Below are 72,089 nucleotides of genomic sequence, written 5' to 3' on the forward strand. Positions count from 1 at the left end.
GGAAACACAAAAAACCACGAATAGCCAGAACCACTCTGAAGAACAGGCACTTAACAGGGGGAATCACAGTACCGGATCTATGGACATACTATAGGGCAGTGGTCATCAAAACAGCCTGGTACTGGCACAAAGATAGAGAGGAAGATCAGTGGAGCAGAATAGAAACAACAGATGGAAACCCACACAGATACAGTCAATTAATCTTTGACAAAAAGACAGACAACAACCCAAGCAAATGGAAAGGTCTGTTCAATAAATGCTGTTGGGACAACTGGTTGATAGCCTGTAGAAACAAAAAGATAGACCCACATCTCTCACCATACACTAAGATCAAATCCAAATGGATAAAAGACCTAAACCTACATCCAGAAACCTTCAAACTTTTGGAAGAAAATGTTGGAAACACACTGCAACACTTAGGGGTAGGCCCTCACTTCCTAAAAAAGACTCCAAAAGCAGTAGAAATTGAGACCAAAATAAACAAATGGGACCTCATCAAACTAAGAAGCTTCTGTACAGCTAGAGAAACAATCAACAAAGTAAAAAAACAACCTACAGAATGGGAGAAGATCTTTGCACACTACATAGGAGATAGAGGGCTGATCTCCAGAATATACAAAGAGCTGCAGAGAAACCAAAACAACAGAACAAACAAACTGCTCAAGAAATGGGCACTGGAAATGGGCAGACATTTCACAAAAGAACAAACCCAAATGGCAAACAAGCATATGAAAAAATGCTCAAGTTCCTTGGCAATAAGGGAAATCCAAATGAAGACAACAATGAGGTACCACCTAACTCCAGTAAGGATGGCACACATACATAATACCACCAACACTCGTTGGCGAGGATGTGGGGAAAAGGGAACCCTTCTTCACTGCTGGTGGGACTGCAGACTTGTACAGCCTCTATGGGAATCAGTTTGGCGAATACTCAAACAACTGAAAATCAGCATACCATATGATCCAGCAATAGCACTCCTAGGAATATATCCAAAAGATCTCCTACACAAGAAACCAACATGCACGCCTATGTTCATAGCAGCACAATCTACGATCGCAAAAACCTGGAAGCAGCCAAAATGCCCATCAATAGAAGACTGGATAAGAAAGCTATGGTTCATCTACTCCATGGAATACTACTCAGCTATTAAAAAAAACGAAATGCAGTTCTTTGTGGACAAATGGGCCCGACTGGAATCCATCATGCTAAGAGAAATGAACCAATCCCAAAAGGTTAAATACCACATGTTTGCCTTAATCTGAGATGAAAAGATGACAACTTGAAAGACAGTACCTGCATATTGTAATATTAGTGCAATCTCTAACAACCTGTATCCAATGCAATAAGATAATGCGATATAATCTATAAACCAACAATTAATGTCAGAATATTTAAGATCTACATCAAAAAACTGTAAAACCTACTATACCCGCAATACGCTATGTTAACCGGTAATGGGGAGGGAGTGCAGGGAAATCTTTCAAGACCATAAAAAGAGTGAGAAAAAAAAAAGTACAATATAGCTTATCAAGGTCAAATCTGGTAATTCATAGACAACAGACTCAAAGCGGCACTAAACAACAATAAAACTACTATACCAATGCATGAGGGGGGAATCGGGTGCGATCCTGACAACCTCTTAACAGGAGGTCATGTGCGTGCAGCAGGGGGGCACTCCAGAGTGGAGCAGGGGGTAAGGAGGAAGCTTGGATCCCAACCATGAAGACTCCCAGATCTTCAACACAAACTACTAATACGAGCAGCAAGGACTATACCCCAACTGCCAAGGAGGCCACAGGGAATTGGATGCCCTCGGAGGAAGAGTACTCTGAGGTCACCCACCCCCAACCGGAGCTTCCACAGGGGATGGAAGAAGTCCAAACACTACCGCGCAGAAACCAACGTCATCGGAAAGACAACCAGAAGCCCTGAGCGGTCAGCAGACACAGAAGAACAATTAATGTCCTTCGGGACCAGGGAGGAGAGCTGTCTCTGGTCCGAGCCTGGCTCCACCTCTGGACCCCCGCCCTCCCTCGCAGTGACCATCGGGATCGCTTCGAAAACCCCTCACAGCAAACAAACAATCATACAAACTAAAAAACAAAACAAAACAAAACAAAAAAAAACCCCTAAAATAAATAGACAAACAACAGAAAGTAGAGCTTGAAATCTGACAGGAAAGAGCTGGCATGGATTGGCTCATGCCTTGCTGGGTGGGACACAAAGATTAGTCACTCCTCACCATGGTGTTGAGGATTTTCCTGCACCCCCCCCCAAAAAAAAGAATGTTCTGCACATTAAATGTCGACAAATATCTTGTTAGAGTTACAAGCCAGTCTAGATTATCCCAAAATCTGCCAAGATCAACAAAATTATACTTCAACACAACAAATGGCTAAATACTAAAATGAAATAGACATGAGACAGCTGAATGGTACCCTATAGCCTTTTCAAGGTATATAGCAGCCGGTCCGGTCCTGTATATAAACTAAAATTGAGATGTCAATGAGCTAATCATAGGTTGTGGTTAGGACTTGTTTTTTGTTATTTTGTTCTTTTTTTTTTTTTTAACATACTGGTTACTCAAAACTATGTCAATTCCATAATATTGCAAATTGCTGTTGATGTTATATTGGGACTCTTAATTGACTGTGATGATATTCTACCAGCTCTGACTTCGGACCAGAAATGGTCTCCCCAAGAAACTGTTCAACCCATCTGGACAATAAGTAGCTGGACTCTATGCTTAATATATGTTTGCAAAGAAAGAATCTTGATTGAATTTGAACTGTAATGCTGCATCAAGGTGGAGGAATCCACCAGGGGGGAGGGAAGGGGAGGGGGATTCCCAAAGCCTATGAAACTGTCACATAATGCTAAATATTAATTAAAAAAAAAAACATAGTGGTGTTGCCATTCCCCTAGAATGAGTTCCCACAAGTCATGGTGCCAACAAATTAACTTAGAAATGTTTATTTTGTCAATACAAATAGTAGTGTTTTAGAATTCTTTTACTTAAAAATATTAAAGAAATAATTCTGCATAAACTTCTCCAGTCCCACTATTCACACCCCACAATGATGCTTTTCCAAGTTCCTCAAGTGGGATGCCACGAGTCCATGTACCACAGAACAATCTCTAGTCACATGCTTAGTATATCAAATGTAAGAGGGAAAACGGGTGAGGAGTGGGAACAGACAAAAGGGTAAAATTAAAGATCAAAAATTTAGGAAATTAAAAGCAACATGTTCATTTGTGTGTTGTATAGGGTACTACATGGTCTATGTTAACCAATGTTCAAATGCCAGCTTCTAGGCACCCAAATCTTAAAACAAAACAAAAAAAAATCCACAAAACAATTTCCAGATTGTGGCATAAAAATTAAGTATATTTCAAATAGAGTTCTACAGAACAGTTTGTTAGGGGTGTGAGCGAGATCACATCAGACATGTCTGGGTTTTATTAAGCAGTCTTTATTAACCAAGCTTGGTGATAACAGAGCATACTAAAATAGCAGATCACAAGTCCAATCAAAGCAATATACAGGGACCATGCTAACAGAGCATACTAAAATAACAGATCACAGGCCCAATCAAAGCAGTACATAGGGACCATGCTCAGGGGATTACCTGTCCTGGGTCAGCTGAGTTGAGGTGCCAGAGTAACGGAAGCACCTGGCCAGAAAGGGAGTGAACCCCTGCTTCACCGGCCTTTTAAAGAAGCTTGTGAGGGGCGTGGTTATATAACCAAGCAATACTGACCCCTCTCAGTTGATACATGAGTCACAGGCGCGCAGGAGCGAATACCTACGTGTGGTGGGTTAAGGAGCTAACTGGCACTCATTGGGATGGAACAGAAACTGGGCTTGTAGCAGAAAAGACTAATCGGACTCATCTGTGTCCAACCCCTGGCCGAATTAGGACATAGGGACAGAGTACACAAGGAGAGGTGAAGGAGCAATCACTGGCTCACTCCAGCACAGTTTGATGTGGCCTACGTAGCAGACGTAGCAGCCAGAAACTGCATCCCACCTTGGATATTGAAGAAACAACCATTATTAAAGTTCACTTATTTTCAGTAATGTAACAAAAAGCGTACCATTTGCCTTTTCAAAACAATAAAGACATAATAACCAAAGATCACTGAAGTGAATCTCTAACTGGATAAATGCAACACTGCAGATGAAAGTATAGTTTAGGAAAAACCTCAACACTTCACGTCTGGTCCACAGGAGCTGATTTGGGGAGGAAGAGTCAGGCATGGCTCCTAAGAGCATGGTAACCCGGTCCTCACAGACTTGCTCATCCTCTGCAACTCAAACTCAGCAAACAGGAAACGAAATCCTACAGAGGTGCCGAACTAACTCCTCCTTGTCTTCTCTGCCTGTCTTGGAATCTGCAGTAAGGCTCCTGGCTAGAAAAGAGATTCCCAAATTCCCACAGCAGAAGCTGATTCCACTCCTTTTCAGAGGCCTAGGGGGCCTGAACTTGAATGAGCCTTCCCTGGCACAGCAGCATCATTTGAAAGCACAGGTACAGTGGGCAAGAAAAACACTTTGGACCGTGATCAAGTCACTCAACCTTGTTGACCATTATCACCACCCTGACCTTCCTCCACAACAAGGAGTAAAAGAATCTAATTCCCTTACCTTAAGAATTAGGGACATGTTGGGCCCGGCAGCGTAGCCTAGTGGCTGAGGTCCTTGCCTTGAAAGCCCCGAGATCCCATATGGGCGCCGGTTCTGGTCCCGGCAGCTCCACTTCCCATCCAGCTCCCTGCTTGTGGCCAAATAAATCTTTAAAAAAAAAAGATTTATTTATTTTATTACAAAGCCAGATATACAGAGAGGAGGAGAGACAGAGAGGAAGATCTTCCGTCCGATAATTCACTCCCCAAGTGAGCCGAAACGGGCTCGTACGCGCCGATCCGATGCCAGGTACCTGGATCCTCTTCCAGGTCTCCCAAGCGGGTGCAGGGTCCCAATGCATTGGGCCGTCCTCAACTGCTTTCCCAGGCCACAAGCAGGGAGCTGGATGGGAAGTGGAGCTGCCTGGATTAGAACCGGCGCCCATATGGGATCCCAGGGCTTTCAAGGTGAGGACTTTAGCCACTAGGCCACGCTGCCGGGCCCAAAATAAATAAATCTTAAAAAAAAAAAAAGAATTAGGGACATGTGTGTGTAAAATGTTTACAATCACAATAAACTTTGAAAAGCCCAATTCTCTGCTATCATCCCAATTCTGAAACCTGCCACCCTCTGTTTTTATACAAGAAATTCAATGGTGTGTTTTTTCATTTCATTATTGAATAACACTTCCTAAATTATGATAAACACATAGATACATAGATAAAATTTTAAAACTGGGGCTCCTTTTCTCGTCCCGAGGGAAGAATTCAGGGTGGGAGTGGTCAGTACAGACACTATCCTGAGTGGAAAAGCTGCACCTCAACCTTCCACCGAAGCCTGGCCTTGGGGAGAGAGGCCAGTGCATCCACCAGCTCATGCTGCATAAAAACATCACCCTATACCCCACCAATACATACCAGCATTAGGAGAGGAAGGAAGGAAGGAAGGAAGGAAGGAAGGAAGGAAGGAAGGAAGGAAAGAAGGAAGGAAGGAAGGAAGGAAGGAAGGAAGGAAGGAAGGAAGGAAGGAAGTTAGATCACCAGCTCCGAGGACAGAAGTGGAGCAGGCATTGCAGGACAGGCAAGGCACCTCTGCCCACTATGCCCAGAGACCACACTGAGTGCCAAGCCTCAGCCTTCCCTCTCATCCCTGCACCAAGGACTCCAGCCCTCCCAGACAACAACACACAAAGGGCCAAGACACTGCCTGCCCTTGTGGCCCTCACACCAAGGGCGAAGCCACCCTGTGCTTCCCCATCCCAAACAGAGGATCAAGCTGCTGCCTGCCCTCCAGGAACCCGTGCCTAGGGCCAAGCCAACTCATGCCTTTCATGAACCACGTCAATGACCAAGCTGCCACCAGCCCTCCCAGACAAAACACAAAGGGCCAAGACATGGCCTGCCCTCCAGGCACACTCACCAAATACCAAGTCACCACCTGCCTCCTGGACACTGCACCTAGGGACAAGCCACCACCTGCCCTCCTAGACCCCATGCAGATGGCCAAGCTGCAACCTCGCTTCCTGGAACCTTCACTGAGTGTTAAGCCACGGCCTGCACTAGTAAACCCCACATAAAGGCAAGTGGCCACATCCCCTCCTGAACCCATTCTGATGGCCAAGCTACCCTTGCCCTCAGGGACCTCAAGAAGATGGTCAAGCCACCAGCTGCCCTTAATGACCCCAAAGGAGGCCCAAGGCAAGGCCTGAGCTCACAGACACTGCCAATGACCAAGACACCACCTGTTCTCAAGGAACCCGCCAATGACCAAGCCATTGGGTGCCTTCCTGGACCCAACATAGTGGGCCAAGCTGAGGCCAGCCCTCCTAAACCACGCACCAAAAGCAAGCCGCCACTTCCCCACCCGGACCCCATGCTAATGGCTAAGCCCCTGCCTACTCTTCTGCCTCATGCTGAGGACTAAGCCGCCACCTAGCCTCCAGGAACCCACACTCAGGGCTAAGCTGTGGCCTACCCTCCTAAACCCCACGGGAGTGCAAGTAGCCACCTCTGCTCCTGCACCCCTGCTGGCCAAGCCGCCGCCTCCCCAGCTGGACCCAACACCCAAGGACAAGCCACTGCCTGCACTCCCAGACACACACTAGGGCCAAGCTGCTGCCTCCCCTTCCCGCACCCCTGTAACTTGGGGGGGTCTTACCTTGTAGATGTCCTTTTGGGTCTGTGGACTCCTCCCAGAGAGGCTCAAAGGCCAGGCACTCTCAAGGGTGGCAAAAATTCCACCTCGTGTACCACTGGCCCCACATCCACCATGGTGGCCACCACGAGGCCCTCCCCAGGCGGGGTGCAGGTAGACAGCAGGTGGGACAAGGGCTAGCTGGAGTCCACGAGCCCTGTTACATCCACTCACGGGGCCCACAGAGCATCTTCAAGCAGCAGAACCGTTCCACTCGGAAGAGTCCAGGGACTCGTCCTCTTCCTTGGCTTCTTCTTTGCTGTCTGAGGCTGCGTGGCTGCAGCTCCTCACAGGAAATTACTGTGCAGCGAATCCCTCCGCGTCAGCACCACGCAGGATTCCTCCGCCATCAGGGACCCTTTTCTTTCTCCTCCCCAACCCTACGGTGCCTGGCTGTGCTTCCTCTGCTCGTTCGGGGAAGTTGTGTGTGGCTGGACCGGGGCTGGGGCTCCTTGCTGCGCTGGGCCCTGTGAGGGCAGAGATGCATGTGCTTCTCCAGCACGGAGGACTGTGGGTGGCCCCAGGGAGCAGAGCGTTGTGCTTCCGGAGAGGGCTCCCCCTCACCGCCACCAGCACCACCTCCCCTGGGTGTCTTGATGGACATCCGAGCTGCTCCACCTATTGTTAAGAAAAAAAAACAGATTTATTTATTTTTATTGCAAATGCAGATTGGAATACAGGATGGGGGAGATAGAAGTTTCTATTCACTTGTTCACTCCCCAGATGGCCAAAATGAACCTCTTGGTTCCCCTAGCGAGTGCAGCTCCCTGCCTGTGGCCTGGGAAAGCAGTTGAGGATGGCCCAAAGCCACCAGAGTAGGAGACCTGAAAGAATCTCCTGGCTCCTGGCTTTGCATTGGCTCAGTTCCTTCTATTGCAATCACTTGAGCAGTAAATCAGCAGACAGAAGATCTCCTTTCTGCCCTTCCTCCTCTCTGTATGCCGGAGTCCAGCTCCAGCTGAGTCCGGAACTCGGGAAGGGTGCGTGGATGAGGCGTGAAGAGAGAAAGAAGGAGACGGACCACCAGATTCCTTGATCGTAGTGGACAAAGCGAGAAAGCTGTCCGCTTTATTTATACAGAAGCAGTACAAAGTTTTTTCTTAGGGGCATATTAACATAGCTTCAGGGGGGCACAATTTACAACTTCCTGAGAAATGATTGAGGAAGGATTCCACATTCCTTGCTTATCTTGGCTTGCCAGTCTTCATCTGCTCTCCTCAGGTCTGGGCTATAACCTAGGCGCCATCTGTGTCAACCAGACCCCTATCTTGTATGAGATAAAAGGTCTGGGGCCTTGGTCTATGGGGATCGGGGTTATTGACATTAGTTGGCCATAGGTCTGTAAGCTTACAGTTTGTTAACCAAACAAGTAAAGCAAGGGTAAAAACGGGGGAAAGAATTGCAGTTAGCAATGGGCTAAATTACTCTATTTAAGTTTCAACTCTACAATGGGTGAGTGAGTGTTTCCAAAGACAATTCTACAAATTGTTTCAGTATTAGACAAGGCGTTATCCATTCCAACGTTGCAACCAAGAGTTTCTCAGTAGACAACATATCTTATGCAGTAATACACTCCTACTACAATTCTTATTCTACAACTTATCTATCACTAAATGGGAGAAATACATCAAGAGAGAAAAAACATGACGATCTAAGACAAAAAGTTATAAACATTACATTCCTCCACAACTGCAGGCTCTACAACTTCATAAGTGATCAAACAATAATCAAAAATATCTCTTTATGATGTTAGTGAAATCACCCTGTATTTCCTCTAGCTAAAAATTTATGAAAACAACTAAAACAGCTACATTTTCTATATTCTAAAGAATTGCAAGGACAGGCTAACCTTTAAGACCACAGTAACTATATTTTTTGCCTTAGCAGGATAGCCTTTAGGGTCACAGTAACTATATTCTTTGTTATAGCAGAATGACCTTTAGGGTCACAGTAACAGGATAACTTTTAGGGTTCCTCTTATCAAGCCATTCCCCAGAAAGCATGATAAATATCTGGGCCAGATTTTATGGCAATGGGTAAACAGCACAGACTTAATTATACTCCTGTGTGTAGTTAAAGGCCCACTCACCAGGACATCCTCAGTAACATTAACTCTTAAGCTCATGTTGGTTGTAAAAGCCATCTCACAGGGGCAGACAATGCCTCAATAGATTACATAGTGGGGTGGTTGAGCGCCCATGCGAAGGGGGGTGAAAACTGCGTCAAGGTGGTCAGAGATGAATCCACTTAGCCCTGCTAAGCAGCTGGTAGCTCCCCGGGCCCTGCCAGTCAGGGAGCTGTTCTCTTCACACCTTCGCGTTATACACACCTACTGCATGGCCTCCATCATCTGTACATCTGACTTTCCGATAAAACTCAATAAAACCTTTTTAAAATAAAAAAAAAACAGATGCACCATCTTTTAATCTCTTACAGATCTCCAACTAATGTGAAGGTATCTCCCATGGTGTTAGCTTGAATCATAGAAACCATACATCATATTTTAAAATGTGTGGACATTCCTCTTAACATAGCCTTTTTAATGCCATTGTTCGCTGCTGGCAACAATGAAATATATAATGAAATATATATATATTTCATTAATATGTCATAATATTCACACTTATGAATATAATACATTCATAAATATATAATGAAACAGATTTTGATTGCCCTCATGTTGCTAATAATGCTACATTTTGTACTACAGTATAGACTCCTGGTTATTACCCCAGTTAGCAGAAATCTCTTAAAGCACTATCTCTATAATTGGATGTGTTTTGCCCCAAGCTGTAACTATCCAGCCTAGAGGAAAGTTCTCTCCTTGTATGTTACACAGTTATCAGATAACTGCTGTAGATCTGCATCCAGTGACTTCTTTCACTAAGATCTTTTGTTTGTCCCTGTGGACCTGTGACCCTGACCTCATGAACAGGCTGAGATTTCCTTCACTGAAGCTATTCAAGAGATGCTCTAGATTCTCAGTGAGGTCCCCCTGTACATCCATGGGAGTTTGCATGAATTATTTGCCTTCTAGGCACCAAAAATCATCCATACTTAGCATAATTTTAGGAAATCTCCTAATGTTAGGTTTCTTCTTAAATTTCTAAACTAAATGCAAAATTTTAGGCTAATTTAATTGCAATGATATACCAGACTTGGTGATAGTAATAACAAAACCAATCTCCTAGACCACCAATTAGCTCTCACCTTTTCCCCATACAATTTTTTCTTTTCAAATGCAAGTTTAGCAATGAAGTTATTGCATTCCTCCCCCGCCCACCTGAATATGACTGTACTTAGTGACAAGCCACTCACAGGAAGCCAGAAACCTGCTTTTTAAGCTAAAAAAAATTAAAGCCTCAGATTTAAATAGTTCATACTGACTTGGTCCCCCTACTGAAAGTGAACCCAGGGCTGGGTGGTGAAAAGCACTGACTCCTGCTGAAAACACCGTTCCTCAGAAGCACTGTAAGATGGCATCATGAGTGCACTCTGCAATAGGTCAGTGGAACTAGACAAAAACAGCCCATGTAGAACTCCTTATGGGGCAGGGCTGGAGTCTGCACCAAGAGCAGCGTCCCAAATCCTAACTCAGGGTGCCACACGGGCAGTAGGTTGCTGAGTCTGAGTGCAGGCTTTTCTGATCTCCATAAAAAGGGAGCCATAGGATCCCTGCAGTGGGGATTCTAGCAGCCTGCAAACAACAGCACGTGGTGGCAGGCCTTGGTTGTTGCCTGTTTTAGAATCCATTGCAGGGGCTCCAGAGCTGCCTGCTCCCAGCCTGGCACTGCACTGGTGGCACACCACACTTCTGGGAATATCCTGCTTTGGGACCCTGGAGTGAAGCATCTGATCTGCCAGCACAGTCTACAGAAGTGGCCTGCCTTAGGATCCATGCATGGGGTCCCAGGCTGGCTTCCACCCTGCCTGGGAGTAGCCTGCCCTAGAGGCCATGCATGTGCTGGTGTGGAACCCCAGGGCAGCCTATGCCAACCCAGCAGCAGGAGCAGCTCGTCTTAGGGACCATATGTAGGGGCCTAGCCTCCATGTTCACAGCCCTGCCTGCCCACTGTCTACTCTCCGAAGTGGCCGGCACAAGGGCTCAAGTGTGGACCCCAGGCCTGCTTGCCACCGGTACTGCCTGCCCTCAGTCTAATCACAAGAGCTGCCAGCCTTAGGGTCGGTGTGTGGAACAACAGGCTGGCCTGTCCTCAGGTTACAAACAAGAGTTTGGGCTGGCCCCTGTGTGGGGACAAATCCAGCAGGACCCAGCCCTGCTTGCAACAGTGTGGAATAGGGATTTTAGGGCCTTCGTGTGGGCTCTCTAATCACACATCCACCAGGCCCAGCCTAGGGAACGGGTCTACCTTGGGGCCCATGAATGGGGTAAGGGTTAGACCTGGGGAGTAGTCAAATTTGGGGCACGTTGGTGAGTGCTGTAAGATCAGCTGTGGGAACTGCAGCCCAGACATGGGGTTCCTAGAAGTTCCTCCAGTTTGTCCAGCATGGAAATGCCCACCTTAGTGAGCCTGTGTGGGTACAAAGGAGGGCCTGCCCCAGTACAACTCTGAGTCTGAACCCCTTCGCATTGCCCCTAGCACTTCTTCCCTTGGACCCGAACTATGGATGATCACTTTTAGGGCTCCTGTGTGGATGCCCAGTCAGGCCAGTCCCATCTGGATTATTGGAGTGTAGGGCCCTTTCTTGGTGTCCCTAGCAATGCCTCCACTTGGCCCAGACTAGGGAGTTGTTCAGCTTAGGGCCCCTCCTAGGAAGCAGAGGAAAGCCCACCATCAACCAAGCCCTGAGAGTTCAGGCCCTAACATAAGGCCCCTATAGCAATGCCTTCCCTCGGCTCGTCCTGGAGAGAGTTCCACCTTTTTGGATGCCCAGGCAGGACTGTCCCATGCTGACCAAGGAAGTAAAGATCCCTCTTTTGGTGTCACTGCAAATTGCTCCCCCAGCACAAGCCTGGGTGAGGCCCACTTAGGGATGTGGTGTGGGGGTTCAAGCAGACCAGCTAGAATCAGCTAGGGCCAGCAGGACAGCTACAGGAGTTTGGAGTCCATTTTTGAGTTCCTGGCAAATCCTCCCCTCAGCAAGATCTGCGGAAATGCTCCTTTAGGGATGCTTTGTGGGTACCCAGGTAGGTCTGTGCCTTACACAGCCAGGGGAGCTTGGTGCCCTATTTGGAACCCCAAGCAATCCTGCTCTTGGGCTGGCCTGAAGAGAGGCTCTTTTACACCACATTTTTGGAGTGCCCAGGCAGACCTGTCCCAGGCTGGTCAAGGGAGTTTGGGGCCTACTTGCAGAGCCTCCTAGCAGTTCCTCACCTCAGCCATGCCAAGTAATCCCAGCTTAAGGCTCATTTGGGGTGCCTAGGCAGAGCTACCCCTAGTACAGCCAGGAGAGTTTGGGGCATATTTACAGGGCTCTTAGCAATATCTGCCCTTGGCAAGGCCTGGGGTAAGACCCATTTTAAGGCCCCTTTTGGGGTGCAGAGACAGCCCTGCCCCTAGAACAGCTGGGAGAGTCTGCAGTCCTTTTGTAATACATCTAGAAATTCCTCCCCTCAACCTGTCCTAGGGTGAGGCATATTTAGGGCCCCTAGGTGTACAAGTGAGCCTGCCCCTAGCAGAGTAAGGACAGTTTGGGTTTCTCTTTTGGGGCTCCTAGCAATTCCTCCCATCTGGCCTGGGGTGAGTACCTGTGGGTCCCAATTTGGGTGCCCAGGCAGGCCTGCCCCAGCCTGGCCATGAGCATTTGAGGACCTCTATTTTTGCCCCCAGCTATTCCTCCGCTCAGACTGGCCTGCTATGGAGCCCACATAGTGTCTTTTCTGGTGGTGCCCAGATATGCCAATCCCATGCTGGCCAACGGATTCTGGGACCCTCTTGCAGATACTCCTAGCAATTCCTCCTGTTGACCTGGCCTGGTGTGAGGCCTGTCTAGGGCTCTCTGGGTACTGAAGCAGGCCTATTGCTAGCAGAGGGGTAGTTTCTGGCCCTTTTTTGAATTTGCTAATTCCTCTACTTGGCCATGCCTGCGGAAACACATCTTTAGGCCAATTTGGGGGTACCATGGCAGACTTGCCTCTACCCAGCTGGAGGAGTTTGGGGCCCTTTTTGGGGCCCATACTAACTGCTCCTCTTGGCACAGCCTGATATGAGGTCTGCATAGGGTCCTGTGTGGGTGCTAAAACAGGCCTTCCCCTAGGACAGCTGAGGGAGTTCAGGGCCTTCATTTATGGTCCCTAGCAAGGGCTCTCCTTGGCAGAGCCTAGGGAGAGGCACCTTTAGGGCCTCTTGGGGTGTCCAAGCAGGTCTGCACTAGCCTGACCATGGGAGTTTGGGGCCCTATTTGGGGCCCCTAGCAATTTCTCTGGCTTGGGGTAGATATATCTAGAAGCTCGTTGAGGGTTCAGTACATGCCTCTTTGAAAAAAAAAAAGATTTAATTATTTTTATTGGATAGTCAGATATACAGAGAGGAGAAGATACAGAGAGGAAGATCTCCTATCCAATGATTCATTCCCCAAGTGGCCAAAATGGCCAGAGCTGAGCAGATCCAAAGCCAGGAGCCAGGAGCTTCTTTCTGGGTCTCCCACATGGGTGCAAGATCCCAAGGTTCTGGGCCATCCTCGACTGCTTTCCCAGGCCACAAACGGAGCTAGATGGGAAGTGGGGCTGCCGGGACATGAACAAGCACCCCTAGGAATCCTGGCATGTGCAAGGCAAGGACTTTAGCCATTAGACTACTGTGCCAGACCCACCTCTGGCTTTATTAAACCCTTTAATGTTGACTCGACGTGTTTCCTTCCTCACTGTGTATGTACTTTACTCTTTCATTCTCCCTTTTGCAGAACAAATGTATTTCAGCATGTCCTTACATCAGGAGGAATGCAATTGAACACCTTCCTTATATGTAAAAAATCACAAATTCTGTGGTTTTGGCAGTGCTCCATGGGCATGGATCCTATCTGCATGTTTTTGAGGATTCCTTCCCTATGTCTTCTACATGAGCCCACATGAAACCTTCTGAAACTTGTTGCCGGCACAATAGCACTCATACTGTTCACATAACTGCCTGCCTTGCTATCAGTTTTCAGTACTAACTTTGTATTCTTTAGCCTGGCACACGGATACAAGCACAGAATACCTGTCCTCCCACCACCCAGGTGAATTCTGTGTCCTCAGTGACACTTGTATCTTCCAGAATCTTCCAGAATCTTCCATGTCTTTCTCACTTTGGTGATTTTCACCCGATGTCTCAACATTTCGTTTTTGTATTTGTGTGAACTTTGCTGATCCACGTACGGTGTTTCATACAGATGTTGCTAAAGGAAAGATTACTAGGACTGCTTGGCCTAGCAACCACACCAAGTTGCAGGAGGCCTGTAAACACTGTCCTCAGCCTGCAGTTCTGCCTCATTATGTACTGTGCTAACTCTTTTCCTCACTGAGTCATGCTGCAGCTGTGAGTTTCCACATGTCTTTTCCATGTGGGAGAAGCACCGTTGAACACACTATTTGTCTGGAACAACTACTTGATAATCCCTTTCTTTGTTTCTATCCATTGGTATGATGTTGTTCTTTTCTTCCTGAGAATATCCACCCAATGGTTCACATGTTCATGTGCAACCAAGTCACTTCTGGCTCATCTTCTGATGTAAACCACTGTAATGCATTTTGGACACTCACATGGAGTTCCAGGCTCTGGCCCACCTGACCTAGTCCTAGCTATTGCACTGTGAGGGAGTAAACCAGCAGCTGGCTGAGCTCTCTTTTTTACTGCCTCTATCTTTATTTACCTCCTTTTCAGTCTCTTTTCCAAGTCATTGTAAGTTAATAAATAAACATGCATTCTGTCCTCTGTAACCCTAGTGGTATATCACCTGTTAGGACCTTATTTTGTGACTGGTGTCATTGTAGTACTGGACTCACCTGTCCATATTATTTTCATCATGGAGACTCGATTCATTTGGACGCTGCCAGCAACGGCATCTAGTACATGGCAGACTCAGGATACAAGGGCCAAGTTGCTAGGTCTGGGCAAGTCACCTGTTAAAAAAATGCATTTTAAAAGGAGTAAGGGGCCCAGTGTGGCAGCCTTATGGCTAAAGTCTTCGCCATTGCACACGCTGGGATCCCATATGGACACCAGTTCATGTCCTGGCAACCCCACTTCCCACTGAGCTCACTGCTTGTGGCCTGGGAAGCAGTCCAGGACGACTCTGCACCCACATCAGAGACCTTGAAGAGGCTCCAGCTCCTGGCTTTGGATCGGCGCAGCCCCAGCCATTGTAGCTGCTTGGGGAGTGAATCTAAGGACAGAAGATCTTCCTCTCTGTCCCTCCTCTCTGTATATCCGAATTTATAATGAATAAATAAATAAATAAATATTTTTTAAAAGGAAGAAGTCAATAGCTACTCCCACTTTGTTGAAAGCATAGAATCATTATTCTTTTTCTTACTCCATTACAGAGAGTACTCCATATATTTCATACATGAGCAATGATTCAGATTAATGTAGTTAATGTAGTAATACAGAATAATCTTGTTCCTACTTTTCTCTAGAAGGACATTGTGACCCTCGAAGATCAGCAAGCACAGGACTACAATTGATAGGATAATACTGGTATGAGAACTACTAGATGGATACTTTTTATATAACTGATTGGACATCATTTGTTTGAGAACAACTGAGTGGATGGCATGTGAATGAGAACACTTGATGGGGTAAACAAAACAAAAGAGTTCCGAACAAGGGTATAGAGACAATTGATGGGTTCCACAGATAAGCTCAATACCTCTCCCCCTTATCCTATGTGACCCTCTGTCTATAAAGTCTGATGCCCCTAACAAATGGTGACTATTGAGCATCAGTCAGAGTCCATGTGTGTTATGAAGGCTCTGTGCATCAAGTCCATCATTGCGGGACAGTGACTCTTTCCCTAATCTAAATAACATGATGATGTCACACATTAGTGAGTCATTTTTAAAATTCTTCTTTGGGATAAAGCACAAGTTAAAATTCCACATCTTAAGTCATTTTGAGGATGGTTGAATGGTCAAATATACTCTTAATGTATGCAGTCTCCAGAACTTCTCACTAAGTATTAGCCTATTTTTCATTCCCCCTTCCTTGTAAGATCCTGGCAATCAGCATTTTGTTTCCTGTTTCTGTCACACTGAACCCTACAATGTCTTAATAGAGTTTATTTGAAAAAGAGCAAACTAGGTCTTGTACAGAAGTGTGAACAGTCCTGGTTTTTGTAAGCAACAGACCTTGACTCAAAAGCCTGCATTCTTCCCCACCATATAATTTACAAGTATCTTAAGTATCTTATTTGCCTGTATTGAAGGCAGAACAGGGGGAGGGGGAGTGGAGAGAGAGAGAGAAAATGAAAGAGAGAGGAAAAGTAGCAGAATGAATGAATCTCACTCACTGCTTATCCAAATAGCATAGAAGCAGAAGTTGGGCCACAATTAGGCCAGCAACTCAACACAGCTCTCTGATGATGGCAGGGACACAAATCCTTGAGCCATCATCTACTGCTTCCAAGAATGCCCATCAGCAGACACTGGCATGGGGAGCAAAGCCAGGGAAAGCTCCCAGAAAAGCTGCTAAGGAAACAGGCACCCAAGTGTGTCTGTCTTGCAGTGAAAAATGTCATCTCATCCCCCTGGAAACTGCACTGATTCATTCAAATCACATGTGTCTCAGGATATGTTTACACTGGAACAGAAAGCACTAAACAAGTTCGACAAGCTAGCTGTGTGCATATTTCTGCAATTTCTTTCCTTCTCAGTACTTACTACTCCATGGCCTAGAAAGTTCTTACTTCTTTTTTTGTCTGAGTAGCTATGAAACGTTTAGATAAGCTCACACACCACCTTTCAAAAACCATTCTCTACTCTCAAACTCCAAGCCATTTTTCATGTTGTGCCATTTGAACTCCGCAGTCAATATTCAGGATTCTGTTTCTTACCCTGCCCCATCCAAACACTAACTCACCTCCCCAAGCTTATCTGGATGCATCTAAAGTCAAGATCCCTGTTGCCATCTGGTAGACCCAGGAGCAGTGGACGTATCTCACCTGGAGAAATGTTTGCCTGTAAGAGGTGGTAGGAGGGAGTCAGAATCTTTTCCTTGAATTAAAGCAGATGCATACAATCAAAGCCCTTTTTTGCTTCAAGTACAATGTGTCCCATTTCACCGATGTGAAAGTATCACCATTTGCCAACCTAGGCAACTTCATAATTTTATAGTTCATTTGTTTATTTATATTATGGCAAAATGCATATGTTTTAATAAGAATATAATTCAGAAGGATTATCTTATTTCTTTCAGTGTGAGTCTTATAGACTGTCTTACCTCTTGCTTTCTCTGATAAAGACAGAAGATAGGCCCACCTCACAGAATAGATACGAGAACCTAATGGAGGTTTGCCTTTGCCCCATTCTTGAAGACAGAAAGTCCTTGGCATGTATCTAGATAAAGAAAAGGGACACAGGAAGTGTTTCAGTGGAACATGTATAGTATTTTGATGGTAGAGACCTTGAGTTTTCAAGGTTAGGTCCACACCATTTCTCCAGCAGAGCAGATGTACAGGCTCCCAGCTTCTGGTGCTTCCTTACAGGGCTCTCAGTTCCAACATGAGTGGCAGGAACAACCTTAGGCTTGGGAATTGGTAGGAACATCACGTTTGGTAGCACAACTACAGATAACCAAAACCTAATAAAGAGTTTTGAGGTAGCACCTTATGATGGCAGCATTGGTTTTCTATCTTTTGGGCCACTAACATTCCTATTTCCTGGGAATTCTCTAAATTGATGGATCATGGGATAATGATAGTCACTACTCATAAGTTTTAGACAGTTCCAGAATGGACATTACCAGACCAAAGATCCAACAGATGTACACTGGCTCTATGTCTACAGGAATGATTATGGGATCAATGTGTTTACATCACCTGGTGATAAAGCATCCAAAATTAAGGACCTCAATAGCAATCAAGCACTACACATTACAAAGTATGATGCTCCTGCCAAAAGGCAACAAACACCGAACTGTAGTTGTCTGGTGAGCTTGGATGAGTTTCTCAAGTTTTCGAGTATCTGTTCATCAAATCCTATTCCATTGTACAAACCTGAATGATTTTTTAAATGACCATGATTGCAAGTGTGGAGGGGGTTGATTCAGAGACTCAACCTCTGAATTCAGGAGAACAGAATCTCCACTGTAACACCAGCACTGGCTGATGAGTGGAGCACCAGAGGGATGTTGAGGTCTGAGTGGAACACTAGGAAGGGGTGGGTCGGGCTCAAGTAGATGACCAGGAATGTAATGCTGTCAAGAAGGAGCAGGAGCATTAAGCTTGCACAGAACAGAAGAAAAGTGAGGTCGACAGCTAGAGTTGGTAATGAGGGAAGGCTGTTTTGCAAGAAAAGCTAGGAGGGGCTCTTGGTATGCATGGCTACAAGGAAAGCGAAGTGGGAGTGGAGCGTTAGGAGGAGGGTGGGGCTTATGTGCGGGAGGAGGAGAAGGAGGGGGTTCGTGTTTGGGACTAGGAGGGGGGTGAGACTGGTGTTTATGACAAGGAGGAGGAGGAGGTTTTTCTTCATGAACGAGAGATGGGAAAGGTTTGTGCTTAAGATGTGAAAGTGGATGTAGACTGAGTGAGGAACTATTTTGGTGAGGCTTGTGGGAGTGAACAGGTGAGTGAGGCTGGAATGGAAGAGCAACTGCCAGGTCAGGCTGGGTTGGAGAGGCAGGTAGAGATTGAGCTAATGGAGGAGCAGGACGAGGGAAAGACTTAAATACAGGACCAGAAGGAGTCTCAGGGTGGGGTGGAAGACCAGGAAAGTGGGACTGCAGTAGGCTACTAGAAGGATGGGGGGGTCACAGCTGTAGGATTAGCAGTCTGTGGTGGGTGTGCAGTGACAGAAGGAAAATAACATTGGTGGGGCTGGGTTGGAGGGCCACGAGGAGGGTGAGGTCGGGGCAGAGCAGCAGGATGATAAGGCTCAGATATGGCAACAGGACGGCCACTTGGAGTAGAGGTTCAGAGGTCAGGCTGGAGTTTAGGATTAGGAGAGTAAGGCTGGCATGAAGTTCTAGAGTAGGGGAGAAGGTGGCATTGAAAATATAGGGCTTAGCTGACATTTTCAGCTGAATATTCTGGCTGTCCAATGTTGTGACTGGCATGTGCCTGGGCCTACTGCTGCTTTTATACCCTATGTCAACCTATGACAATGTTCATTATGACATGGACACACACACCCCTCTGGGCAGTGAGTAGGCCACACCCACCAGGGCAATGGTTCTGTGGCATAGGTTTAAGGTTAATCATGGGAGATAGGACATAGCATGTATAGGTCTGTAATAATAGTCCTTGTTCTTGGGGGTGAAATGCAGTTATGCCTATCTACTGATAGGCAGAGTGGGCAAAGGTCACGGATAGCACTGGAAGGTTGGAACCTAAGACAGTTCTGGTATATTGGAAAATGGGGAAGAAATCAATCCCCTTGTTTACTGTATTGATTTTTCAAAGCCCCTTCACATCACATATCTGCACAAACACAATGTAATCAGAGATGTTATGTCCATTTCATTAGTGTGGAGAGTGAGAGGGAATTCTCCTGGGCAGGCTGTTGAGGACAAGCAATGGGATAATTGGGGCCAGAAAAGGGGAGGTGGGGCATATAGACTGTTGCCAAAAACATGATCGTTACAGTAGTGCCAAATCAGAAGAATGAAAACAACGTTAAGGGGTAGAAGATGAGGACAGCAGCCTCTACCTCACACTTCCCTCCTATTCAGTGGGGGCTGGCTGGGTGTTCTAAGCACAAAAGTGGGCCCAAGATGATGGCTCAGTAGCTAAATCCTCACTTTACAAGCACCAGGATCCCATATGGGTGCTGGTTTATGCCCCAGCTGGTCCACTTCCTTTCAATCTCCCCACTGTGGCATGAAAAATCATGACAGAATTGCCAAATCCTTTGCATTCTGCACTAAAGTGTGAGACCTGGAAGAAGCTCATGACTCCTGACTTCAGAATGGCTAAGCTCTGACTGTTGCAGCCATTTGGGGAGCTGGCTGAGAAGCAGGGGCCTCTGGTTATGAGCCAGTGCCCATATGGGATCCCAAAACATGCAAGGCAAGGGCTTTAACCATTAGGCTACCACAAGCAGACCCAGCAACATGCTTCTAAGACTTGGATACAGTTTCTTGAATACATTTGATGTCTTAACTTCACCATTAGTAGTATCAGGATGTTTTTGCACAGCTAGTATCTACAAAATGTTATTTGACTGGGATCTGAAACAGGTGAAGTAATTTTGTTAGAAACTTCAGAAAGGCGAGGATTCCACGGGTCCTCTATCTGGACTAGGCCAAAAGAAAAAAAGAAATGCCAAGATTAGAAAATTCTCATGCCTCCAAGAGATTCTAAACAAATCACATCTATTTACTCCTTAATTACCTTAATTAAAATCAATATTAAAAAGTCTACTGAAATACCTAGTGCATTTTATTCAACTGCACTGATATTGTTTCCAGTTTTCCTAAAGTTTCAACTTCTCTTTCTAATGGCTGGCAATTGCCAATGGGCTGCTGAGCTATTATCACTGTGGTTGGGTGCAGTTGGCTAATGGCACCCCAAGGCATACTGGGTTTCTCTCATGGCTAACCGCAACTATCTGCTTCCGTACCTAATTGTCCTAAGATGCAAATTGATTGATTTGTAATCCACACTGAGTTGGTTGGAAATCCCTAGCTGCTGCGTGGTAAAGGGAGCTTACAAACCCCTGACTTTGTCCATGCAGGTGGTGGTTCCTGGAGTACAGCCGGAGGTGCTGTCACCATCTTGATAAATAAGGACTCCTCCTAACATCCTGCACTTGTCTACCATGCCATCGCTCTCACTCTTCGCAGCATTACTCCAAATCAGATTCACAAACAAATTACACTGCATCACTAATAAGATTTTTAAAACAATGTGCTGGGCCCAGTGTGGTGGCCTAGCGGCTGAAGTCCTCGCCTTGAACATGCCAGAATTCCATATGGGCACAGGTTCTAATCCCGGCAGCCCCCATTCCCATCCAGCTCCCTGCTTATGGCCTGGGAAGGCAGTCAAGGATGGCCCAAGACCTTGGGACCCTGTACCCACGTGGGAGACCTGGAAGAACACCCGGGCTACTGGCTTCAGATTGGCACAGCACCAGCCACTGCAGTTATTTGGGGAGTGAATCATCCGACGGAAGATCTCTGTCTCTCATCCTCTCTGTATATCTGTCTTTCCAATAAAAACAAATAAAGCTTTAAAAAAATTGTGCCTATTTTATTGGGATTGTCCATGAAAACACACATTATGAAAAAAAAACATTATGTAGGAGATAACTATATTCCTGGCCCATTCTGCAACATGAACTCTCACTGCCATGAACACTTGTGCAATAAAGACACAGAGACAATCACTGACCCTTCCTCACAAAGTGGCTTCCTGAATGAAACAATGCTAATTGTCTCAATACATGTAGCTATTTTTGCTCCAGGAATGAAGGGAAGTGATGCTATCTTAACCCCAACTGCGAAGTTTCCACAAAGTGGAGCAGAGCAATTCTGGAAATTTTCTTCTCCCGCTGGACTTGCTTTTTCAACTGTCACTGCCAGTTGAAAAGGATAAGGAAGTGAATTTGAATACAGTTCAGATTTACAAAGCACAGACAGGCAATTAATATGAAGCAACAATTTCATACAATTTATGGCATAAAATAAGACTCAAATTTCTAAACCAAGCAGGACATAGTAGAGAACAGAAGGCAGACATTAAGAGGAAAAAAGAAAAAGCCCAACAGAATGAAAAGCAGCCATTGAAGCAAAAAATTCAACAAACAGAATTGAGTTCAAGATATCACTTTCTAATATTTGAATGAAAAAGCAGATGATAGGAATAAACAGATCTCAGAGTTCAGAATTCTGACAGTATATGCAATTTAAGGACAACAAGAGGATGCAAATGAGGAAGCTATTGAAGGATAGCTGAAAGGGGGCGGGGCAAGTTTGACATAGTAGCTTAATCTCTACCAGAGAAGCAAAGGTCAAATTCTGGAATAGCTGGCTTGAGTCCTGGATGCTTAATACCCACCTTCCTCCAAAGGCATGTATTGGAAGGCAGCAAACAATGGCTCAAGCGCCAGGATCCACACCACCTGTGTGAGAGAGACAGATGGAGGTCCAATCTCTTGACTTGGACCAGGCCCCACACTGTATTACAGCAGATATTTGAGAATTAGAACCAATGGATGAGAGATCTGTGTTTGTACACCTATCGCTCCATAGCTATATTTCAAATAAAACAGAAACAATTACTATAAGAAAGAGCAGAAAAGGAGGGAGCTGAAAGGGTAAGAAGGATATATGCAACAAAATTTAAACATTCAATACATGTCTACGAAGAGTCCCAGAAGGAGAAACTGCAGAAATAAGAAGAAGAAGTACAAAAAGAGATAATGAATGGGTTTTTCTTCAAATCACCAATCCTAGAATATAGAGTGCACAGCAGAGAACCTAAGAAATTAACATCTGGACAAAACTGAATGAAATTGCCTCAGGTGCGAGTTGGCACCACACTCCCGGGTTCGCTTCCTGAAAACTCACTGCAATCATTTACATAATTATTAATAGTGTGTCTCCTGATAATGTACTCTATATTCCAATTTTAAAATAATTTTTACTCTGGAGTACCCCCCCTGCTCCACGCACATGACCTCCTGTTAAGAAGCTCTCAGGATCGCTCCCAATTCCCCCCCTCATGCTTTAGTATAGTAGCTTTACTATTTTCTAGTGCCAATTTGAGTCTGTTGTCTATGAATTACCCGATTGGATCTTGCTAAGCTATATTGTACTTTTTCCTCACTCTTTTTATGGTTATGGAAGATTTCCCTGCATTCCCTCCCCATTACTGAGTAAAATAATAATAATAATAATAATATTTAAACCTAGTTATACCAACAGCCAATTTTGAAACATCAACTAGCCACTAAAAATGAGGAAGGATCATTCTGACAATTATCTGCATCTACATACGAGTGTAAGGTAGGAATGTCTCCGACAAGTGAGGGTAGAAAATGGCTGAGAAATAACAGAGCAAAGGACATGTGAGAACACAATGAGGGACTTCTCACAGTGGGAGGTTACGGAAGACCACAAGAAAGAATAATCTTTTGATAAAGGATGACTTTCAGATAATAACAATTAGCAAGACTGAAGGCACTCATTTTTAATACCCTTGAGCTTCTTGGTATTGACATACAGTGAACACACACAAGCTGCATTTGACAGTCTTAGGAAAGGTAGAATCTATAAAGCCAACAGGATCCAAGGAAAGCTGCCACCTACTTGTTTGCCTCAGATTCTGAAAGGGTAAACAGCCGCGGTTCCTTCTGTGGGTCAAAGTCCATTGAATTTTTAATGATGTCCAAAGCCTGCATATTCCATCGGGGGTCCAGAGGAACCACAAACTCATCTAGTTTCAAAAAAAAAAAAAAAAAGAACAAGAGAATTTTGGAGCTTAAAACTTGTTCCCTGCTAAGTTTCAGCTCAATGCCTTCATCATTTCATGCTGGCTCAGGGATGGACAGGGAAATGCTATGGGTTTCATCCTAGGATATGAGAAATGCAGGAAGGCACATCTTTCAGTTTCCTTTCCAAATGCAAAATAGCTCCAATCAATGAATTCATTTCTTCACAACCTCAAAACACTTCTGAAAAGAACTCCTGGGTACAATTACTAAACCCACCACCATTGGCCATGAAAACATTTACATGGCAAAATGAATAACACCTCAGTGTTCACTTTCAATAATAAATGCAACTCAGGGGCCAGCAACATGGCCTCTGGATGCAGGTTTGTGTCTTAGCTGCTCCACTTCCAATCCCGCTCTCTATGGATGGCCTGGGAGAGAAGCAGGGGATGGCTCAAGTCCTTGAGTCCTGTACTCCCATGGGGGTACGAAGGGAAGTTTCAGGCTTCTAATCAGCTCAGCTCTGGCCATTGCAGGTAGTTAGGGAGTGAACCAATGGATGGAGGACCTCTGTCTCTGTTTTCTCTCTGTAATTCTGCCTTTCAAATGAAAATAAACACAAATCTACTAAAAAAAGTTCAAATGTGTTTCTCTTAAAGACAACATCTCTATAACCACTGTGACAGCATCAGCTGTTAAGGCTGCTGTCTCGTGTTCCTTTGGCTCATGCTGGACATGTCCTCTGTAAGGTACACAAGAACCCTGGGAGCATCTAGATGAAGGTGGTTGAGCAGAAGGGTTCTGTAGAGCATCCAAGTTTCAAAGCATCCACCATACTGTAGCCTACCAAGGAAGGACTGTGAAGAGAAACGTATTTTTAAGCAAAGAATACATATTCTTTTTGTATTTTGGGTTTTTTTTCCTTTTTTTGTTTTTTAAAGAACACATATTCTAAAGCTCAATTAACAGACAGCGCTATCTAACTGAAAAAGAAAATGCAGTTAGACTTCATGTCTTCCCAAAGAGGACATGCAGCATGTGCCACTGAGTCTATCCTTCTCCTTGTAAAGCCAGGATTGAGTTCTGCAATAGCCCAACTGTCATAGTAGTCTACTCTATTGCTGGGTTTCTTCCCATTCACTTCACTACCTTTAGTATCGTTGGTACCTTTAGAGTACAAACAGCAATTAATTTAGAATAATGCATGTATTTTTCCAACAGAAATACTTGTTATCTGCACATTCTGAATAACATCAAAAGAAAATGGAGGGATGAAGAGGTGACAAAAATCTTTGTGAAATGCTCCATTACCCTCATTATTGCTTATTATTGCTTCATTAAATAACTTTGGCTCTCTTTATTAAGAAAAGAAACTTTTGCTTGCCTAGACAATCTATTTTTTCATTTTTTAGAACTGCTTCATTGCGTCCAGTGCTGTGGCCTAGTAGGTAAAGCCACTGCCTGATACATCAGCATCCCAGATGGGTTCAAGTCCCAGCTGCTCTAGTTCCAATTCAGCTCCCTGCTAATAGCCATGGCAAGCACCAAAAGATGGCCAAAATGTCCGGATCCCATGTCACCCAAGTAAGAGACCCAGATGAAGCTCCTGGCTGCAGGCCAGCCCAGTATTAGCCATTGTGACCATTAGGGAAGTGAATCATCAGATAGAATACATCTCTTTCTCTCTCTTCTGTGTAACTTACCCTTCAGGAAGTCAAATTTAAAACTCTACCTGTTGGAGCACGTAGACAGGAGGAGGCTTTTATCCCAACCATGAAGACTCCCAGATCCTCACCAAGGACTATCAGTATGAGCACCGAGGAAACATCCCTACTGCCAAGGAGACCACGGGGCAATGGAGTGCCTTTGGAGGCAGAGAACTCTGAGGTCATCCACCCCCATTTGGATCTACCACATGGGATGGAAGAAGCCCAAATCCTGCCTTGCAGGATCCAAGGTCATTGGAACGACAACCAGGATCCCTGAGCGGTCCGCAGAAACAGAAGAACAGTAAACTTCCTTCAGGACTAGGGAGAGGAGCTTTCTCTGGTCCTTGTCTGCTTCCAATTTTGGGTCCCCACCCCCTCTCGTAATAACCATCAGGAGCGCTCCAGAAACCCCTCAAAACAAACAAACAAAACTAGAATAGATAGAGAACAACAAGGAAAACTTAGAAACAGACAGGAAACGGTCAGCGGGGATGCACTTATAACTCACTGGGTGGGACACAAAGATTAGTTACTCCTCACTGGGGTATGGAAGATTTCTCTGCACACCCCTCCTAAACATGCTCACCTAAACTGTTGACATATATCCTGTTAGAATTATAGAGTTAGACCACCTGAAAAACAGCCAGGTTCAGCGAAATCATGCTTCAATGCTATAAACTGCTAAATACTAAAATTAAATTAGGCACGAGACAGCTGAATAGCAATCTAAGCCATTTTAAGGTGTATAGAACACGGTTGAATGTAAACCAAAATTGAAATGTCTATGAAGAAGTCACAGGTTGTGGTTGAGAACCTGCATTTTCCTATTAACATATTGGTTAATTAATACCATGTCAATTAATGCCACAATGTTGTAAATGGTTGGAAATATTATGTTGGGGCTTTTAATTGATTGGGATGATACTCTGCCGGCTCTACCTTCAGACCAGAGATGGTCTCACCAAGAAACCGTTGAATTTACCAGAACAATAAGATGCTGGACTTTATGCTTGGTAAATACCTCCAATGAAAGAATGTCAACTGAATTTGAACTATGGAAATGCAACAGGGTGGAGCTCCATGGGGGGAGGGTCTTGGGAGGGGCGGGGGGAATCCCAGTGCATAAAAAATGTATCACATAATGCAATGTAATTAATTTTAAAAAATGAAATGCAATAAAAATATGTTAAAAAAAAACTCTACCTGTTAATAGTGGAAGCAACATCAGAGCAGTAAGAACTCAATTCCCCTAGTTTTCAAATACAAGTATAAATTATGAACTGAAACACTGCTAACTTTATCTGTGGCAGAGTTGGGACGAGAGATCCTAACTCCTGGGTTCTTTACACTACATTGTACTCCTTAGCCTCTTTCACAAACTACAAGCTAATGAACAATTTCAAATAAAGAAAATTAATTTGCATCTGGGATATTCTCAAACTTGTAAGAAGTATTTTTATGGTCAGAACTCTGATGTTATTTCCCCATAAAATCAATGGACAAGTTTCCAAAACACTGATGAGACCCAGAAATCAAAATCAAGTGCCTACCTGTTAGATCTGGCTGTAATATTCTGAAGATACTGCTGATCCCAGATGAGAGAGAATTGGAGTAAAAATTTCTCAGACATGTGGCACTGGTTTCCAGATGAATCTGCACTGCTTCTATGGAGGATGGAGCAATAAACATTTGACTTTAGCAGCTGCATGAAATTGAACTTACAGCAAGGATGAAGTTGTTCTACAGCTGTACTATCCAAATAGCCTTGACTCACATGTGAGAACTTTGAAAAGTGGCTGATGTGACAAAAGGAGTCAATCATATAGCTTAATATAAATAAACACACATTTATTCATGCTAATAGCTCTCAGTAGATAGTGGCTATACCCAGCCACTAATTTATTCATTACAAATACATATTTATATTATATTCAAAACAATGCAAATAAAACTATTTAACCAGGATGGGAACACGCGATGTGGGAAGCCAGCATTCCACATCACAGAACCTCTCAGTTTTCCTGCTAACACAGACCCCAGGAACTAGGCGTGGTAGCTCAAGCAGGCAGGTTCCCCTACTCGTGGAAGACTTGGACTGAATTCATGGCTCTTAGCTCTGACACCCCAGCCCTTCTATTTGTAAAGTAAACCAACAGATGAGGGTGTGCTCTCTATCCTGCTCTAAAGTAAATGTATCAACAAGTATACAAATTTTATATCATAGACACACCTTCACTGATTTATATGAACGTTCCCACAGATTAGAAAAGCTAGTTAATGCAGGACACAGCATTGTGACATGCAGGTTAAGCCACTGCCTACAATGCCAGCACCCCAAAAGGGTGACTGTTCGTGTTCTGGATGTTCTACTTCCAAACAACAATCCGCTTTTGGTCTAGAAATTATCAGAAGATATCGCTGGTGCTTATATGCCACAAGTCACCTGTTTGGCACACTAGGACGAAGCTCTGGGTTCCTGGCTTCAGCCTGGCCAAGGGCTGGCCATTTCATTTCAAACACCTATGGGGTAAACCAACAATGGAAGCGTTGTGTATGTGTGTGTTTATGGTGTCTCCCTCATGCTATAACTCTGATTAAATAAATAAATATATTAAAAGAAAAAAGACAACGTGAACTCAACTACTTTTTTACTCAACAAAGTATTCTGACAAAGTATTTCAACCTGGGCCCTGCATGGTGGCCTAGCAGCTAAAGTCCTTGCCATGAATGTGCCGGGAACCCATACGGGTGCTGGTTCTAATCCCAGTAGCCCCGCTTCCCATTCAGCTCCCTGCTTGTGGCCTGGTGAAGCAGTTGAAAACAGCCCAAAGCCTTGGGACCCTGCACCCGTGTGTGAAACCTGGAGGAAGTTCCTTGCTCCTGGCTTTGGACAGGTGCAGCGCCAGCCATTGTGGCCACCTGGGGAGCGAATTATAGGACACAAGATTTTCCTCTCTGTTTCCTCCTTCTCTCCATATATCTGACTTTGCAATAAAAATAAATACATCTTACGGGAAAAAAAGGAAGGATTCCATCCCTTTATTTTTTTATTTTTATTGGAAGTCAGATATATAGAGAGAGGAGGAGAGACGGAGAAATATCTTCCATCCGATCATTCACTCCCCAAGTAACCACAACAGCTGGTGCTGAGCCAATCTAAAGTGGGAGCTCTTCTGGGTCTCCCATGTGGGTGCAGGGTCCCAAGACCTTGGGCCGTCCTCAACTGCTTTCCCAGGCCACAAGCAGGGAGCTGGATGGGAAGTGGAGCTGCCAGGATTCGAACCAGCGCCCATATGGGATCCCGGTGCATTCAAAGCAAGGACTTCAGCTGCTAGGCCATGGCGCCGGGCCACATCCCTTTCCTTTAAAAGCCAGACAATATTACTATTGCCTTCTCCTACTCTCAGAATGAAAAAAGTGCAAAGAAAATAAAGAAAATAAGTGTGATTACTTGGAGCAGTGGTATCCAGATTAGAATATGTGAACACACATCACGTACAACATATTCTCCAAGCAGAATAGTTATGCAAAAAATGTGAATAAAAATCAATATAATGTAACAGAATTGCGTATACGTTCCTTACAGATTTTAGTGATGAGAATTTGAAATACCTTAGTATTACATGGGAACAGAAGTTGCTATTACGATATACATAAGAACAGCCTTTACCCTTAAATTTTTTGTGTCTTTCTCCTTATTTTTTAAGTATCTAAAGAATACTACTAGGTCACAGATCTCTGCAAAGAATTCCCTCAGTAGCCATTATAACAGTGGAAACACGAAATAAAATGGTGCTGAAGCATTTACAGACTAAGTGTATATAAATTCCCTCATTACTGGAATTAAGCTTCCTTACTCACAAAGCCCCTGTGCTACGTTCTTAGCTAAGGGAGCTCTCCAAGACAGGCTACATCAGTTCCCAAGGTGCTGCAGTCAGCTGCCTCCTCCTTCCTGCTTCCCAGCAGCATCAGCCCTGTCCATCAGTCTGTAATCCTACTTCCCCAGGGCTATGTATTGGATGTACTGCTATTTGAGAATGTTAAAAATCTCACTTTCAAAGTTCTCAAATCGGGGCCAGTTCTAATTCATAATTCTAATTTGCAGGAGGCAGAAAAGGAGTAGCGTATTCTGCAAACACTAGTCTCATGTATCCAATGCCTATTCACACCACTATCTATCCATATCTATCCACCTGACAACTTACATGCCTGTCTACTACTGAACACTTACTTCTTGCTGACACTCCCCATGCCAGCCCTGCTTCCTCTGCCAGTCTACCTTTCTCAGTAACTGGTCCCACTTCTCATGCAATGATTCAACCACAGGACCATCAAGCTGTCCTGTCTATTTCACCACAAGTCTACACTGTCATTATCTCTTTCATGGTCCACAGGAAACAACTCCTGGCTACTCTACAGCACCAAACCAAGGAGAAATTTCACTGCTCTTGTTTCCTATTGCATCCTCATAGCCTAACAGTGTCTGGCAAATACTACAGTCTCAGTATATACCTGTTACCTGAGTTAATGAGGCAAACAACGCACGGCTCCACAGATGAGTAATAGGTACACAGAGGTACTACTACATGTCCATTGTCAGGTACTTTGGCAGAAACACAAAAGTTACGAATACCTGAAATTGGGATGTGATGTTATCATGGGAATAGATCCATCTACTATTCCTCTCTCACTAACAGTGAGGACACCTCCAGGCTCAAGCAACGCATTCAAATGATCCAGCACTGATGGGCTGCACAGACAGAATTCAAAAGATGAACACGCTGGCACATCGCTTTGATACTACAGTCTCTCACACAGGCACCCACATACTTTTTTTTTTTAAAGATTTTATTCATTTGTATTGGAAAGCTGGATATACAGAGAGGAGGAGAGACAGAGAGGAAGATCTTCCGTCTGATGATTCACTCCCCAAGTGAGCCGCAACGGCTGGTGCTGTGCCGATCCAAAGCCGGGAACCAGTAACCTCTTCCGGGACTCCCACTTGGGTGCAGGGTGCCAAGGCTTTGGACTGACCTCGACTGCTTTCCCAGGCCACAAGCAGGGAGCTGGATGGGAAGCGGAGCTGCCGGGATTAGAACTGGTGCCCATATGGGATCCCGGTGCCTTCAAGGCGAGGACTTTAGCCACTAGGCCACGCTGCCGGGCCCCACCCACCTACTTCTGACCCTCTTCTTTCTCTCAATAAGGACCATTTGCCCCATTAAGAATTGTGATCTCTTGCAAGAGATGTCCACACTAGTCTCCTCACTCCTCAAAGCACACTGCCAACCTAATGCATTTCACATTGTAAGTACAGGAAATATTTGCTGATATAAGTGAAACAAAGCCAAATGATAGGAAATTCACTCAGTTACAGTCCTTTCCTTCCTCAATCCTCGCCCCCAACTTCTAATGTTATTAAGTCTTTTACAAAGTAGCTAGAGTGTCCGGCGCATGGTCTAGCAGTTAAAGTCCTTGAACGCGCCCAGGATCCCATATGGGTGCTGATTCTAAACCTGACAGCCCTGCTTCCCATCCAGCTCCCTGCTTGTGGCCTGGGAAAGCAGCTGAGGACGGCCCAAAGCCTTGGGACCCTGCACCTGTGTGGGACACCTTGAAGATGCTCTGGACTCCTGGCACTGGATCAGCTCAGCTCCAGCCATTCCAGGTGCTTAGGGAGTGAATCAGCAGACAGAAGATCTTCTTCTCTGTCTCTCCTCTTCTCTTTGTATCTGACTTTCCAGTAAAAATAAATAAATCTTTAAAAAAAAGTGGTGAACTTTAAAAGAAAAGAAAAAGAATATAGCTAGACTTCTAAGTCAAATACTCCAGATAAAAAAAAAGTTCCAGGACCTTCATGGTAGCCTAGCGGCTAAAGTCCCTAGCTTGCACGCACTGGGATCCCATATAGGATTTTACGTTACACAGAATCAAAAGTGACCTACCCAACAAAATGTCATCATCACTGAGGCACATTTAGCAAATGTCTGCTCAGACAGGAATGACTGGATTTGAGTCCCATCTCTGCTTCCAAAGCAACAGGTGATGGCTCACAGGTGTTGGCTCACAGAGCTGGGTCCCTGCCAGGCACCTCAGAGACCTGAATTAAGATCCAGGTTCCTGTTTTCTGCCTGGCCCACACCTGGCTACTGTAGCCATAAGGGAAATGAATCCCAGATGATAAAGCTCTCTCTTTGCCTTTTAAATAAAATAAAGACAAATAGAAATGAAAAGACACAGGAAAAAAAGGATGGTGCTTCGACCTGGGTTTCTACTTTGACAAGATATTGATAACCACAAATTTCAAACAGGCCCATTTGCAATGAAGCGTAAGATTCTCACTTGCAGAAGTTAACGTTGTCCAGCAGCAGCCAGTCTCCAGACTTCAGGGCCTGCACCAACATGCTGTCTACCCATTCAAAAGTGCCCTGGCTACAGCCACTGGCTGACTGCATAAGCTTCACCCCAAAACTTCGGGAGTCTTCCACAAGCCTGGCAAACTCTGAAATATCACAGACAAAATAAACATCCATAGCACTTATTAAAAATCAATACAATTTAAAAAACTTTGATTGAAAGAACTGCAGTTCAATTTTGTGAGGTACAACACAGAATAAATATGAGGATCTTAGGGGAAAGGGGGGAGGTTCCTGTTTAATCACAGATTAACAAAAATGTTTTGGACAAAAACATACTTCTTACTTTCTAAATTGATGGCTAAAAGCTCCTGGATTAATGCTAGGGTGAAACAATGAAGATATTTCTGTTACAATTTAAGAAACTGTAACAGAAGCACAAAGACATCTCCCACCTGTTGTTGGATTTCTTCTATCACATGAAAAACGTACTCAGGGTCTGGTGTTGTAGCACAGCTAGTCAAGAAACCACCCACAACAGCAATATCATATACAGGCACCTATTTGAGTCCATTTCCAATCAAGCTGTCTGGTTACCCGCATAAATTACAGAAGCTCGTCCAAGTGGACAGGTCCCTGTACCCACATGGGAGACCCCAACGAAGCTTCTGGCCGCTGGTTTCAGCTCAGCCCAACCCCCAGCTGCTGAGATCATTTCCAAGGAGTGAACCAGCAGAAGGAAGTTTTCTCCTCTCAATTCATCCCTACCTTTCTCGAATAAATAAATATTTTATTTTTAAAGATCTATTTTTTTTAACTCAAAAGACACAGTTATGAAGAAACTGGGTGGCAGAGAGATGTTTCATCTGTTATTTGACTCCCCAATGGCCTCAACAGCCTGACTTGGACTGGGCCAAAGCTGGGAACCAAGAGCTTCTTCTGGGTCTCCCACATGGGGGCACATGCCCAAGCTCTGCTGCTTTCCCAGGCCATTAGCATGGGGTTAGATCGGAAACAGAGCAGCTCATATGGGATGTCAGCACCACAGGCAGAAGAATGGCTTGCTATGACATTATCCCAGCACCAAATAAATCTTAAAAAATAAAATAAAAAAGGAATGCACTCTGCTGGCACAGTGTAGTTAGTGCATTAAAGTAGGTTTCCTTTACACTGGCTACATCATGCAACTGTCATTAACAACTGGGATTTGTCAAATACTTTGTAATTGATGGTGCATACAGCCTTTGGCTAGAGATTTTTCATTGAGTCCTTTGTGTTAGAACTGTTGTATGACCCTTTCCACATCACAAGTAAAATCCACTGGGCAATTGTTTCTGGCTATGAGGGACTACAAGATGTACACTTAACTTGTACCTGTTAATCACAAAAAGTGATACATACTTCAAATATACACACCTGCCTTGGAGTAAGAGTTGATCTTATTGTTAAGCCGCTGCATGAGCAGTAACACTGCTTCCAGCTTATTGACAGTCTCCATTGTGATGCCTTTGCCATCATCTTCAAAACACTGAGGCTTGTATGTCAGGAGGAAGTGACTCCAGGCTCGCAGCACGACCTCAGCATCATCAGTACTGATCAGGAAGCTGTCCCGCAGCAGTGCCCTCACTGTGTCTTCCACCTTCTCCAGCAGCTGCTTCCAAGGTCGCCTAAGATCAACCTACAATTTGGGGAGCACATAATTTAGCTATTGGACACAGAAGACCCTCTATTGATCATGGGGTGGTGCTTTTTTGCCTAAAAAAGGTAAAGACAGAATGTTACCTGCTCAAATCCACCCAGAAGCTCCGTGGTGTAGACTGCACTGTTCATAGCCATGATCTGTAGTGGGTGACCAGTCAGGTGTGCAAGAAGCTGGACCAGGCAGGTCTTGCCCACCGAGGCTGGCCCCACAAGGATGACCATCCAGCTCATCTGTACACACTTCATGATCGGCTCCAATGACTGGAATGACTGATGCAGGAGTGACAGGGGTCTGCGTGATGGGTGAGGGACATAGGTGCCCCGGGAAAGAACTGAGCAGCCCAGCTGAAAAAACAAAAGCAGTGAGAACTCATGAACATACTTGAGAATGGCAGGCAGAATAAGCAACAGAAAATTTTCAGTTAAGTAGAGGGTTACACTACTCTCCTCACCTGGACATCATAGGGAGTGATATGAAACAGTCTGGTCCCCAGGTATGGAGTAGAATTTGAACCAAATACATCCCTGAATACACCAATGACCTAAAGAAAAATGATAAAATTGAAGACAAAAAAAATTACTCCACAAATTCCATTTTAAATAAAGCTTACTTATTTAAAAGGTTTTCATATACATACATACACACACACACACACACACACACACACAAACACACACACAAGCAAGCAAAATCTTCCATCTGCTGGTTCCCTCCCAAATGGCTAAAACAGCCAGGTCTTAAGCCAAGACAATGCCGGGAACCAGGAATTCCAACCTGGTCGCTCACCTGAGTGGCAGAGGCCCAAGCACGTGAGCCAGTATCCGCTGCCTTCCCACATTATTAATAGAGCTTGCTGGAAAGAGGAGCAGCCAAGTTCATACCAACTATTCATCCTGCTCTATCACAACATCAGCCCCACACCACCAAACCATTCAAACCTTTCAGAAGCAAACAAGCAAAGTGATGAGACGCACTGTATCCTATTTTTATTTTTCTTTTCATTTTTTCCTTACGCTTTTAGAGATTCACTATTTAACAAAAATCATAATTCCTTTACCTCTTGCAGCCATCTATTATAAGGATAGACTGAATATGCCATTGCCATGGCATACCCAGCTAAGCTTCCACCTGCAGTGCCAGCATCCCATATAGGCACCAGTTCAGGTATCAGCTGCACTTCCAATCTAGTTCCCCGCTAATGGCTTGGGAAAATATCAAGGATAGCCAAAGTCCTCAGGCCCTTGCACCCGCAGGAGAGACCTGGAAGAAGCTCCTGGCTCTCAGGTTCAGACGAGTCCAGCTGTGCCCACTGCAGCTGTTTGTAAAATGAATCAAGATCTCTTTGTCTTTTTCACTCTCTCTGTAATTCTCTTTCTGATAAAATAAATCTTACGAAAAAAGAAGGCTACACGCATAAAATTCTGAGTTCAAGAAAAGAATAGCCACATAATACAAAACCATTTTGAGAATCCAAGGAAACACAAGACACCAGACACAAAGGGGCTGTGCTTTCATCTTTTAAGATACCAGCGGAGGAAGCCCGACGGAGGCCGACGGAGCCCGAGGGAGTCCGAGGGAACGGTGGCAGCGCGAGCTGGAGGTGGCCGGCCTGTGCTCGTCGGCCTCTGGCTCAACTGACCGCGGGCAGGCCCGCCGGAGACGGGCGGGCGGGAGGCTCGGAGCTTGTTTAATGAAAAGTGCCATACACTGAAAAACCAAACATGAGGGTAGCAGCTCCAGAAATGCCAAAAGGAGCAGGAATTCCACATCCGGATGCACACTTTGATAGGAGCACGTAAGCTGCACATGCTACAAAGACTCCTAGATATAAATGTGGAATTTCAAAAGCTTGCCCTGAGAAGCACTTTGCTTTTAAAATGGCGAGCGGAGCAGCCAACGTGGTGGGACCCAAAATCTGCCTAGAAGATAACATTTTAATGAGTGGCGTTAAGAATAATGTTGGAAGAGGAATCAATGTTGCCTTGGCAAATGGAAAAACAGGAGAAGTAATAGACACGAAGCATTTTGACATGTGGGGAGGAGATGTGGCATCATTTATTGAGTTTCTGAAGAGCATACAAGAAGGAATGATAGTACTGATGGGAACCTATGATGATGGAGCAACCAAACTCAACGATGAGGCACGGCGGCTCATTGCAGAGCTGGGCAGTTCTTCAATCACCAATCTGGGCTTCAGAGATAACTGGGTCTTCTGTGGTGGGAAGGGCATTAAGACAAAAAGCCCTTTCGAACAGCACATAAAGAACAACAAGGATACCAACAAATACGAGGGATGGCCTGAAGTTGTGGAGATGGAAGGATGCATCCCCCAGAAGCAGGACTGAAGAGGAAGCATGGAACCCAGAAAGCAGCCACTTTGGCCGCTGTTGGATGAGCTCGAAAGGAGAAACCATGTGTAAATATTTTACGAGCATGCCACAGTCTTGGTGTACGCATGAGCATTATGTCTTTTGCCATCAGGAGTATTTATTACTAACGTAAATGGATATCTTTGTAAATTGTCAAGCCCAGCAAGCGCGTCACTGGTTCCTAAGCGGATCTCCCTGCGAGAACAGTGTGCAGACTGCTCTGGAGGTAATGCGCTGTAACTCTGAAAACAGACGGACAGAAAACCAGATTGTTGAAACTGTACTGACATGTATACCGGTTGCTGTGAACATCTGTCATGGGATAGTATCAGATCTTAGAGAAGAGACTTGGTTTTCTTTTCTATAAATCATATGTGTTTATGTATATTAGTGTGTATGCAGATCCTTTATGATGACCGTATCTTTTCAATTTAAATTTGGCTCATTGTGTAATGTTACTTTACAGTCCAGCTCTCCTGATGTAACTTTTCGCTTATTGTTTTCCTTCCTTCCCAAGAAATAAGGGGAGTAACACATTTGATATGAAAACTTACATCAGAAACATGAAAAGCACAATGAAATTCTTTTTTAAATATATTCATTCAAAAGTAAATATATAAATGTAAACTGGCATTCAGAAGCATAACTTCTCAATATGAATAACTTGATTCTATGCAGAACCTCAAGAATTCATGGAAAGTGTAATTAAATATAAGGTTTAGCTAAATGTGAAGCAGAGGGTGAATACATGGGATCTTCAAAACGTTTGTGGAAAACTTATGAAAAAGTACATGGATTTCATTTTTTTGGCATCGAAATAAACGTACCTTTGATTGTAGTTTCCCCGTTTTTGAAGTACCCTGTTACGTAAGCTGGCAGCGCTGAGGCGGCATGGGGAGCCTGCGCCAAGGCCTGCCCAGCCTCTGGGGTGGCAGGGAGGACACGTGGGCCGGGACTTCTGCAGAGCCGTGCTGGCATGGGTTGTCATGATTCAGTTGTCAGCATTTACCAAATGGAGATCAGTTAGATTTGGGACATGGAAAGAGGCATTTTTTAGTAGCAAAATAATTTTGATTCGTAACTGGAAAGTTAATTCTCTATTGTGTAACTTCATAATAGCAGTTATTGCCCTAAGCTATAGTGGTATATTTAGAAAAGTTGTAATTACTGAATGGACTGATAGCATTTTAAAAATAATTTTATTGACCCAGAATGACCTTATGCCCAGTTCCACATAGAAATATAGGAGATCTAGCCTTTTTTGGTGATGTTTTTCTTTTTTAACTTTAGATGTTCACTAAATGAGTTAGTTTTTCTTTTGTTCTTTCATTGTCTCTCCAGTCTTTTTAGGGCATTAAATACCTGTTGTTTGTAAAGTCTCCTAAACTGGAACATGAACAAATTGACTGATCAAAATACCTTTAACAACATAAGGCAGTAGTTAAATTTTGAGCCTAACTTTTAGATGACTTGCGCTAAAACCTAAAAGCAGTATTTGTTATTTCACTGAAAACCAAGTTAGGAGCTTTTCATAGATTTTTTTTTTGGAGTGTTCATGAGATATCTTGTACTGTTCTTTCCTCAAAGTGAATGTGGGTCATGAGTAAATGCAATTATTTATGCATTTAAATAATTTTTGTATATTTTCCGGATTTTTGGTGCTATATTGCGAAGTCACATCCAACATGTATATTTTGACATTTAGAAAAATCTCCACATTTCTGTAAATTAAAAGAGTAGCTATTTTACAGTTCTTGGATTGTGAAATAAATGTGCTTTTTTAAAATAATGAAAGTAAATATTCATTTTGCATTGTCAAAAAAAAAAAAAAGATACCAGCTACAGGGCCCAGTGCAGTAGCCTAGTGGCAAAGTCCTAGCATTGCACATGCCAGGATCCCATGTGGGCACCAGTTGTATTCCAGCACCCCCACTTCCCATCCAGCTCCCTGCTTGTAGCATGGGAAAACAGTCAAGGATGGCCCAGAGCCTTAGGACCCTGCACCTGAGTGGGAGACCCAGAGAAGCTCCAGGCTGCTGGCTTTGGATTGGCTCAGCTCCAGCCATTACAACCACTTGGGGAGTGAAATCAGGGAATACAATATCTTCCTCCCCTCTGTTTCTCCTCCTCTATGTATATCTCACTTTCCAATAAAAATAAACCTTTAAAAAAAACAAAGATAACAGCTACTAAGAGGGTAAAAAGCCACTGAGTCTCCTGACTTCCCAGCACTTTCTTACCTCTGTGCCTGGCCAGATGATGAAGACCTAGTTGTTTATCACTATGGAGCCCTACTGTTTTAAAGAAGGTTTATGACTATGTAGATCTAGATAAATAGGCTAACTGCATCCTTCAAAGTAAACTACTTTATACTGTGAGAAAATAGATAGGGGAACATTTGGCATGGTATGCCCATTCTCTTCTTTAGGAAGAAGTCAACTTTAATATGGAAAGAAACCCAAAGATCAAGGGAGAAACTCACCTTTTCTTTGTCTTCCCGGGGTCTCATCCTCTTCCCATAGACCAAAAACACATGCTGGCCAGGATCGTAATAACCAGGGGACTGGTCGATGAGCATCAACTGACACCAGCGGAAAAGATCCCGGAGGTTGAACTCCCAGGGTCCTCCTTTTTGGCCCCATTTCTTCTCAACAGTCACTTCGTGATCAATCTGGAAAGAAAATATGGGAAAATAAGGCAAACATATCCTGCTGCCAGGTACCACAGTCAGTGTTCCCAATGTACTACAGGGTATGTAATCTGGGTCAGAGTCAACAGGCTTCACTCAGATTACTTTCTTTCACATAAGATTTCCAAATGCCAGAAGCCAGAAATACTCCATAAGCATTATTAATGAAATTTACAACACAGAAATTAATTCTTGTACCATTCAAATGAGAAGCTTGCCTTCCACAAGAAATTCATAGAATCCTAAGTGATTTATTCAAATTAAACTTTGATTTGGTAAAGCACCACCATGTTGAGGAAATAGTCATATACAGCTAGGGCAATAAAGAACAATTAAAACAAGTGGGTACCTACTTGGTTATTATAAACGACCATTTTCTTAACAATAGTTTTGTCAATGGCTGGAAACAAAGTACTGACAATAAATTCCATATCAATTACTGTAAGAGGATCCACAAAAACCTTTAAAATTAAAAAGCAAAAGAAATATAATCATTTTTCTTTGTAACATACTAAAAATGATATCCCTGTCTTATTACCTGAAAATTTTAACACTAAATAATAATGCTTAAGCAATACATATGATCTTTAGTTATAGACATTTCTCTTAGGATGAAGTAAGGTAAAATCTGGTTCTTGCACTGTTGTACAGTAAGTGAAGCCACTGCCTACAGCACCAGCACCTCATATGGGTGCCGATTCAGATCCCAGGTGCTCCCTGATAATTCACCTGGAAAGCAGCGGAAGTTGGCCTAAGTATTTGGGATCCAGAGCTAGACCCAGGCAAACATACTAGCTCTGACTTGGCTCAAGCTTAGCCATTGTGGCAACTTGGGGAGTGAACCAGTAGGCAGAAGATCTCTCTCTCTCTTGGTTTCTGGTTCTCTCTCTTTCTGTAACTCTGCCTTTCATATAGACAAATAAAGCCCGCATAAAATCAACAACTCTTAAAAATACATGGATTTCTTTTGAATTCTACTCAAGAAAAAAGACATGTGTAATTTTTTTTTACTTAGCTTTTTAAACTTTTCTAGGTGCAAAATACAATGGCTTCAAAACAATGGTAGGTATAAAAGTGTTAAAACTGAAAAATTCTGTGAACCTTTCAACTGAAAATGCTCATGATAAAATGGTCTTAAAAGATACCAGCCAATTTTTAAACTCCAAGGGATAAGGTACCTCATTTAGTCAAGTAGCAGAAACCAGTTGTTAAAATCAAATAAACATAAACATAGACACATCCTTCTACAAAGAAAAATTAAAGAATAAGATATCACATAATAATTGATGTGATACTGGAGTTTTACTCATCTTAGCCTTCTCACCTCACTGTTTACAAATTCAAATATATAACTTTTAAGGTGAAATTTTCCTAATGGTTTGAACAAATCACATGGTCTAGGAAAGGTCAAACACTATGCCCCATTCCCGAGGGTAGCCAACAGAACCCTGAATAGTACAGTGATGTTACAATCCTCTGGTAACTAACTAATCAAGTCCCTCAAGTGATTCAAGCCGACAGAAAAGTGATTAACAGAAATCAGTCAAATCAATGTACATCATATAGAGACAAGAAAAGGGAGCCATTAAGTTGGTCCTCTTTCATTGTCACAGTGAGGTCCCAGAAAGCCAGGTCACAGCCACCTCATGACTCCCTGCCTTTCCACCACCAGTTTCTATGACAACAGTGAATCTCACCTGAGTAAATCTGCTAAGGAAAGACCTGGGTAAGCCCTTCCTCCCACCTTCTTATCTAAAAGGATTCTGACATCCAAAAATCTTTGTCTTTTCATGCTGTACTTGAAGTCATCCCAATTCCGGTACGAAGATTTCTCCTCAGTGGTCAAAGCAAGCATTGAGTCCTTCCAATACAGACTGAGAAGCCAGGTTAAGCTATTTGGGGAACAAAGAACATACGTACCTTTCATTATCTGTTTTATACAACTATTAAAACAACAGGGGAATGATATCAGCAAAGTTAGCTTATCTTTAGCAGAAAGCTCAGTATTTAGCATCCCTCTTGTTTTGAACCATGCAGGCGATGCATAGTCTATTATTCATTAATTCAAATAGATGGTAAAAAGATTTTGGATGTAATAAATACTTGTGTATATCAATTATTCTTAAGTAATGTGAATAAGCATTGAATTAATTTTTAAACTTGCAATCTTCTCTAAAGTTATTGTGTCTATATGTACACCACTAATGACTAATGCTGTAAACAAGAATTTACCAAAAAACTTACCAACATACAAGCTTTTCATTTTCATGGTCTAACACTAATGCAAGGAATAGACAATGTTTGATAGTTATTTTATACGATTTCCCAGCTCAAAGACTGAGTTAAATCTCCAAGAGGGCTTTACTGACATAATACATTCACCAACAGTTCCATGAGCAAGAATAATCGCAAGGGGTTCTCATATTAGAAATGAGGAGAGCTGAATTTACAGCACAAGGCTGGGGAGGCACATACTCTGTTTAAGTAGTGGAGGAAAAATCCAATAAAGAAAATGTGAATCAATAAAATGCATATGGGGAAAAAAGTCAAGACCCTCAATGGTAATATTTACACAAGCACTACAATACATAAATTTTTCTGTTTTACCAGAAAATACACAGCACAGGTTAAGCCTCCACCTGCAGCGACAGCATACCATACAGGTGCTGTCTCCAATCTCAGCAACTTCACTCCTAACCCAACTCCCTACTAGTGTGCCTTAAAAAGCAGCAGAGCATGCTCCAAGTCCTTGGGCCCCGATCCACGGGGGAGACCTGTAAGATGCCGCTGGCTTCTCTGACAAGCTGTTGAAGTTACTTTAGGAGTGAATCAAAAGAAGAAAGATCAGTATCTTCTCCTCCCTAATTCTTTCAAATAAATAGGTAAACCTTCAAAAAAAAGTTCATTTTCAAATACAGAAGGTTCTGTGGGCCCCGGATGTATATCCACTGAACAGCAGAATAAACAGCAGCTTTCAGCATTAAAACCTGGTTCTTCCTTGGCCTAAAGAAGCTACAACGCAAATTACAGGCAAGAACCTGTTCCTTGATTGCTCCGCACGAATGACAACAAACAGCTCTGCACTCTGCCTCTGATGGAGGACCCAGAAAGTCCTGGATCTTGGACGGAGTCCAAGTTGCATCTGCAGAGATTCCATTGCTCTCACCATTTCAGCTCCACAACTCCTTCCAGTTTTGTCCAGAATTAACACTGCACGCTCCAACTGAACTGTTCTCATTCTGAAGCTGTTAAAGATTCAGAATTTACCACGCCTCACAGTGTGATCTTTCCTTCTAATATACAGATTACACAGATCATCTCCTGGTCACATTTGTACATGATTTTGTTTATCTTTCCCAGCTTCTCAAGTATACTAACACAGAACAAGCGGTTGATGCTATTGGAAAACACCTCTGAAATAACTATTAACACAGCAGATCTTCCAGAGAAGGAAGGCTAAACTAATTAAGGTAGAGTTTTTTTCTGCAGGAGAGTTTCTGAGTTAGACACGTAGAGGGGCTTCTCTTATTCTTAAAAGAAGCTGTAGAGGTTCTCTTAACAACAGAACCTCTCTTCACTAGCCATCAGCACGCTCACTTAGCAAGAGCTATGGAAAGCAGGACTGCTTCTCCAGCAAATGACCCTGTCCTGGAGAAGCCCTCACCTCATCCAACACCACCCAGTGCCCCTCCTTCAGAGCTGCCAGCAGGGGGCCGTCGCGCCAGGCAAATTCTCCTCCCTTGCCACCTTCAACAGGGAGATCTGCTCCAAACAGGTCTGTGATGTCCTTTGAAAGAGGGAAGAAAGGGAGAAAAGTCAGTATTATCAGCCTCAGAAAAATAACTGGAGTCCAGGATCCTAAAGCTGAAATGAGAAGCACTTGGGTTTTATACCCTACTCTTTCTCCTTATCTGTAACATTTACCCTGCCTTCTTCCTGGAGCCCACATGGTCCCCAAGCACCTTCTCACTGCAATGCTCATGAGTATCACTCAGTCTGAGTTGGTGCTCTAGGTTAAAAGTTCTCATTCTTGCCTGCTGAACATTAACTTGTGAACTTAAAAAAAAAAAAAGGAAAAGGAGAAAATCCAGAACATTAATAGCAATTCCTAGGTCCTGTTTCCTAGGCGCCATTACAAAAGATACACTGCATTTGTCAGCTCTGCCCTATATTTTCAAAGGTTTGTTTACAAGCCACTTTATTTCTACTATTTGGTTATTTTTCAAAATGAAAAACTTAACAGAATTATAGTAAATAGACAAGTAGGTAATTCTTTCTCATAAGATGATTACAATACGGCATCTAACTGAAAATACTACTGTAGGTGCCAGCTACTAACAAACCCAGAGCACAGTTAGCTGCAAGATTGAGGTTTACATCAATACATGAAATGTTTGACACTTCACAATTAATACCTATTACATAATAACTTTAGTGTAGGAAATTCTATAAATAGACAATGCCACCAATAACTACTCCCATCCACTACAAGATGATAAAGCTTACTGTCTGCTCCGATTTTGAACGAGAGTATGTCCTGAAGCCTTTGCTAATGCTGCCACCAAGCCTGTCCTGCCAACACCGGGTGAGCCTTCCAAAAGAATGGGTTTGTTCAGTTTGGTAGCTCGTAAAAGCCTCTGGGCATTCATAGCGGTAGTGGCTGCATTGAGCGCATAATCGTGATATTATTCCTGCAGAGGACAGGACCTTCAAGGAGAAAAGCAAAGGCACATGTAAGCTGGACATACCAAATTCAAACATACATGTCAACACCAAATTCTAAGAATGCATCATTGGATTGGTAGTGACGGTCCCTATTTCACCTTTTCCCTGCTCTGGTATCCATAAAATGTGGCATACAATCATCAGCTCTGCTATACAGATCTAACTCCCTATACACATTTACATAGGTCTAATTACAAATAAATATCTCTGACTTTATAATCTATAATTCAAGTCGTCAAAAACACTCATACTTGAATTTTTATAGTAACTAAAAGCCAAGCAATTCCAAGGCTTTCAGGTCACCTAGACAATTCATGATACGTCATATCTTAACTCATATGGTAACCGAAGCACACGAATAAAAATTACAATCTCACAGGTCTTAACACTTGTGCCATTATATTTCTCAGCAGAAATTCTGGTATTTGAATTAGGAAGGATAGGGTTAGGGCAGCATTTGTTTCCTCACCTGTGCAAACAGAAGACTAGCCCAGTAAAAAGATTTGAGCAAAAAGATTCTACATAAGAATACTGAAAACTATGACTGTGGATTTGGAAGAGATTTAGCACTTACATCATCAAGGCCCATCAAAATGAACACAGTATGTGTTTTTTTGCTTGTTTGTTAAGATTTATTTTTATTGGAAAGGCAGATATACAGAGAGGAGGGGAGAGAGAGAGAGGAATATCTTCCGTCCGATGATTCACTCCCCAAGTGGCCGTAATGGCTGGAGCTGAGCCAATCCAAAGCCAGGAGCCAGGAGCTTCTCTGGGTCTCCCACTCAGGTGCAGGGTCCCAAAGCTCTGGGCCATCCTCAACTGCTTACCCAGGGCACAAGCAGGGAGCTAGATGGGAAGCGGGGCTGCCAGGATTAGAACCGGCACCCATATGGGATCCTGGCATGTTCACGGCAAGGACCTTAACCACTACACTACTGTGCTGGGCCCAACACAGTATGTTTTAAGAGGTAACAGGACTTTGAAGGGAGGAGGAAAGGATATGTGATCCATTTGGTCAGAATTCTGGGATGGAACTGTTTACCAATGAACCTCTGTACATTAACAATTATTAACAGCGAAAGAGAAGAATGGAGAGGAGCAGATGACCCTGCAGTGGGAGCAACCACACAAGAAAAACAGGGTTCATTAGGAGACATCTCATTTACTTTTCTCATTAAAATGCTTGGAGAGGCAACCAAGCCTGAATGATAATAAGCATCAGAACTCAAACCAAACTTCTTCTTGGCTACTGGGTTGCTCATTTAACCATTTATTAAATCACTTACTCAGCCTAGACACTTTGAGCGCCTGTGACTACCAGCAAAAGGACAATCGCCAGGAATAAGCAGCAGAATGAGAGAATACCTGCCTTGAACGGTTCACAAGCCTATTTTTGTAAAAGGCAGTGACAGTCATGTAGTTCAGATACAGGGCTAAACAACCCTGTGCAAGATATTTTACTGACAGCTTAACTGGGACATAGAGCTTTATTGCAAGAAATCTCTTATTGTAGATAAAAACTAATAAGCAAACGTATTTCTAGAAAATTATCTCTTCATACTTTGCAGTTTCTTTTAGCTACACATACCATGTATATATTTTGAACCATTCAATTACAATTCGATCAAGTGAGATTCCAATTCAGATAATGTTCAAAAATAATCATGAATACAACATACTAAGAATTAAGTAAAAATCTTTCATCTATGAGAAAGTTTTAAGTTCTTAAAAAAATTCTTACCCCTTGGAATAAAAAATGGATGAATTCCCCAAAGGTTGTCTATCCCAGTGAATTCCTTGGCCTTGAGCATGCTATAAATCTTCAATTCATTTTTCTGATTCTGTAAGTTGGACTATCTTGGAAAGTCCCTTGATAAGGAATTTCAGGCATTCGTCTCGAGCCAAGAGAGCTGTACCCAACCCAGAGGAAGTTACCCCTACAATAAGAGGGTCAGGAGGTCAATCAACACAGCACCAAGCTTCACTAGAGCTCTTACAAGAGCCCGAGCCATGTTTCTGGGGAGCACAGATCTCAGCAGAACTAGAGCACACATACAACTCCTCACATGAGCACTTGAAAGAAGAACCTGACACCATCCCACTTGTTTCAGATCCATTAACCAGCAGCTTATTCAGTAAAGTGTCCCAGCCATGCAGTGACCAATCAGCAAAAAGACAAGAGTACCAATGCATCAACACCAGCCACGTGTTTTATTTCTAATCTTCCCAGCTGAATGCCAGCAACTTTAATGTTGAATTTTACGATAATTTAAAACAAAATAATGCAAGCCCATTAACAGAAATCTGCTCATATTAAGAATTACTCAGTGCTCCAAGAACATAATCATTATAATCATCTCACACCTGTGGTAAGCCTTTTACATCAACTACCTTTCGAAAAACATGAAGAAAAGGAAAATCATTCTAAGTTTCAGACTTAAGGATCCAGTCACATACTGCTCCCATCCACATTCCCTTCTACCCTGGTTCCTTGCCTCCTCCAGCTAACAGACAACATACCTGAACCTATTCCATCTATGTACACCAGGCAGGCGCCATGAACAAAAGATGTGACTATAGAGATGGTGTCTGGCCTTTTCGAATCAGCTTCCTCCACCATTGTGTTCATGAAGTTTACCCACGAGAGGAGATCTCTGATACTGACCACGCACTTTCGGCCAAACTCCTGGCGGGTCAGCCAATCAATGAAATCCAGCATCACTTCAGCTATGTCAACCCCTAAGACAAATGAAAACAAAGGCATTTGTGGTTTGTAGCAAATTCCAAGAGGGTACAAATGGCCAAAAAGCAGTCTATACTCTTTATGGTGGATTGATTTATGAGGAAGAGTTGCACAGATGCAGTGGTGAAGCAGAGGTGGTATCCTTTGATCTTTTAGTTCACTTTCAAACAGTTGCAAAAATGAGGGCAGGACCAGAACCAAGCCATGAGCCAGGAATTCAATCTGGGTCTCTCATGTGGGTAAAGAGGACAAGCCCTTCAGCCATCTTCTGCTGTTATCCCATGTGCATTCCAGGGAGCTGAATCAGAAGTGGGGCACTCAGGTGTGCCTGAAATCAGTATTCATGATGGGTACTGTTTAGTCCACTACAACACAATAAAGAGATTCTTGATTTATCAGTGGTTTTACTCCCAAATTTTCAATCTCTCAGTGCTGCAAAAGTATTTGCATTCAGAGAAAATTATAATTTTCATCTTAACACGAGCTATTACTATGTGGGACAATCCTTTCAACTATCTTGAGCCATTGCCGGGAGCTAGAACTCCCAGTCCACCAGTCTGAAGGGTAAAAAACTCAGAGTGAGTTTTGAACTGTCACTAAGCTGATGCTCAGCAGTTTCTGGGGATTAAATGCATTTTCAGCTTGAATCACCAACAGAAACTAAGGAACATCTCTGTTACATTCACGATAATGAAGAATGTCATCTTTTTAGTGACATTTAGTTCAGGTCTTCTTTACCCTGCACCATGCAACTCAGCGAATTAGTGGATTCACACACTTCGTTTCATGCTTAGTGACTAGTCTAATGCTCACAATTATGTACCATAAAAGACCTGCCTTGAAAAAAATACACCTTACCTAATTCACAGATTGAAACAGTATCATTTACATTGAGCAGAGCCTTTTATAAAAGCTTGTAAAATCAAAATAAAACATTTTACCTTAAAAGCATAACTGCCAACAAATGTCATAAAACAGTAAATTTAGGGATGGGCACGATGGCTCAACTGTCTAATCCTCCACTTCCAATTATCAGCTTCAATTATGCATGCCAGTTTGTTTTCTAGCTGCTACACTTGTAATCCAGCTCCCTGCTTTGGGTAATGGGGGAGCAATGGAGGACGGTCAAAAGCCTGAGACCCTGCACCCATGTGGGAAACCCAGAAGAAGCTCCTGGCATCAGGATAAGCTCCTGAATCAGAAGTGTAGCAGCTGGCACTCGAACCAGTAGCCATACGTAATGCCAACACAACAGTAGGAAGTTTACCCTTCTCATGGCACCAGCCGTTATCCAAATATTCCTTAATGGAAAGTAAGCGATATAGAGAGGAGAGACAGAAAGCAAAATCTTCCATCCGGGGCCCGGCGGCGTGGCCTAGCAGCTAAAGTCCTCACCTTGAACGCCCCGGGATCCCATATGGACGCCGGTTCTAATCCCGGCAGCTCCACTTCCCATCCAGCTCCCTGCTTGTGGCCTGGGAAAGCAGTCGAGGACGGCCCAATGCTTTGGGACCCTGCACCCGCGTGGGAGACCTGGAAGAGGTTCCTGGTTCCCGGCATCGGATCGGCGTGCACCGGCCCGTTGCGGCTCACTTGGGGAGTGAATCATCGGACAGAAGATCTTCCTCTCTGTTTCTCCTCCTCTGTGTATATACGAATAAATCTTTAAAAATCTTCCATCCGTTGATTCACTCCCCAGGTGGATATGACGGCCAGAACAGTCAGAGATGTGCCAATCCGAAGTCAAGAGCCAGGAACCTCTTAGAGGTCTCCTATGTGGGTAGAACGTTCCAAAGCTTTGGGTCATCCTCAACTGCTTTCATGGACCACATGCAGGGAGCTGAATGGGAAGCAGGGCTGCTAGGATTAGAACCCACGCCCATATGGTATCCTGGCGCAGGCAAGGCAAGGACTTTCGCTGCTAAGCTATCGCGCCGGGCCCTATCCAATCTATTTTTGAAACAAGCTTTAATAAGTTGAACAGACCTGATTATAAATTGAATGAATACCTTTTATATTCTCTAAGAATAAAATAATAATAATAAACCCTATGTATTGAATCTTAGAATTAAATCATGCCCTAGCTGCTTGTGCCCCGGGAAACCAGTAAGGCATGGCCAAGCCTTACCTCCCTACACCAGCGAAAGACCCAGAAGCAGCTCCTGGCTCCTGGCTTCTGATCAATTCAGCTTTAGACATTGCTACTGCTTGGGGAGTGAATCAGCAAATGGAAGATGTTCCTCTTTGTCTCACCTTCTCTCTGTAAATATGCCCCTCTTTGAGGATCCTGGGATGAGTGGGAGGCTGCATGTGGGTTCTCCCTTTATCTCTCCCCTCCCCCCCAGATACAAGAAAAAAAACACAGACCCGCGCTTCCTCACCGCCCTCCAGCTGACCTGTGCTTCACCAGCACCAAGCACCAAACCCAAGCTCCACCACCAGGCCACCCTGTCCCTGTCACACACTCCACTTCCCGCCAACCACACTCCCACATGTCCCGGCCAGTATTCAAGGCCCACACACCCTCCTCCACTTCCCGCTTCCCCTTGGCGGCCCTCACAGAGCTCAGCGCCTCAGCTCGGCTTCCTGGGGAGTCTCCGCATGCCGCCTGCACGCGGGGCTCAGCACCAACCCCATCACCCCGGCTCCTGCACGGACCTCGCTGCTCCGTCCCGGCACCGCCTGAGGAAGTTTCCTCCTGGTGAAGAACATTGCTTCAGACCTCAAGCCGCGTCTCTCTCCGTGGCTGCAGAAAACTGCTTTCCGACGCATCACGCGGCCGCGCTACAGACACCCACCGCCACGCGCCAAGCTCCGCCCTCACGCAGGCCCACGCATTCCCGCCCTCACGCAGCCCCACGCGGCCCCGCCCTCACGCAGACACACGTGGTCCCGCCCCAACGCAGACCCACGCAGCCCCGCCCTCACGCAGACACACGCAGTCCCGCCCTCACGCAGCCCCACGCGGCCCCGCCCTCACGCAGACACACGTGGTCCCGCCCCAACGCAGACCCACGCAGCCCCGCCCTCCTTCATGAGGCCCCGCCCCCTCACACACCAACACCACCCAGCCAACTTCACCTCTGACTGCAAACTGGCCTGCAGTGCAGCTGCGGGCAGCATGGCAGTTGGCACTCTGTGCAGTGGTGACTACCCTCAACTTCAAAGTCCCCAGCAAAACCAGGGAGATGGGCCCGGCGGCGTGGCCTAGCGGCTAAAGTCCTCGCCTTGAACATGCCAGGATCCCATATGGGCACCAGTTCTAATCCCGGCAGCTCCACTTCCCATCCAGCTCCCTGCTTGTGGCCTGGGAAAGCAGTCGAGGACGGCCCAATGCATTGGGACCCTGCACCCGCGTGGGAGACCTGGAAGAGGTTCCAGGTTCCCGGCATCGGATCGGCGCGTACCGGCCCGTTGCGGCTCACTTGGGGAGTGAATCATGGGACATAAGATCTTCCTCTCTGTCTCTCCTCTTCTGTGTATATCTGGCTGTAATAAAAAAATGAACAAATCTTTAAAAAACAAAAACCCGGGAGATGCCTTGCGCCCCTGTAGCTATAGTGGGTGTGGAAAGTTGAAGCCTGACTCCAGCCCGTGCTCTCCCTAGACCTGCTGCCCTTTTGGGGTCTCTTGCAAGGCAGAGCCCTGGGAGTGGGTCTCCCAGGAAGAGGTGCTTTCGCCCTAGTCCTAGAGGCAGTGATATAGATCAGCCTCCTCCAGTCTCCCCAGCCGCTGGTCAGGGACGCGGGGGTGCTGGGCCTGTGGTCACGGCTTGACTGCCTCCTCCACTGAGGCTGTTGATGGGCACATGGGGGTTCTGGGCCTGGGTGGCAGCCTCCAGCAAGACTGTAAGGACAGGCACTGGGGTGCTGGACCTGTGGTCACTGCAGGGCAGTGGCCTCTTACCTAGACTGCAGGGACATGGATGAGGTGGGTGTTGGGCCTGGGCAGCCTCTTTCAGTGAGGTTGTGGGGACGGGCATGAGGAGGGTGCTGGGCCTGTGGCCATGGCTGGGCACTTGCCTCCAGTTAGACTGCAGGGGCATGGGTTGCAGTTCCCACTAGGAACTATCTTCCTTGCACTCAACCCCGTCCCTTCCATGCCTGCATTTTCGTTGGACAACCCAGGAGGCTCTGTGCCACAGCATGCAGCATGGGGTCCCTCATGGGGTCATGGTGGGCTTCCCTGGCACAGAGGGACCTGCAGGCCACTCCCACCCAAGGAAGAGGGACGCAGATCCTCAGGGGAGCTCTGTTCTGCACACAGGGGCATCGCCTTCACCTTTCCTAGGTGTGGATCGGAGCCCAGTGGGATGGGAAGGGCGGCCAAGAGCCAGGCCAGTTGGACTCCCTGCACCCATGTGGGAGACCCGGAAGTGCTTGGCTCTGGATCAGCTGACTCTGACCTTTGCAGCCACTTGGGGAATGAACCAGCTGACAGAAGATCTTTCGCCCCGTGTCTCCGTCTTCCTGTAAATCTACCTATGCAATAAAGAAGAAATATCTTTTAAGATCTCCTGAGAATGTATCTAGTCTCCTTATTTATATTAAAAGAGAAACTGAAAGAAATACACTTAGAATGAATACTATCATCCATTGTTTCTTAAATCACAGAAATCTCATTAACATTTTAAGACAGATCTTCCCTTTTCCATCTTCTCACCCTGATGGTTTACTATGGTTTGCTATTTCTATTACAGATCTATTTTATTTTAAACTGAAAACTATTACCTGCATGTGTATGTGTATATATATGTATATAGTTGTGAATTTGATGTTTTCATAGCTGTATACATTACATATGTTCATATATATACTCATGGTTGTGAATTTTATACTTTTGTAGTTGTGTACATTATACATTGATCAGAACAGTATAATTAGCACATCACATATTTAGCAAAGCCTCTGAAAACGTGACAAATATCTGGATGTAAAGGTATGTGCATACGTGTGTGTACATGTTGCAGAGCGACTCCTCCATGACCCTGTCCCAGTCCCTCAGGGAGCACAGCCCTCGACGACTCCTGCGTGCCCATATCCTGCAGGGAGCACAGTGATTCTGCCCTGCCCCTGCCCCTGGCCCTGCAGGGAACATGGTCCCCAGTCCTACAGGGAGCAGAGCCCCCAGTGATTACTTTGTGCCCCTCTCCCCAGCCCTGCAGGGAGCAAGGTTCCCAGTCCTACAGGGAGCACATCCTCCAGTAACTACCGTGTGCCCCTGTCCCCGGCCCTGCAGGGAGCATGGTCCCCAGCCCTGCAGGGAGCATAGCCCCCAGTGACTACTTCATGTTCCATCTCAGGCCCTGCAAGAAGGGTGACTACATCAGGCCAGACTTTGCAGAGCTCCCATAGCCCTCCTCCTTCCACCTCATGCCTGTGCCCACCCATAGTCCTGAGGGCTCTAGGGCAGGGATGTTTTCACACCCCCTGAAGATCCAGCTCCCCTTATCTGTTACTCCCCCGGATTCAAGGGTCTACACTGACCTTCCCAGGCAGCAGCAAGCTGATCTCAGGCTGGGATTCTGCTGGGTTTTCATTGGCATGCAACACATCAGCCTCCAAAGCTGGGCTGACCTTTTCCTGTGTTCTCCTTTGTTACTGGAGAATACCAGCAACTGTGTGGGGGAACTGGGGAGGGGTGCTGGCATGTGCATAAGGCTGTGGGTGCACCAAGGGGTGTGTGTTTCCTTAGACATTCCAACAACTATGCATCCAGCTGCCTCTGAAGACCCCATCTCTCTCAGAGGGTACCTAGGCAGCACAGAGGTACCTTCAGGGTCTCAGAAGCCCCTAGGCATCAAAACTGTGAGAGGAGAGGAGCTCAGACTCACCCAGTGCTCCCACGTGACCCCCTGCCCTCTCTGGAGTACTGGTACTCCTGTAATAACCTCAACATGGGTGAGGTTGACCATTACCCTGACTGCATCCCACTCACAGTCCCAGGCCCACCCTATCAGGGTCCATCCTGGGTTCTGGCGCATTGAAGACTCAGGCCGGTTTCAAGGGCTTTCAAGGGCTGGGAGGCCCCTGCCTTTCTGGATTACCCCTCATTCCCAACACACAAAGAGCTACAGGTCCTCCCTAACCCTGCCTGAGTCCTGTTTACAAGCTGTGCAGCTGCCCCAGGGCTTGGCACTTCTCTTTCCTGGGAGCATGGGGCCCTCCACATGCTAGGTAAGCAGAAAACCCCTTTTCCTGTCAAGGACCATGTCTCAAAGGAGGCCCCTTCTCATTACAGCTGAAGCCTCTCCCAACTGTGACTTTTCCCTTTGTGTTAGGCCTCTCTATATCCTGTTATTTCCTGTAAAAACAAGGAAGTGTGATTCCAACAGTCCATATGTAGCAGCCCCCCCCCACACACACACACCTGGTTAAGATCCTGTTCTGGAGTTGGTTCCTTGGTGGTGGCGTCCAGGATGTTAGTGTCAGGAAGGGACCACAGTTTTGCACCCCAGCCCCCCTGGGTTCAGATCCCTCAGACTGACCTCTAAGGAGGACTAGAACCAGATCAGAGCTCTGCTACAACCACTGCCGCTGTTGGCTGCGTTGGGATCCTCTGACCGCTCTAGGAAGTGGGCTGTTCACAGATGTTTGTCTCAATGAATGTCACTGTTGACAAAACAAAAAATAACAGCAAATATGAATAATGCTATAAGCATGGAGATATAAAAAACTACAAGCAAAAGAGCAGAATAAGAAAGGAAAAAAAAGCATTTTTTCCATGCAGTTCTGTGAAGGGACTGTGTGTGTATCTCACTTTGGGCTGGCTGGGTCATCGCTGACCCCCCCCCACCCCAATCAGTGCTTCCCGGAAACTCCTCTGAGTTGGCCTGGGGGACCTGGGAAGTCCCCTGGGCAGGAGGTGGGACAAGAAAGCTACAGGATTTCCCACCAGGCCTGTGGAGCAGATTCCCCCAAGGCTGCCAGATACAACCTGAGTCCATGTGGTGGTCACAGACAGTCCTGGCTGCTGGCTTCAGCATGCCAGTCTGACTGTGTGCCGGGGCAGGGTCCGGGTGTTAGCCCAGATCCACATCCCCAGATTCTCACATAGCCTCCCTCACCCTCGGTTTTTGTAAATATTCTGACATCCTTTGTCACCATACACATTTATAAAATGACTTATTTACCTTTATATGGCTGTGTGTGAACCTAGGAAACTACAAGCTTGGCCTTAACAGTCTTCACTTACATTGCTTTTGTTGTGATTTAATCCTTTCCTTTTTGTGAAAGCATATTTAGGTATCTGTTTCAGAAAGTATTAAAACAATGGCAATCAATTTGTATTGTTTTGTTTTTAATGTAAAATATAAAGGTATATGCCATGGGTACATCCAGACACATGTAGGATTATTCACACATACAGTTTTATATTCCAAATTTTATTGTGACCAGAGATGTGAAACAATTCAAGGACCTACTGACAGATGATTAGGTAACTACACAAGCATGTATCGTCACAGTGGAATATTCTCCAGCAGTAAACAGAACAGAGGAGGATGAGGAGGAAAGGAGGAAGGGAAGAGGAGGAAAGAAAGAGAAAGAAGAAAATAGGAGGAAAACGCAATGAGAACAATTTCTACATACTTCTTTGGAGATATTACCAGTGCGTGTGTGTGTGTGATTGTGGTGCCAGTGTGTGTATGTGTGTGAGGTTTTGTGTTGCCAGTGGGGGGGGCATCATTGTGGTGTTGGGGTATGTGTGCTTGGGCAGAGGTAGGCAGAGTGATGCCAATGTGTGTGGAGGTGCAGTCATTGTGTGTGTGTGTGTGTGTGTGTGTGTGTGTGAGGTATTGTGGTACCAGGATGTATGTGGGGGGCAGACATTGTGGTGCTTTGGTGTGTGAGTCTGTAGCAGGAATTTTGGTGTCACGGTGTGTATGTTTGTGGCATTGTGGTGCCTGGATGTAAAGGGAGAGGCATTGCATTGCCAGAGTGTGTGTCGGGGGCAATCATTGTGGTGCGAGGATGTGTGTTTCTAAGTGTTTATGTGGCACTGTGCTGCCTGGGTGTGTGTGTGTGTGTGAAGCACTGTGGTGCCAGGGTGTGTGTACGTGTCTGTGTGTGTGTATGTGCAACTGGCATTGTTATGCCAGTGTGTGTTTGTGTGTCTGTCTGCATGTGCATGTGTCTGTGTGTATAACGCATTGTGGTGCCAGTGTGTGTGTTTCAGGCATTGTGGTGCCAGCATGTTTGTGAGTGTGTCAGGCTTTGTGGTACACATGGTGTGCGAGTGTGTGTACTTGTATGTGTGTAACAGGCATTGTGGTACCAGGGTGTGTGTGTGCAGCTGTGTATGTGTGTGCAAGTGTGTGGCATTGTGGGGCCAGGGTGTGTGTGGGGAGGGCCAGCACTGCGATGCCAGGGTGTTTGTGTATGTCTTTGTGTAGCAGACATTTTTGAACCAGGGTGTATATTTGTGTTCAAGGCACTGTGGCGGCAGTGTGTGTGTGTGTGTGTTTGTGTTCAAGGCATTGTGGTGCCAGTGTGCTTAGGGGTAAGGCAATGTGGTGCCAAGATGTGTGTGTGTCTATGCTTGAGTGTACGTGTGTGTGTAGAACTCATTGTGGTGCCATGTTGTGTGTGGTATTGTGTGGCAGGCATTGTGATGCCAGGGTGAACGTGTGTATGTGTCTGTGTGCAACACACACTGTGGTACCAGAGTGTGTGTGTGCATCTGTGTGTGTGAGGCATTGTGGTGCCAGTGTATGTGTGTGTGGTGTTGTGTTGCCAGGGTGTGGGGGTGGGAAGGGCCAGCACTGCAATGCCAGGGTGTTTGTGTGTGTCTTTGTGTAGCAGGCATTTTTGAACCAGGGTGTGTATGTGTGTTCAAGGCATTGTGGTGCCATTGTGTGTGTGTGTGTGCAGTAGGCATTGTCAAACCAGGGTGTGGGTGTATATGAGTGTGGCACTGTGGTTCCAGGTTGTGTGTGTGAGTGTTCAAGGCACTGTGGTGCCAGTGTGTGTTGGGAGGCAGGCATTGTGGTCCTAGGATGTTTGTTGTGAGGAGCAAGCATTTTTGTGCCAGGGTGTGTATGTGTGTCTGTGTGTAGCAGGCATGTCAAACCAGGTGTGTATGTGAGTATCCATCTGGGGGGAGCATTGTGGCACCAGGGTGTGTGTGTGTGTGTGTGTGAGTGAGAGTAATATTGTGGTGCCAGGGTGTATATGTGTGTGTGGCATTGTGGTTCCAGGGTGTGTGTGTGAGTTTGTGTGTAATAGGCATTGTTGAACCAGGGTGTGTTTGTGTGTATGCATGTGTGGTGGGGGCATTGTGGTGCCAGGGTGTGTGTGTGTGTTGTGTGTGTGTGTGTTGTGTGTGTTCAAGGCATTGTGGTGCCAGGCTGTGTGTGTGAGGCTTTGTGGTTCCAGGGTGTGTGAGGGGTATAGGCACCGTGGTGCCAGGGTTTGTGTGTGTCTCTTTGTTTCTGTATGTGTGTTCAAGGCATTGTGGTGCCAGAGTGTGTGTTGTGTGTGTAGCAGGCTGTGGTGACAGGGTGTGTGAGTGTGTTTATAGGCATTCTGGTGGGATGGTGTGTGTGTGTGTGTGTGTGTGTGTGTGTGTGACTGTGTGTGTATCCTTGTGGTGCCAGTGTGTGTGTGTTCAAGACATTGTGGTCCTGGGGTGTGTGTTAGCATGAGCAGGCATTTTTGTGCCAGGGTGTGTATGTGTGTCTGTGTGTAGCAGGCAGTGACAAACCAAGGTGTGTATGTGTGTGTGGGTCATTGTGGTACAAAGGTGTGTATGTGTGTACATGTGTGAGAGAGTTTGGGGCATTGTTGTGCCTGGGTATGTGTGTGTTTCACTGTGGGTTTATGTATGTGCCAGGGTATGTGTGTGTTTGTAGCAGGCATTGTGAGGCCAGGTGTGTGTGTGTGTGAAAGAGAGAGAGAGAAAGAGAGAGAGGGAGAGAGATTGTGAGTTGGGGACACTGTTGTGGTGCCAGGGCATGTGTATGTCTCTCTGTGTATTTGTGTATGTGTGTTCAAGGCATTGTGATGCCAGGGAGTGTGTTCACGTCTGTGTGTCTTACTGTGTGCGTGTGTGTGAGGCATTGTGGTGCCACGGTGTGTATGTGTGTGTGTGTGGCATTGTGGTTCCAGGGTGTTTGTGAGTCTGTGTGTGTAGTAGGCATGGTTGAACCAGGGTGTGTATGTGTGTATGTATGTGTGCTGGGGGCATTGTGGTGCCAGGGTGTGTGTGTGTGTGTGTGTGTGTGTGTGTGTGTGTTCAAGGCATTGTGGTGCCAGGAGGTGTATTTGTGAGGCTTTGTGATGCCAGGGTGTATGTGTGTGTGTGGCTGGCATTGCAGGCTAGTGTGGGGGGGGGCATTGTGTTGCCACTGTGTGTGGGGGGCACAGGTATCTTGGTGCCAGGGTGTGTGGGTGGCAGGCATTATGTTGCCAGGATGTGTATGTGTGTGTTTGCAGTAGCCTTGTGGTGCCAGGGTTTGTGTATGGCATTGTGTTGTCAGTGTGTGTGTGGCATTGTGGTGCCAGGATTTTCTTGCGTGTGTCGGTGTGTGAATGTGACAGACATTCTTGTGCCTGTGAGTGTGTGTGTGGGAGTGGGAGTTTGCCAGCAATTGTGGTGCCAGGACTAAGCCACCGACTGTGATCCCCATATCTCATGCTGGCATGCCTGGGATGCAGTCCCAGCTCTACCTCTGAACCTGCTTTTTGCTATTGCACACAGTGGGAGGTAGCAGGTGATGGCTAGGTCCTGTGGTCCCTGCCACCCACATGGGGCACCAGAATGGAGTTCCAGGCTCCTGGCTCTGGCCTGGTCCAGACCTGGCTTTTCATTTGAGGAATGAAAAGGCTGTATATGATTCTCTTGCTTTGTCTTTCAAATAAATCAACAAAAACAAATTTTAAAAAGGCAAGTTTCCAAAAAAAAAACATATAGTACATCTTAGACTTTGAATGTTTGTGTGCCTTCTGAAATTCATGTTGAAACTTAATAGTTATCGTGATAGAGCATGAGGATTTTTACCCACCTGGTGAGAGTAATACTCTGTCCAATAAAAGAGGGTTCACGTGGTTGGCATCATGGCTCAATCGGCTAAACTTCCAACTTCAATCGCTTACACCCCATTTGGGCATTGACTGGTGTTCTGGCTGTTCACTTCTTATACATCTCCTTGTTCAAGGCCTGAGAAAGCAACAGAGGAATGCCTAAGTCCTTGGGACCCTGAGCCCAGGTGAGAAACCTGGAAGAAACTCCTAGCTCCTAGCTTCAGATCAGCCTGTCTCCAGTTTTGAGCCATTGGGGAGTGAACCAGAGGTTTAAAGATCTGTCCCTGTATATCTCTGAAAATCTAGCTTTCTAATAAAGACAAGTAAATTTTTACCAAAAGAGGGCACATTTATTGAACACTTGCACCTTTTTGCCCTTCCCCCTCTCCCCATTGTGGGAGTATGGCGGATGGGCTCTCACCAGCTGAAACCTTCATCCTGGATTTCTAGCCTTATGAACTGAGAACAAAATAACTTGTTTTTACACTCCCAGTACCAGGTATTGTGTTATAGAAGCTTGAATGACTGCAGCAGAATGCTACCTTTTGTCATATGAAAGGAATGAAACAAGAATATTAACTTGTATTGCTTGTATTTACATAAATAAGCAATGCAAGAAACATAAAAAATGATAAAAATGTTTTCATAAACAGGATCCGCTAATTAGGAAGATAGAAAAAAGTTAAAGCTACACTTGACAAAGCATGATTCATTAGATGTTAAAAAGCACAGCACAAAAAATGTATTTACTAAAACAAAATAATTAATAAAACATATACAATATGAACAGTTTTGAAAGAATCCAGAGGTTCAAGTCTGGAAGAAGATAGATCAAAAGATTAATGGTACTCATTTCTCTGATTTTTGTCTCTCTTTACTTCTTCATAATTTTCATTCTCATTGCTTACCTGCATGTATTTTCTCTGCTTCATACAATAAATTTACATTATCTGTGCAGTTGTCAACATTTGAAACAACCTGTCATGACACTTCCCCAAATTACTGGGAAATAGTTTATGCAACTGCATAAGTATTTCAGCCACTTCAGGAGCGCTGTGAGTCCCTGAACTCCCGGGGAAATTCTCTTTTCCTGTAACCTACTGAAGTATGCCATCAGAGTCAAACTGTCAGTATTTACAGTTAAAAGGCAAACTGCCCAAACTACGAAAGGCATTGCTTAAGTCAATGACAATCCATGTTTTTTTAAGTCAAATTTGCTACTAATATCTAGTGAATGAACAAAACGATACACCAAACACCACTCACATATTTTTTGTGTCAAGAGATACCCCTAAATACCTAGTTTTCACTGACTGACTTCCCCAAAATGACTTTTATGGGTAATCTCATCTTATCTGTTTCAACACATTTGGATTCTCTTCTAATGCATGCCCACAAATAAACAAGTGTGAGACTATTTTATCAGAAATATTGATTCAAAATTTAAAACAGTTGAGAATAAAGCGATTGTATAAGAAAAGTCAGAAGGGAAACATTGAAGCAGGGGGGTCTGTGTGAAGAACCACTATTAAATCATGCCAGTCCCTTAACAATCTCATGAGAAGATATTGTAATGATCAAGTATAATTCATGTCTCTGAGCCTCAGCTGAGGAGAAGAAAGAACTGCATGGCACAGGACTGCCATATTTGACGTCATCAACAACTTTAATTCATGACACACACATAATACCTTCTTCCTCCTTGTCAACTTAACATACTGACAAATAAGCGTTTGACCAGAATAAGATAAAAAATACTCTGCAGTATCATGCACGAAGACACAGGACCTTTTGATCAAGTCCAATAAGTAAGGATCCAACCAGTCAACAGCTGTCAGCAAACACTGCTCTTGCCCCAAAAGCCCTGTTAGTCTGTAGGCAGAAAAGGGTCTCCCATGGAGGATTCAAAGGAATCCTGATTAGGAAGGGATCTAAGCTCTCTCACTCCCACAATCTTCAGTAAGGAAATAAGCTCTGTATCCAAAAGACTGCCCCAGAATCCATGCAGCAGCACAAGCTCACTGCCAGGAAACACAGCCCACATTGTACAGGTTGTTTCAGAGGAATTTCAGATTTTTTTAGTTTCATGTTGCTTATTAATATAGAAGGAATGTATCCTTAAAAGAACACTTTAATGATCAACACAATCTCTTGTTAAAAAAGAAAACTTAAGGAAGGGACAAAGAATCAGGAAGTTTAATATTTGGAAAATAGAGAATATAAACATCATGTGAAAATTCTAGGTATTAATAACTGAATTAGATTAAAATTTATTTCTAGGCAGGTATGACACCATTTCATAGAGATAAAATAATTTCCAAGCAGATTTCCTGACAGTCAATAGGGAAAAAAACCATGATGTTATATTTCACATTCTAAATTTTGTCTTCATTTCTGAGTACTGATCCTTGTTTTAATTTCTTAAACAGGAGACAGGAAGATGGCAGAGAGCAGAAGGTTGGTGTAGCTACGTGTGTGGAGAGATAGAGACAGAATTTGGTAGAACAGAGACCAGGAGGAGCATAATTGCGGGGAAATGTGTCCAAGGCTCATTGGAGTCAGCAGTACTGAAGTGGGTGCCATGCAGACAACAGGGGACCACGGAAAACTCTCAAGATGGTAATCTGCAGCCTGAGGGGAGAAGGCAGATACCATCTGGGGCAAACAGGGACTCAGATAAAACCTGGTGGGTTGGGAATCAACACAGGAAAGATGCTGGTGGAAGTCTTAGCCTCCCCATAAGAGACAGAGGGAGACAGAAGGACACCTTGATCAGAGCATTTGTGGCAGAAAAACGGCCCGAGGAGGAAGCCACAGGCACAGAGCCAAACACCCTCTGCTAGAGGAGGGAATGCCATTGGGGAAGTGAAGCATTATGGTGCACAAGGATCTGACCTCAAACCTAAATCCCTCTTCCCTTCTACTTTGGAGAAGAAGGAATTTTGCCCTGATTTCTGCTGGGCGTTGGTGGTGGGGCAGTGGCTGCATAGAGTTCAAGTACTCGTTCTGCATATAGTTCCTGAGGAGCAGTGGCCATGACTCTGTCTTAACCTGAATGCTATCACATTAGATCTGGCTTTGGGAATAAATCTATGGACTTAACGCCCCCACCTGCTTAAAGAATAGTTGTCTATAAGTTCCTATCCTTATTGGGGGAGGGGTGGCACACGCAACTCTTTGTGGCATTGTTTAACAAGACGTAATTATGCTAAAGTAACACAAATTAGACACTCATCTCTTACCCGGCTTCCATAGCTCTTTTGAAAGTAAACTGGTACTTGAATTGCTGCTCAAATTGGTATCTCTGTGGTGAGGTGTGTGCTGGAGTGTCTGAGTCAGCTCTGGTCTTATTGTAATCTCCTGAGAGGTTTGTTTAGCTCACAGTTATGACGATTCCAGGGAACACACCTGGTGAAGGCCTTGGCCTTACAGGTAATCATATGGCAGGAGACTGGGAGAACATGCATTTCTTTGTTTCAGCTCTCTTCATATAAAGTCACTGGTATTGAATCAGGGCATCAGATGATCTTATCTAATATCTCAATCACCTCTGAAAGATCACATCACACCAAGTGTCGCATGAAGTTCTCATCCTCTTGGGCAACAAATGCCAATATAAGCTTTGGAGTGACAGTCATGTTCCATGGCTGGAAGGGCAGTCACATTGGTGTATCCTTAGAGCACACTGGAGTTATCTCTGACATTCTCTGTAGCAGATTCCTTTGAGCATCTACTTCACTTAATCTCTGTCAGGCTGAATGCCTCATTTTGTAGAACTCCTAGGGTTCCAGCTGTCATAGCTGGGTCCTCAAGTAGGCAATTCTGGTGTCTTTAAAGAGGTGGGCCTAGGGGGAGGTCCTTATGTCACTGGAGGGTGGAATGGGTGCATTGTAATTACAAGATAGACATGGGCCCTTTTTAAATAAAGTGAACAAATTTCCTGTATTTCACAATATAGATTTAGCAGCCTAGTTTCTATCCCTATCCTCCCTTCTGTCTGCATCAGAAGCTTAACACTCTATTAGAACTGGTAACCATCAAATAACTATTATATTCTTCTTTACAACATTTATCAATATGCATTTATGAAACTTTAAATTAAAAACAAATGTTCTAAGCCAAGAAATATGAGGTAAGTAGGTTTTACTGTAAATGCTTCTACCAAGACATTAAGATATGCCAATAAATTGAAAAGTCCAGAAGAATAAAATTCTCTAAACAATTTATCAAACCTGAACCATCAGGACATTGGAGACCAAAATAGACCAACAACTAGGACAGAGATTAAATAAGTAACAAAGATTCTTTCAACAAATAAGTCTGGGACCAGATGGCTTCGCTGTTCAATTCTACTGAACGCTTCAAGAAGTAACTCCAATTTTTCAAAAAGTATTCAAAAACAATAGAAAGTGAGATAATCCTTCCAAGTTTCTTCTATGAGGCCAACATCATCTTAATTCCTATGCCAAAAAAATAGATACAACAGAGAAAGAGAAAATAGACCAATATCCCTGACAAATGCAAATGCAAAAATCCTTAACAAACTACTAGCCAATGCAATCCAACAACACATGACAAAGAGCATCTTCCCAGACCAGGTGAGACTTTCCCTGTTTTTCAGGGATGATATGCAAGGCAATAAATGGAATACATCACATCAACAAACTGAAGAGGAAAAACCAGATGTTTATCTCAACAGATGCAGATGTAGAGTTGGAGAAATTCAACTTCCTTTATGTTAAAAACTTTACGCAAATCAGGCCTGAAGGAATTTCCATCAATATTAGGAGCTAAACAAGGATGCCCACTTTCGCCACTGCTATTCAACATAGTACTAGAAGTACTAGCCATAGCAATTGTGCAAGACAAAGAAATAAAAAGGAATGTAACCTGGAAAGGAGAAAGTTAAATTAGTCCTTTGTTCAGATGGCATGATTCTTGCAGAGGAAACAAGACTCAACTAGGAGCCTCCTGGAACTCATTAGAGAGTTTGGCAAAGCCACAGGATACAAACACCACACACATAAATCAATGGTCTTAGTATACACAATTCCATGGGTGTGAGGAAACTTGTAAAATCAGTCCTGTTCACAACAGTGGCAAAACACAAATAAACAAACAAAAAACCTTAAATACTTTAGCATATACCAAATGAAGGAGTGATGGAGCTCTATGATGAAAACTACAAAATATTGAAGAAAGAAATATAAGATGTCATCAAATTACGGAAAACTGTGTCATGTTCTTGGATTGGTAGAATTAATATCACTAAAGTGCCCAAACTGTCAAAAGTAATCTATGGAGTCAATCTGATTCCATCCAAAGTTGAATGACATTCTTCTAAGATAGAAAGAAGTGCTGAAATTCACATACAAATGCAAGTGATGTTGAATAGCTAATCTAATCTTAAACAGTTAAAACAAAGAAGAGGTATCACAAAACCAGATGTACTGCAGAACAACGATAATCCGAACATCGCTGTAACTGGTAACAGACCTGAAGGGCATGGCACAATGGCTCAATGACTAAATCCTCACTTTGCAAGTGTCAGCATTTCATGTGGTCAATGATTCATGTACTGGCTGCTCCACTTCCCATCTAGCTAACTGCTTGTGGCATAGAAAAGCAGTATAAAGTCCAAGTCCTTGGGACCTTGAACCCACATTGGAGATACAGAAGAAACTCATGACTCCTGGCTTCGTATTGGCTCAGCTCCAGATACTGCAGCCACTTGGAGAGTGAATGAGCAGATGGAAGATCTTTCTCTCTTTGTCACACAAACAAAAAATCAAGCCAGAAAGAAAGCACAGTCTATCAAATGGTACTGGGTAAAAATGTGAGCATGTCTGCAGAAACTACCTTTCACCTTATAGAAAATCAACTCTAAATAAATCAAGGATCTAACCTTTCAAACTGACACCACCAAAGTACTAGAGGAAAACATAAAGAGCTCTTAAAAGACACAGGTATAGGCAAACATTTATTAGTGAAGACCCCAGATGCACAGACAATTACACAAAATTAACAAATGGGCTTCAAGTTAAGCAACTTCTGTACTACAAGGGAAACAGACAAGAACGTGAACAGGTAACCAACAGAATGGGAGAAAATACTCACTAATTACACATCAGAGGATGACCAATATCCAGGATTTACTAGGAACTCCAGAAATTTAATGACAGAACAGGTGACCAGATTAAGAAATGGAAAATAACATGAATAGGTATTTCTTAAAAGCTGAAATTCAGAGCTAACAGACATATGAAAAAAAGTCCAGGTTATCTAGCCATTAGGAAAATGCAGATAGAATCCACAAAGAAGGCTTCACCTAACCCCCTTAAGAATGACTTATGTGCAGAAATTAACAAACAGTTAATTACTGGTGAGGACAAGTGAGGAAATGTCCCACATGCAACTGTTGGTGAAAATAGCAACCACTATGGAAGTCAGTATGAAACGTTCTTAGATACCTGAGAACTAATCTGCCATATGACCCAGCCACCCCACTTCTGGAAATAAAACCAACTGAAATGAAATCTGCATTCAAAAGATCAACTGGCAACTCTAAGGTTTTAGCAGCAAAATTCACATTACTAAAGATATAGAACCAACACAGTGACCCATCACCAGAGGAATGGATAAGAAACAGTGGTATATCTACCCTATGGAATACTACCCAGCCATAAAAAAAGAATAAAATCTTACTATTTGCATAAAACGGTTCCATCTGGAAACCAAAGTTTTTTTTTTTTTCCTGACTTAAGCTGGTACCCAAAAGACAAATATGATGTTCCCTCTTATATTAGATAGTCAATATGCCAAGAATATACATAGGAACTATACTAGGGAGACTAGCATATACTGTTTTGCTACTGGAAAGTAAAGGTACTATACAGTATGAGGCTATATTCCTGAATAACAGTAAAATCCCAAATGAAGCTTATAAACATAACTTTACATTACTAGATTTTCTTCCTTTGTTTATACTTACCATGTCATGGTACATTAAAATAGAAGGAAATCAGACTCATAATTCACACTAAGGCATGAGATTATTTTGATAACAAATGGGGAATGGAAAAACGGGGAAGGAGAATGAGAAGGGGGAGGCAAGAATCCCTACACATACAAGCAGTATGTGGAAAACAAGAAGGTTTAAAAAAACTCTCCACATGGAATATTTTCTGTATATCTAAATGAAAAATTCTTAAATTTATATTTCTAATTTTCGAATGGTAGTAAACAAGAAGGTATAGGTGACTATTCATTGAGGAGTCTACCTATGTAGTTGTAAACATAGTTACACTTATTATTTAAGAGTCTCAGGTAATTTAGCTTCAGGGATATATAATGAAAACATAGATATTAGACTTGAAAATGTTTTGTTCTTACCAGGGTAACTCTTTAACTGTAATTTGATGGCCCCCTTTATTGTACTTCTTCCAACATCAGCTACAGGTTCTGTTTCAGTCTCTGTAGAATTAAGAGATTTTAAAGTATTGTTAAGGTAGAAATTAGGAATCAAATAGAGATCAATGATATAGAATGGTAAATGATTAAGGGCCTACCAACTCTCTTGAGTTTATACACACTGTAGCTGGAGAAGATGAGGTGAGTAAATGCATTGGGAGGAAACTACATTTCATTTGAGTTATTGCATAATAAGAATATTTTGCTAGATTTTAAAACTTCAAAATACATGAAAATATTTGTTAGGAGCCACAGACTTATGGGCCTTAGACTTGGCCTACCTGACAGCCTGTTGCATTGCAAAAGCCTGCAGGCAGGGCTACAGCAAGCAGGATATTAGGCCAAAACATCCTCTGTAGAGCAAGCAGAATAGAACCTCCACCCTTGTTCCTGTTCAAATAATTAGTTCCTCCCCTGTTTCAATGTACCTGATTAGTTCCTTCCCTGCTTCAGTGAAGATAATTACTCTCAGGAAACCCCTCCCTTCCTCCCCCTCCCCTAGAGAAGAAGGTGTATATATGAGGAGTAAAAATAAAGAGAGAAGCACTCTTTTCCACCAAGTAGGAGTGTCCGTGTGTTTCTTGGGCCAGCAGCCCGGGGCTAGCAGCCCGGCATTCCCAGTCCACCCTCAGGGTTTGACCGTCATGTCCTGCAGGTCGGGACAAATATTGAAAGTGGGGGCCCGGCGGCGTGGCCTAGCTGCTAAAGTCCTCGCCTTGAACATGCCAGGATCCCATATGGGTGCCAATTCTAATCCCGGCAGCTCCACTTCCCATCCAGCTCCCTGCTTGTGGCCTGGGAAAGCAGTCAAGGATTGCCCAAGGCTTTGGGACACTGCACCTGTGTGGGAGACCTGGAAGAGATTCCTGGTTCCTGGCTTCGGATCGGCGCAGCACCGGCCCCTTGCGGCTCACTTGGGGAGTGAATCATTGGACGGAAGATCTTCCTCTCTGTCTCTCCTCCTCTCTGTACATCTGACTCTGTAATAAAAATAAATAAATCTTTAAAAAAAAGTGCTCAGAGAACTGAAAAATGATCTACCATACAATAGAGCTATAACAATCCAAGAAATATATCCAAAGGAAGTGAAATCTGTATACGAAAAGTGACTTACAATTCTGTCTATACAGAATAATCCACAACAGTGAAGACATGGAAATAACCCAGATGCCCATTAAAAAAAGAATAAAGAAACTGCGAAACATCAACTCCATGGACTATTACTCAGCCATCAAACAGAATTCAGTTCTACCATTTGCAACAAAATGGTCCCAACTGGAAATCACAATACTTACGGAAATAAAAGCTGGACTCAAAAGGAGAACTATGATATATTCTCTCTGATATAGAACAGCCTTTATGCAAAGTGCAAAATAAATTGATGTATTCTTGAACAAGCATATACATATATTCTCATAGGTAAACAGTATAATGGAGACTAGCATATTAAGAAATGAAGATAAATACACCAATGAACAAAAAGGTACTCCCAAAGGAACAGTTACATCTACCTTAACAACAATATCATACTAGACTTTCTGCTTTGGTCTATATCTACACTGCAATAATGGACTTGAGAGGTAGAAATTCAGACTTGTATCTGTTGCTAAGGGTCTACACTACCATTGTAATATTGGAAAAAATTGTGAGAGAGGAAAATGATGAGAGAGAAAGGAGAGGGAAAGAGGGGTTTTTATACCTACAAAAATGTATCATGGAAAATAATTAAAACAATTTTTAAATATTTTTTTCAAGTCTAAACAATAGCTTCCCAGCAAACCCAGACTGCCTTTTGCTAAGACAACATGGCTTAGTCAAGTTGACACATAAGAAGTTTCCATGACTAATGTTTAATCTTCCAGTGAAGACCACAAGTAATTCTTTTTGGATTCTGGGTGAAAATGTTTTATGGGGAAGGGATAAAGCCATTCTGCAATACTCTTAGTGGCGAATTTCTTTGGAAAATGTTATCAAACTCTACAAGCACACATACACAGCCAGACCACATAACGAGTTATGGAGCCTTACAGATTTTATTCTTCCTAGAGTATCAAAGTAAATTGATGGGTTTATTTTCATTCATTCAGAAAAGAGGGTTTTTTTCTAATTAATTTCCTCGCTGACTCACAGGTCACACCATAGCATTGTTTGCTTCAGGAAGGTCCTTGATATTCTTTTGGATTTCTTTAGCGGCACATTGGTCATTTAGTAGCATGTTATATAACTTCATGTTGTTATGGATTTTCTATTTTTCTCTCTATTGTTGATTTTGTTTTATGGCTTTCCATTTAAGGGAACATATAGTGACTGTGCAGTAGAGAGTATCACACAGAGATGTGAAGATACAATGCAGTGTGCGTCTCTACTTTTCAAAGATGGACTCCCAGTGAAACTGTTGAATGTCTCTTGACAACAGGATGTGGGACTCTTAGCCAATGTACATACCTACGATAACAGGATACACTTAAATAGCATAATCTTTTACATATGACTGATTGTGATGGACTACGCTATTGTAATGACATGGTGGAATTTAGTGGAGGAGCAGGGATCTGGGGAGGGAATAAGGGGAATCCCAGAGCCTACAGAACTGTATCATGAAACAATAAAACAAGTAATTAAAAAAAACCCAGAACTGACTTTACCAACAATAGAAATCCTTATAAAATACTGGGTTTGGATACAGCTGTATTATTCTTAGGTAAGAAAGTTTCCATTTCAGTATCGTTTTTCAACTTTGCAGTGGCCAGTATAAAATGATTGTGTCCATCATAAAGAATAATGTATGTGAAGCACAAATGCTTTTTAGATGAGTTAAATCCAGCTGCTGGAAATACTTTATGTCATAACAAGTGACCAGCTCCCTACACAATGGGGCAAGTCTAGCATAGAAATCAGAAAGTCTGCACAGACACCCCCCCTCCAAGTATTCAGAGATACAAAATCAAGGCTATGCAAGAAAAGACTTCTGGGAAATGGACTGTCTAAAATCTTTGAAGCAAAAGACATGCACTTTGAATAAATGATGAAAGGAACATAAGGACAAACGTTAACCTAAAGAAGGTCAATGAGCCTGGAAAGGAAACAACCTTGTGTATAAAGTAAATGGCTGATATCCACAGTGGACCTAAAAGCATCCTCCAAATGAGAAAGACTTCAGATGCAAGAATAACTTTAACCTTATCCCAATCGTCACAATGAATTCCTGCACACTGCCCTGGGTCAATCTATTGCTAGGGGACAAAATAATGTTAACAGAAGCATCAAGAATTTTACTTCCGGGCCCGGCGGCGTGGCCTAGTGGCTAAAGTCCTCACCTCGAACGCCCCGGGATCCCATATGGGCGCCGGTTCTAATCCCGGCAGCTCCACTTCCCATCCAGCTCCCTGCTTGTGGCCTGGGAAAGCAGTCAAGGAAGGCCCAAGGCTTTGGGACACTGCACCTGTGTGAGAGACCCGGAAGAGGTTCCAGGTTCCCGGCTTTGGATTGGCGTGCACTGGCCGTTGCGGCTCACTTGGGGAGTCAATCTTTGGATGGAAGATCTTCCTGTCTCTCCTCCTCTCTGTATATCTGGCTTTCCAATAACAATAAAATCTTTAAAACAAAAAGAATTTTATTTCCATTTTATACAGCCACCTCAGGATGGATGCTCACTGAGAACAAGTTAAAACAACCAAATAATTAGGATTAAAAAAAAATGGTTAAACTAACACAGGTATGCAATTCAGGGAAAAGGTCCCAACATAAGAAGTCATCAACAAACATGAACCTTTCTGTTCCTGAGAACATCATCTCCAACATGCACAGCATTAGAGGCTCTGCCCTCTCAATGTCCTGATGCTGCACCTGTAGCATTAACTCTGCTCTTGACATTTAGCTTTAATTTCCTCCTGGACTTTACAATCATAACAGCTCAAAGATTCTCCTTCGCACCTGGAGTTCAAAAAGTCGTTATACCTTCCATCACTGCCATCTCCAAATCTCAAGTTGAAATGAACTACAGGAAGTCTATCTCCAGAAACAACACTCCTTCTCATCCCCATGGAAGTTTATTCAAACAGTAACACTTCTACCTGTGCTTTACCTACCTCAGTACATATTTAGTATTATTAATTAACATTCTACATAAAAAGGCTAAAGATTCTTTGAATTTTGCCTTCATTTTCATGTGTGAAGTTAATTTGTTCAGAGTCTCAAATCTGAATTTTAAAAATTTGCTTCTGAAAAAAACTCTTTCTCCAATGAATTCCAAGGTTTACAAACTTTCCCAGTGGGAGGAAAGTGAAAGGTATCAGAAAATAATGAAAGGCTACATTTCAGTGTTTGTGCATGCCCAGACTCAGGTTTCTGGCTCTTCTTGCCTGCCCTGCACTACCAAGTGACTAGATATAAAGATGTAAAGGAGGAAAAAATACATAAGCTTGTGTCTCACACATAATGACATATTCATTTGGGAAGCACACCCATGGTGTAGTGATGAACTGCTATAATTTTTTGCAGATTATCTATCATGTGCATATATATACATACATATATATACATATACATTATAAACACACATACATATTACATCTAAATGTTACTGTTAATGCACTCAATTATATTTACAATGCTAACTAGGACCTTCTCATTTTCTAAATGAAAAATAACTTACCCTTAAAATACACAAAATGTCTTTTTTCCTATACAGCTCTGGCAGATTCTGAAGATTTTATGACCTGATTGAATCCCCACCATTCTTACTTCTCACGTTCTGTTTCTATTATCATTGTCCACTACATGATTTGCTTCCTGGACTTGTACACACATTTCATAAAATATTAGAAAACAAATAATTAAATCCATACTTTTACAACATGCAATCAACATATTTTGAATACCTCAAAGGCTTAATGATTCTAGATTGTGGAAGAAAAATTCTTGAAACACAAAAGCAATTGTAAATACACCTAGCTATATAAAATGTCCCTAAAGGTCATTTTAAAAATATAGGTATTAGCATTATGATACCTAAGATACTAAGTATTACTAATATTTGAGTGTTGATACCCAAGCAGTATTATGATAACCATTATTATTTAAGTGTGAGATAGTATTAAGTATTACTAAGTAACATTAAGATATTAAGTATTTCAAAATGTGAAAACAGCGAGTAAGGGTATATATCATCTGCTAGGAAAAAACTGACAAATTTGCAAAGTTACACTTGTAATTGTGTGTAAAGGGCTATACTACTGTATAGGATATTAAAAATTAAAAGTTCTCACATCAAGAGTGTACAGAGCAAACTTGGGTCAATGCCATGATAATTTAATCCCTTCTTAAAGGATCAAATTAGGCCACCAAGAAGAAACAGGAACCAGAAAACAACACAAGATTGGTATGTCCCACTTCCCATCAGAACAAATCCTATTGTTATCAAAGAATTAAATGTCCAACATGAAACAAAGCAACAGTAACAACTAGACGACACTAGTGCAGTTGGGGTTTGACTGTTGATGATGATGATGCCACTTAGCATTGCAAAGCAAAAAAGTCCATATTTAACAAAACAACCAGCAGAAACCACTATAAATTTGATTGTATAAAATAACATTGCTGCAGGGCCAATACCATTATAAGAATGTCATAGACAACTAAATCAGAAATACTCTTATTCACATTAAAATGACTAATTTCTCTAACTGAATAGAAACTGAATAGGATAACAATCAACAGCTGAAGTAAAAAATGGAGAGGAAAAGCCATTCACACAAATGAAACTTCAGGGCAGGAAGGTCAAAAGTTCCATTTGCCAACAAACTTGGTGAAATGTCTCTAATAACATAAAATAAAATGAAAACACTTAAGCAGTACCCAAATTCTTAGGAAGACACAACAACCCATGGAACATATACTTAATAAACCTAGAAAAATATGACTTTTAACATTCTGAAAATATAACCTGTATTACCGAGAAATCACCTCAACTCAAGTAACTGCAGCATCACTGACACTTCTGTCAACTATTGTTTCTTAAAAAACAAACAAAGAAAAAAAATGAAGTGTCTAATAAAAAGAGACATCCTCTATTACTTTACAGAACAACTTCCTGCCTTTCTAAAGACCAAATACCAGGCAATCTGAATCTATTTGTAAGTTCTGGAGTGTAACAGAACTTGAAGCCTCCATGCTCCTCTATATTTGATGATTTCTGACATTATGCCTTAATAAAATAGAGGAACAAAGATTTGCCACAGTGTCAGAATCCAAACTTCTGCACATCTGCCTCTGAAGATGGATACGAAGGGGAAAAGCAGCAGATGGAAGTCACACATACGGCCCTCAGGTGCACCCCATGGGTGGACCAGGGCCCTAGGGGGAGGCCTTCTCAAGTTCCACAACGCAGCTACAGGTGCTGAGACCCCTCTGGCTGCCTTTCTGCCCATACCACCTCACGCACTGAAACCCAACAATCCCCAGCCAAGGCAATGGTCAAGCTCACAAGTCCCTTAGCTAGTGACTCTGACTCCAAATATCATGACCATGTGGGACCAGATTCCAAACAGGTCAGGAGGGTCACACACCAAGCACATGAGGGAAGACCCTGTTATGTGAACATGGAGCGAAGGGGATTGTTCAGGGACCCCAAAAAGGAAATCAGAGGGAAGGACCCCGGAAATCTGCTAAGAACAGGGCAGAAGAACAGGAAGCAGGGCACTCACTGTGCTCAGGATGACGACCCTCACAGGTTGATCTGGCTCTTCTTCGTCCTGCACAGCTCCAGGATCTTCAGGGCCGCTGCGTCCCCAGCTCCATGGTCATCTGCACCGGCAAGCACCGCAGAACTGAAGGTGCCAGGCAAGAGGCAGCGTGGGGCGAAGGGCTTCCATCCTGCAGCAAATTGGTTGAAACTTCCTGACCAATCAGGGCCATAGAAGAGGCAGGACTAACCTTTCCTGCTCACAGTGGTCCACCTGTCAAAGGAGCACACACCAAAGGTTATGAGCCATACAGACTAACTGTGCTGGAACCACGGGTATGTACCAGGTCTCCCCAAGGCCAACTTGTGTGGACCTCCTACATCTACCTACCCAGGGTCTTGCCGAAGCCCATTCCGCACTTCTGGTCTTGCCACCTTGGGTGTACGCTCTCTCTTGGGTGCCCCTTGCTCTAACTGCTCTGTTAAGATGACTACCTTTTGCTATCACCCATGAGATCAAAGGTTGTTCTAACTTTAATACCCATTTTATTACTTACCCACTTACATATTATTAGTTAATTTACTATTTTTTCTTAAATAATTACTTAATTTAGCTTTGGTTGTGTCTTTAACTCATTCTTTAATACGTGTATTTCAAATTTCTCAGTTGTTCTGGGTCACTCTCCATACAAACAAATGTTACTTTATTTGTAAATGTAATTTGAACATTTGAATTTGAGGGCTGCACATGAGTTAGCACATGTGCTTCTGTGACCTCACTTGGTCAGCCTATTTTAAAAGGATGAAGAACTATAGTTATTATTAAAATTATTAAAATTTTAAATATTAGAATTTAAATGTTTGCTAGTAATCATGAGACACAATGAACTAAATGTTACAGATGCCTAGTGATTTGACTAACACACATAGAGTTAATAAGAAAACTACTGCAGGGGCCAGGAAAGAAGCCTAGTGGCTAAATTACTTGCCTCAAATGTGCTGGAATCCCATATGGGTGCAGGTTCACTTCATGATCTGTGTGCAGCTCTGATTCCTGGCTTCAGCTAACTGAGACCCAGTCTTTGCAGGATGGCTGAAGGGTGAATCATCAGACGGACGCTTCCTATGACAATCTCTCTTCCCCTCTCTTTCTCTCAGCTTTTTCCAGTCTCTTTCCCTCCATCTCTCCACATCATTCTGCTGTTCAAGCAAATACATTTTTAAGACACATCAATCAACCAGTTACATAATATTCATAGGACAAAGTAC

At 43.7% G+C, this 72,089-nt stretch overlaps 2 protein-coding genes across 2 annotated transcripts; one reads left to right on the forward strand and one right to left on the reverse strand.

Annotated features, from left to right (window-relative positions):
* Positions 1-29,686: 29,686 nt before the first annotated feature.
* On the reverse strand, positions 29,687-38,636 carry LOC131481476 (midasin-like). The gene is made up of 7 exons (XM_058670466.1): positions 38,533-38,636; positions 37,973-38,161; positions 33,573-33,662; positions 33,202-33,465; positions 32,836-33,097; positions 31,406-31,565; positions 29,687-29,813 (listed from the first exon to the last, which is right to left on the reverse strand). The coding sequence occupies exons 1-7, from the start codon at positions 38,608-38,610 to the stop codon at positions 29,687-29,689; spliced, it is 1,170 nt and encodes a 389-aa protein (XP_058526449.1). The 5' UTR covers positions 38,611-38,636.
* LOC131481457 (protein FAM3C-like) lies at positions 33,872-36,178 on the forward strand. Its single transcript, XM_058670448.1, has 3 exons — positions 33,872-33,926; positions 34,645-34,818; positions 34,922-36,178. The coding sequence occupies exons 1-3, from the start codon at positions 33,872-33,874 to the stop codon at positions 35,464-35,466; spliced, it is 774 nt and encodes a 257-aa protein (XP_058526431.1). The 3' UTR covers positions 35,467-36,178.
* Positions 38,637-72,089: the final 33,453 nt, after the last annotated feature.

The sequence above is a fragment of the Ochotona princeps genome, chromosome 11 (genome assembly GCF_030435755.1).
Source record: "Ochotona princeps isolate mOchPri1 chromosome 11, mOchPri1.hap1, whole genome shotgun sequence".
NCBI lineage: Eukaryota > Metazoa > Chordata > Mammalia > Lagomorpha > Ochotonidae > Ochotona > Ochotona princeps.

What these genes read in the sequence shown, in the direction of transcription:
- LOC131481457 (XM_058670448.1), top strand. Translation starts at nt 33,872, where the DNA reads ATGCCGGGAACCAGGAATTCCAACCTGGTCGCTCACCTGAGTGGCAGA. An exon ending in CCTGAGTGGCAGAGGCCCAA is followed by an intron (nt 33,927 to 34,644) that starts GCACGTGAGCCA and finishes TCATCTTTTAAG; the next exon opens with ATACCAGCGGAGGAAGCCCG. An exon ending in CGGAGCTTGTTTAATGAAAA is followed by an intron (nt 34,819 to 34,921) that starts GTGCCATACACT and finishes GGAGCACGTAAG; the next exon opens with CTGCACATGCTACAAAGACT.
- LOC131481476 (XM_058670466.1), bottom strand. Translation starts at nt 38,610, where the DNA reads ATGGAATTTATTGTCAGTACTTTGTTTCCAGCCATTGACAAAACTATT. An exon ending in TTCTGGGTGGATTTGAGCAG is followed by an intron (nt 33,098 to 33,201) that starts GTAACATTCTGT and finishes CCCAAATTGTAG; the next exon opens with GTTGATCTTAGGCGACCTTG. An exon ending in CAACTCTTACTCCAAGGCAG is followed by an intron (nt 31,566 to 32,835) that starts GTGTGTATATTT and finishes GTGATATTTCAG; the next exon opens with AGTTTGCCAGGCTTGTGGAA.